The 65,959-nt window shown below is 41.8% G+C and overlaps 1 protein-coding gene across 1 annotated transcript; it reads left to right on the top strand.

Annotated features, from left to right (window-relative positions):
* The first annotated feature begins 5,788 nt into the window (after window positions 1–5,788).
* Window positions 5,789–60,203, top strand: LOC137332795 (disks large homolog 1-like). Its single transcript, XM_067996732.1, has 4 exons — window positions 5,789–6,014; window positions 19,268–19,399; window positions 54,984–55,120; window positions 60,102–60,203. The coding sequence occupies exons 1-4, from the start codon at window positions 5,999–6,001 to the stop codon at window positions 60,201–60,203; spliced, it is 387 nt and encodes a 128-aa protein (XP_067852833.1). The 5' UTR covers window positions 5,789–5,998.
* Window positions 60,204–65,959: the final 5,756 nt, after the last annotated feature.

Raw genomic sequence — 65,959 nt, 5'->3', positions numbered from 1 at the left:
TTGAAAATCCAAACATACTATATCCACTGGTTCCCCTTTACCCTACTAGTTACAACCTCAAAAAATTCTAATAGGGAAATTGTGTTTGACAAATCTATCATAAAACCGTGTTGACTCTGCCGAATCATTGCAGGTATATTTATGAATTTTTTAATGTATATTTATTTGAAGCTGTTAAATGAATAAATATGATTGATTAAATGAATTTTTAGAAAATGCAAGTGTTATTTATGGGAAAAACAGTTGGAGAGAAGTCAAACGGGTACAAGAAAGGGCCCTGGAGGCCACATGGGGCGGAATTTCCAAAAGTTATGCCAAAATTTACATCTGTTTTGATGGCGATCTTGCTGAAAACAGTTCATACCAAAATCAGCACCAGAGTCACCCAGCTCACCTGTACCTCATTTGAGAAGGTAAGAGTCAGAATAAATATCCAGCATGATTCAAGCTTAACCAACGGAACTCAGGTTATTAATATTGAATGGGTGGGGGGAGCGAGCCGTCTTCAGAGTGAGGCTTGGGGGTTCAAGGTAAGTGGCAGACAATTCTCCCCCTATTTTTTTTTAAATTCTTTTCTAGTGACTTTCTAGGGTCTTGGCAACTTTTCCTTTCTCACAGATAGCCACTGAAATCAAGACCAAAGTTGGCAGGGAGACAGCCTGCAATTATTCTGAGAGTGGCCCTCCTGGATGAAATAGAGGAAAGGCAGGACCGGCTGGGTTCTCAGAAGGCAAATCCAGCATGTGCAGTTATTGATTGTTACATTGGGCTGGAAATTGCAGTGAGCGGCGAACGGACGTCGCCCGCCACTCATAAGTAAGTAACTAGCTCACCTACAAACTTTTCGTGGGCTTCTGGGTGGCAACTTGCTTTAATTGAGACCTGCAAGAAGTGCAGAGATCCTTCCTGGGCTTCTCTGAGTTGTGAGAGCAGGGAACGGATAGCTCTTTCTCCCCTCAACCAATTAGTTTGAAACAAGCTGTGCTGTGAGAACCAGGAAGTGAAGCTCATCCACAAACCGCGCAGACCAAGAACCAGGTAGTGTCAGATAAGTTTAGTAAATGTACAATAAAATCAGATCGAGAAAGCAAAATAAAGAGGGGATAAGATTAAAAGACTGAAATAAAAGAGACCGAAAGAAAAAGTTTAAAAATTTAAAATTTGAATTTAAAATTTTTTAAAAATGTTCAAAAACTATTAAAAATGGGAGTAATGAGGCACCAGATAGGTTGTTTGACAGTCATTACTACTTACCAGACCATTACAAGTTAATTTAGACCTGATCTAACTCAGTGTACCTTTTTTCTGGTGAGATTAGTTAGTTTCCAGCTGGGCAGGAGAGCAAGTTCACGCTGGTCCATTAATTCCAGCCAGTGATATCTCTTTAATGCGAAGCTGTCAGATCAGCAGGGAATAAGGAAGAACAAGTTCCAGATTTCCACATATGACTGCGCATGTGCACTCGTCGGAACTTGCTCTTCCATTTGCCCTGAAATAACGGTGAGATCTCTTAGCCTCGCCGTTATTTCTTGATCAATTTCCAGGCCATTGTTTTATTATAGCCTGAAGCTGGTTGGGGGGGGTGGGTTTACTGAGGCCTCGATCTGGAGTGCTATTGATCTGAACAGTAGATTGGGGAGATCAAAACCAAAATATCTTTGGAGCCATGATAGAAAATTCAATTTAGTAAATATATTTTCTCAAAAAAGAGAGGTCTAAAATATTAAAAGTTTTTAAATGAAAAACTTTAAGAAAAAGCAGGCCATATAGTCGAATAAACAGCACCTACTGTGTGTGACACCATTGTGAGAGAATATGTTACGGGCAAGGTATGGCAGCCTTAACAATGAAAACTCCTACCAAAGTGTCATCTACAGGTATAGTACCTCCTGGAAGTCAGTCCGTTTAGGAATCTGCTTTAACTCACCTTCACCCTTTCCCAGATGATGTAGAAGAAACTGAACTCCTCCTGTGGGGAATTGGAGTCAAACCTGCCTCCTACCGATCAGGAATACATCACTATTTTCTAATGAACTGCCCAACACGGCACAGTGTTTTATCACTAATGCAGCAGATTGCTAGAATTATTTTATTAATACCTTTGTTTCCAAGATAACTTGCTCAACTCCATCCTAGAATCATGGAATTTTACAGAACAGAAGGAGGCCATTTGACCTATTGTGCTCACACTGGGTCTCTGAAAGCGCTGTCCACTTAATCCCCATACCTGTTAAAATTTTTATTTTTCAAATATTTATCCACTTCCCTTTTAAAATCCATGGTGGAGTCTGCTTCCACCACTGTTGCTGGTAGATCATTCTATGTTCCAATTATGTAAAAAAAACATTTTCCTAGCTTCTCCTTTTGTTCTTTTAATGTCTTCAATTTATGTGCTCTAGTTACCAACTCAGTGATTCGTGCAAATAGTTTTTCACCAATTACCTTATCTGAACACTTCTATCAGATCTCCTCTTAACCTTCTCTGCTCTAAAGAGCCTCGGTTTCTCTAGTCTCTCTTGTCCAATCTCCCTCGTAACATTCCATTCTCCTTCCCCTGTCTCACTCTCCCTTCCCTCCCACCTCTCATACTCTTCTCTCCCCCAACCCTCTCCTGTCTTCTTCCTCGCCTTGGTTCAGTTATCTCCCTGCCCTATAACCCTGCTTGACCTGAAAAGTGCCCTTGGCCTTGATTCCCCATGTGCAAAACCACAGGAGATTGACTAATTCAATTAAAAACATTTCTCCTGAAGCATTTTTGAGGTTTATCAATTTTTTATTTAAAAATTTGGAAACTGCATAAACAATGAACTTTGAATATTTTGTGGGATAATGTTTGTTTGTTTATGGAAATCTGTTTATTAAAGATTGTATAAGTCATCAAACTTATTAATAACGTGATTGTGGGGCACACCAGAAGTGCACATCAAGAAACTGTTCCCCCCCAGCCCATGAATTTATGTCCATTCATTTTAACAAGCAGAAAATTTATGCTTAAACGGTTTACAGCAAGAACATGAAGATAGGAACCAGCGTGCGTGCATCCCACCCACCATATCGGAGACTTAGTAGGCTGCTTAATGCCTGAAAAACGGGCACTATGTGACCGAAATTCTAGGCCTTAGTTCCTAGTCTCATCCTGGCTGAAGCCAAGTTTCCATTAAGGCTATGACATCATATCCCTCTATTCTAATTAGTGCCTCTAGTTCTTCTACTTTATTTCTAATGCTTTTAACATTGGCATGGAAACACTGCAACCCTGATTAATTCATACTCATTAGTACATTTTTTTCTTTTTTTTTCTTATCCTTTCCTTCTCTAACTTTCTCCTTAATCTGTTTTTTGTTATCTCCCTTAAATTACATCTCACTCACTCTTCCTACCTCTGTTTCTCTCTCAAACTTTCCCTTTCTTTCCCTTCCTCTCTCTATCTCTGCTTCTCCTTTCCTTTGTTACTGTTTTATTCTCTCATCATCTTTGTGGTTATCTCAGTCTACTTATCTCTTTCTCTGGTTCTTGGGCAAAACTATGGCAGATATTGTTCAATGTGGAGAAGTGCGAGGTCATCCACTTTGAATCTCGGAAAGACAAATCAGAATATTTTCTTAATGATGAGAAATGAAGAGCTGTGGAGGAGTAATGGGATTTGAGTATCCGTGTACACAAATCACTAAAAGCTACTGCACGGGTACGAAATGTAATCGAAAAGGCTAATGGAATGTTGGCCTTTATCGCAAGCAGGTTGGAATTCAAAAGTGAGGAAGTTATGCTTCAGTTGTACAGAGCCTTGGTCAGATCCCATCTAGTGTATTGCGTTCAGTTTTGGGCACCAAACCCCAGGAAAGATTTTGGCCTTGGAAGGGGTACAGTACCAGAATGATACCAGGCTTTAAAGGGTAAATTATGAGGACAGGCTGTATAAACTTGGCTTGTATTCCCTTGAGTTTAGAAGGTTGAGGGGTGATCTAATCGAGGTATTTAAAATGATTAAGGGATTTGATAGGGTAGATACAGAGAAACTATTTCCTCTATTGGAGGAATCCAGAATAAAGGGGCACAATCTTAAATTTAAAGCTAGGCTACTCAGGAGTGAAATCAGGAAGCACTTTTTCACACATCGGGTAATGGAAATCTGGAATTCCCTCCCCCAAAAGGCTGTGGATGCTGGGTCAATTGAAATTTTCAAGACTGAGATTGATAGATTTTTGTTAAGTGAGGGTATCAAGAGTTACAGAACAGAGGCGGATAAATGGAATTGAAGTATAGATCAGCCACAATCTAATTGAATGAAGGAACAGGCTCGAGGGGCTGAATGGCCTACACCTGTGCTGTACCTACTATGATGATGTTCTTTTTTCTCTGATTATTTGTTTTTTTTTCTCACTGTCTGTCAGTAGACGTGTAACTGCGTAAATTTAGAAGGGGTTAAAAGCTTGTACCTAGAAACCTGGATGGTCAGCAAGTGTTAGCTCATCTGCACTGTTGTAAATGCTCTTTGCTGTTGATCCTCAGACTGGGTTAATGTGAAACAGGGCAGGAGAACTCCATTTCCGAGGTGTGAATAATACATACCTCTGCTCAATTCACTTTGGAACAGAAATTGTCAGACAGATGAGCAAAGAAGACCTTGTCAAATAGATCTGCATTTTTATGTAATTGAATTCACTGATCTCTGGGCAAATCGAATATAAATATAGGATATACAAACATCAGGCTTGAAGGCTGCAAGGAAGCACAAGAAAACAAAGAGGGACATTATATAGAGAATCTCTAAGAACTATCTTGAAGTCAGTGCTGGAGTGAGACAGATTTGTGTGCAGAAGACCATTTAATGCTGAAGAAACAGATTACATCATCAAAGGTTTGAGAGATTAATAGCAGTATTGTGTTATGTACGTGCTTTTACTTCTTAAAATTCTTACAGATAAACTTCGTAATTCAATTTGGAATTTGTAATTTACTTGATCGTGGTACGTTGGTATTCCCATCCTGGAACAACTAGGAGTGAAGTAACAGAAAAGAAGAGCAAAATACTGTGGATGTTGGAATCTAAAATAAAAACAGAAAATGCTGGGAACACTCAGCAGGTCAGGCAGCATCTTTGGAGAGAGAAACAGAGTTAAGGTTTCAGGTCGATGACCTTTCAGAACTTATCAGTGAAGTAAGAGTGCTGGCTACACTGGTGTACGAGGATATGTGAAGTCCCAGGGGTACAAGCTCTTTGTGGGGATAGAAATATAACTTCAGCTTCTGGATAGTTCGGGGTATGAGCTCTACTTATTGGGAGCGCAGCAAGGCCATTAAAAGTGTTTTTCTCCCCCTCTCTGCCCATTAATCTTTCACTCCTCAGTATCTCTCTGACACTCTCCTGGTCTCCATTTCCCTTTGATCTTGTCTCTTTCTCTCACTATTCCTGTTTCTCTCACTTTTTCTATCGTTTTTCTTTTATTCTCCATGTCTGGTTCTTTCTCTCCCTTTCCCTGTGTGTCTCTTTATTTGGGTCTCACTCATTCCCCCATTTATTTCTCTTTTTCTGCTATCTGTCTCTCACTATGTTTATCGTCCTCTACATCTGTCTCCGTCTTTTCTCTGTCCGTTTTTTCTCTCTCTCTACTTTTCAGTCTTTTTTTCCTCACTTTTCCGCTCGGTTTCTCTTGCTTACTGCCCCCTATCTTGATTTCTCTTTTTTTAACTCCATGTTTCTCTCTCTGCTTCTCACTCTCCCTGACTCTGGCTCTGGCTCGCCCGATGTCTCTCAGAGTCTGGTTCTGTTTTTGCAGCAGCTCCTGAATGCAGCAGTTGCGGGTTCGCCAAATCATTGAATATTATCAGAGCAGCAGCGCCATTCGGAGCAGAGAGGGTACGAAAGCAAAGCGCCAACAGGGAACAGTTTCATAAACCCTGCCGGTTGCAAATGTTGAGTGGCTGCTGGTCGCAGTCACTCCTTGGAGTAATGGGGCAGCTGGAACGTCGAATGTAAAGGAGGGATAACGACTCAACAATGATTCACAGACAAGGTACAGCGCAGCATCTTTATATAATACTGTATCTGTTATGCATGTTCTTTGATGCTCTCTGTGCCACGTGTGCTTTGTTAGCCTGTGATATTGTGTACTCCCTGAGAGTAACTGATGTGCTTGTTGCACTTTTTACCCTATGAAAACAAAACTAGGCTCGTACTGAAATCGCTGCGTCAATTCGTATTTGTAGGGCTGCCTTATATTTCGTGTCGTGATTATGGAAGTATTTAACGCACAATAAGAGCATCCATCTGGGAGTATACACTGAGGCTGCTAGTTACCCCGACTATGGTTGTGTATTTTTTATTTGCTTTTATGTGTGCACGCTTGCTGTATAATACTTTAGTGTAGGATTGATTTTATAGGTCGATAAGTAAAGCCTGAGAGCAATGATCCAAGTTTTGCTGTGTCCAAATTCCCTTATTTTGTTTTTCACGTGTTTTACAATGAAGCAGATTTAGTATTTATTGTTGAAAGCCCACGTGCTCCCCGGATTATTTTCCAGCAGTCTGCACAAATATGTTTTGTGCAAAAGAGCAAGATTAAGCTTGGGCAGCTGGAGCACTTTATAAAGTGGAGCTGCTACAGATGGAGAGAGGGGCCATGGAAACAGTTTAAATTTAGAAGTGTCTAATATGAATTGATGCTTCGCCTTTTTATGGATGTGAATAGTGCGATTTCATTTCTAGTATGCTTATAGACTGATTAAGTTTCTAACTTCTTGAGCAGTTTTGCAGCTCTGAGGCAATGTGTGTAATCTATCCATAAAAGTAGCGCATTTAAATTGAAAACTTCTTTGTCTTGCCCCTGGTTTATGATAATGTTATGATTCCCATGCAGTGAATTCCCGCTTTGGCCTTTCCACTAGGACAGGTGCCAAGCAAGAGCCAGGAGATTAGTTTCCGCCTCCATTCTCTTGACGTAGGGAAAATTGGAGCGAGAATTACCGTGAGCTACTTTTGTGCATTACTTTACGCCTGATTATAGAACATCACTGGTCATGGTCTAATAGCTGGTTACCTGTGCAACCTCTGTTGGTAAACGACTAGAATCTATAATACAAGTTGAAATTCCTAAGCAGTTGGAGAAATATGAGTTAATCATGGTCACTCAGGAAAGATTTCTAAAATTCGGTTTGTGCTTCACCATCCTAATAGAATTCTTTTGAAGAAATAAAATAGATGATAGATAAAGGAAATGCAGTGGATATGTTATACTTCGATTTTCAAAGACCATTTAATAAGTGACTTCCAGCAAAGATAATTACATATGGAATTAAGGGGGTTGTGGTGACATGGATAGAGAGGTAAAGGGTAGAAATAAAAGGAAGTTTCTCGGACAGGAACGATGTTGACGCATGAACGCCAACGACACCCAGCTCTACCTCACCATCACCTCCCTCGACCCCCTCCACTGCCTCTGATTTGTCACGCTGCTTGTCCGACATGCAATATTGGATGAGCAGAAATTTCCTCCAACTAAATATTGGGAAGACCAAAGCCATGGTCTTTGCTGCTTGCCACAAACTCCATTCCCGAGCCACCGACTCCATCCCTCTCCCTGGCCACAATTTGAAGCTGAACCAGATCGTTCACAACCTTGACGTCCTATTTGATCCTGAGATGATTTTCCGACCCCATATCCACTCCCATCACCAAGCCTGCCTGCTTCCACCTCCGTAACATCGCCTGTCTTCACCCCTGCCTCAGCTATCTGATGCTGAAAACCTCGTCCATGCCTTTGTTACCTCTGGACTTAACTATTCCAATGTTCTCCAGGCCGGCCTCCCACTTTGCACCCTCCCTAAACTTAAGCTCATCCAAAACTCTGCTGTCCGTATCCTAACTCGCACCAAGTCCTGTTCACCCATCACCCCTATGCTTGCTGACCTACATTGGTTCCCAGTCCAGCAACGCCTTGATTTTAAAATTCTCATCCTTGGTTTTTAATCCCTCGTGGCCTTGCCCCTCCCTATCTCTGTAGCATCCACCAGCCTACGCTCCTCTGATTCTGGCCTTTTGTGCATCCCTGATTTTCATTGCTTCATCGTTAGTGACCGTGCCTTCAGCTGCGTAGGCCCTAAGCCCTGGAATTCCCTCTCTGCCTTTCTACCTCTCTCTACTCCTTCAAGACGCTCCTTAAAACCTACCTCTTTGACCAAGCTTTTAGTCGCCTGTCCTATGTGGCTCGGTGTCACAATTTTTTTTGATAATGTTCATGTGAAGCGCCTTGGGACGTTTTACCATGTTAAAGGCGCTGTATAATGCAAGTTGTTGTTGATGGTGTTCCATAGGGGCCATGTCGGAGCCGCTCTTATTTACTACATCAATAAATTATATGCAAGTAGAAATTTATAAAACAATATTGAAATTTGCTGATGACACCAAATTGCGTGGTATGGCAAATTATGACAAGGATTTTGAAAGACACCAGAGGGACATAAATTGGCTGGCAGATGGGCAGGTATTTAGCGATGGAATTCAATGTACAAAAACATGAAATAAGAGTAAGGAAATAGATATTGGAAATAAGAGTAAGGAAATAGATATGTAATCTGAGTCAGCCTTTTATTGATGACCATCTTCAGAGGGATATCAGTGTAGTAATTGTGTCAGTGCACTGCTGTCCTTGCTCCATACCTAACTAGGAATGAAAGACTGACATTTGCTGTAGTATAAAGAATATGTTCCTCACAGCATTACCTAAAGTTGTTCCAGGTCCACTTAAAAAAAAATCCAGATTGCATAGCCTTTGTTTCTTAACCTGCTGTAAATTGGGCCCAGAAATGCCTACACAAATTGGGTCCAGAAATGGCACGTACAAATCACATTGTGCATCACAAATATGATTCATGCTTATCTCTGGGACTTGATTTTTACTAAGAAAACAATGGGAATTTTTTCCCCTAAAATTCAGGAGGAATCATTTTTTTTACCGATTCACCATTTTAAAAAAATTAGAAAATTTATTGGTGGAAATTGGTAAAAACTAAGGTCCCTAAGTATCGGCCAAGGGGCTAACCGAGGTTGATAAAAATCCATGAAAAAGATAAGGGTCAATGTTTCAAAAAATTGGAATCAGGATCAAGTGGTATGTATGTGAATTTACAAAGCATTCAAAACAAAACTGGAAAGTAAGAAGCATTAATAACTATTGAGGGATAATAGTTTTAATGGAGATGTGGCATAGGTTTGAACAGGATTGGAAACTTAATAATCCTGATTATTAGGAGAGATAGGAAAAAAAGGGAGGGGGCTAGTATATGCTAATAAGGGATTCCATCACAGTGCCATATAAATAGAGTTAAGAAATAGAAAAGGAAATAGTACAATTCTCGGTGCGCATTAAAGGCCACCAAACAGTGGAGGTGAGATACAGAGGTCTTAAGATAGTTTAAAGAGATGCGTAAGAACAACAGGGCAAAAATATTGGATGATTTTAACTATCCCAGGATAGACTGGAATAAAAGTAATACATGTGGTTAAAGTGGGGATCGCTTTTTAAGATGTATCCAGGACTACTTCCTATATCACTTTAGGGCCGATTTTAAATCGGCAGGAATTAAGGGTGTGGAAGCAGAAGCGGGTGACGAAGCATCTGGCCTCTTGGAACCTGAGGCACGGGAGTTTTTAACTCCCCAGCTCTATTTTCATGCTAAACTGACTCCCGCCTGAAGCCAGTGGAAAGGAGTCAAAATTGATTGGGGTGGAGGGGAGCGTGTCAGACTGCCATCTTGGACCCACGGAAATGATCCCCAGCAAGGTAAGTAACGATTTGTTAGAGGAGGTCAGCAAGTGCTGAGGAGTTGGGAGAGGGGGGAAGCACAGGGCAGGGGAGGCCCAAGGTATCCTTGTGGGGCTAGGATTTCTGGACCGCAGGGAACCTTTAAAAATGGGGAAAAAAATCACTTACTTGGGCCTCCTGTGGTCAGGATCCTTGCTGCCTCCAGCTTTCGATGGTGGGTTGAAGACTATGCGGGCCTTAGTCACCCACGGTTAAAATGGTGTGCACGTCCCGATGACGTCATCAGGATGCACATGTCAATTAAATTAGGCCCTCCCTGCTCTGGGGCAGGCAGCTTTCCCAGGCCTGAATTCAAGCAAGTAATAATGGTGAGGGGCGGGAAAGCATCATGAACGCGGCATGAAGCCCCCGCCACCTTGACCCCTACCTGTACCGTTCCCACCGAGTGGGCAGGGGCTAAAATCAGCCCTTATGTTTCCAGTCCAACAAGTAAAGAAACATTGCGTGATTTAGTTCTCAGAAATGAATTGGGGTAAATAACTGATGTGAGAGTAGGAGAACTATTGGGAAAAGTGGTCATAATAATATTGAAGTTCAAGATAAGAATAGAAAAGGATAATGAAGAGTTAAATATAATGGTTTTGGATTGGAAAAATGCCAAGTTCAGTGAGATAGGAAGGGTGCTTTCATGACCTCAGGTCATCCCAAAGCGCTTTACAACCAATTAAGTACTTAAAGTTTAGTCACTTTTGTAATGTAGGAAATGAGGCAGCCAATTTCTGCACAGCAAGGTCCCTCAAACAGCAATGTGATAATGACCAGATAATCTGGTAGAGGGATAAATATTGGCCAGGATACCAGGGAGAACTCCCCTTCTTCGAATAGTGCCGTGGGATCTTTTACGTTCACCTGAGAAGGTAAACATGTTAGTAGTGGAAAATGTTCAAATATGAGATGGATAGAACAACAACAATAACTTGCATTTATAATGCACCGTTTAACATAGTAAAACGTCCCAAGGCGCTTCACAGGAGCGTTATCAAACAAAATTGGACACTGAGCCACATAAGGAGATATTTGACCAAGCTTTTGGTCACCTGTTCTAAGAGGTAGGTTTTAAAGAGCATCTTAAAAGAGGAGAGAGAGGCAGGGAGGTTTAGGGAGGTAATTCCAGGGCTAAGTGCCTAGGCAGCTGAAGGCACGGCCACCAATGGTGGAGCGATTGAAATCGAGGACGCGCAAGAGGCAAGAATTGGAGGAGTGCAGAGATCTGGAGGAGGTTACAGAGATAGGGAAGGGCGAGGCCATGGAGGGATTTGAAAACCAGGATGAGAATTTTAAAATCGAGGCATTGCTGGGCCGGGAGTTGGTGTAGGTCAGCGAGCACAGGGGTGATGGGTGAACGGGACTTAGTACGAGTTAGGATACGGGCAGCAGAGTTTGGATGAGCTCAAGTTTATGGAGGGTGGAAGATGGGAGGCCAGCCAGGAGAGCATTAGAATTCTCGAGTCTAGAGGTAACAAAGGCATAGATGAGGGTTTCAGCAGGAGATGAGCTGAGGCAGGGGCGGAGGCGGGCAATGTTATGGAGGTGGAAGTAGGCGGTCTTGATGATGGAGAGGATATGTGGTCGGAAGCTCATCTCGGGGTCAAATAGGACGCCAAGGTTGCAAATGGTCTGGTTCAACCTCAGACAGGGAGAGGGATGGAGTCGGTGGCTAGGGAACGGAGTTTGCAGCAGGGACCAAAGACAATGGCTTCTCTCTTCCCAATATTGGAGGAAAGTTTTGCTCATCCAGTACTGGATGTTGGACAAGCAGTGTGACAAATGAGAGATGGTGGAGGGGTAGAAAGAGGTGGTGGTGAGGTAGAGCTGGGTGTTGTTAGTGTATATGTGAAATACAAAATAACTATATTCTTATAAGGTGAAAAGGGGGTGAATCAAAAAATAGTTACATGGATAAATAGGGAGACCAAAATTAAACAAACTTAAAAGGCAGGCATATAATAAAGTTAGGGCTAAAAATCGTCGCCGTCTAGGGTCTTGTCCACAAGAGGATGTTACCTCGAGCAGCTTCTTCTAACCGTTACGGGTCGGGGCTCTCACTTCTGCCTCATCGGCAGTAAGGGCCACACTGTTAAGGAGTGTTATTATGTTGCCATTCCATCTTATTTTTGGTCTGCTTCATGGCCTCTTCCATTTTGGTGGGGAATGCTCTGGCAGGGTCAGACCTGGGATGGCGATGGAGGTGTCTATACCAGAGGAGTTAGTAACGATCAACCAAACTAGACAGCGGTGGTTGAATGCGAAGTTACCAGTGAAGCAGCATAGAGCTATGCTACACAGGTTTAACCAAGGTAGACAGGTCTGCGCGGAGCTAGTGACGGCTGACGTGACTTGGGCGTACTGGTTAGAGTATATGGAGAAGGCTTAAATGGCCAATTCTGTAATTGTCCTTATCAGTGCAACGAGCTATATTTGGTCTCCTAAACCCATCTGCCGCATAGAGTCAATGACTCAATCAGCTGGTATAAATGGTTACGAAAACTACCAGTAGAAATCGATCCGGACAGATTACTAGGGATATACGAGCCCATGGAATGGCTAACAATACTAAAGACAATTTGAAGGATACAAAAAGTGGAGTGGGGAGGTGAAAAGTAGATTAGAAGAGTTAAAAGGAATATGGAAAAAAGCTAATAGACAATATGAACGAAAATAGTAAGGACTTTTGCAAGCATTTCATAAGAAAAATAGTTAGAGAGAGTAGGACCGCTCAGTGGTGAAGGGGAAATATCTAATTGTAGATGATAAGGGTATAGAGGAGATTTTAAATATTTTGCATCTGTTTTTACAAATGATGCTGGAAGTGAGTCTAGGTGTACTGGAGGAGAATATGGAACTAATGTTAGAGAAAAGTAGAAAAGTAATTGGTTCTAAAAACAAATGAGTAGAATGTGAGGTGGATGAGTCACTGGGCCCTGAAAACATGCACCCTAGGCCATAGAAATAAGACTGAGAGGAGATAGCAGAGTCTCTGGCCACAATTTTTCAATCCTCAAATATGCAGATTGTGCTGTGGGATTGCAGAGTAGCTAATTTAACAATCTTTGTCCAAGAAGGCAGGTTAGTCCAATGCCAAGTGTGGGCAATGTCCTAGAATACATAATTCAAGATAAAATTAGTGAGAATTTAGGAACGCAGGGATTAATTAAGGACAGCCAGCATTGATTTGTTAAAGGCAAGTCGTGTTTGACAAATTTAATGGAGTTTCTTGAACATACCCTCTTCATCACAAAGACTGCCTACTTCTCCCTTGGTAACATCACCTGTCTTCGCTCCTGCCACACCCCATCTGCTGCTGAGCCTCTCATCCATGCTTTTGTCACTTCCAGATTCGACTATTCCAGTGCTCTCTTGGTCAGCCTTCCAACCTCCATTCGCCATAAATGGCAGCTTACCCAAAACTCTGTTGCCCATGTCCTATCCTACAAAAAGTCTCGCTCATCCATCAGCCCTGTGCCTGCTGACTTACATTGGCTCCCATTCCCCAACTCCTCAAATTTAAAATTCCAGTCCTCATATTTAAATCCCTCCATGGCCTCACTCCTCCCTATCTATGCAAGCTTCTCCAGTCCTACAACCTTCCGAGAACTCTGCGTCTTGTACATCACCTACTCCCATCACCTCATTATTGTTGGCCATGCCTTCTGTTGTCTAGTGCCTAAGTTCTGGAATTCCCTCGCTAAAACTGTCTGCCTCTCCACCTCCCTTTCCTTTAAGCCTGCCTTGAAACCCACCTCTTCGACACCTTCAGTCACTCAGTGTAATATCTCCTTCTTTGGCTCAGTATCGATTTTTGTCATTTCGCTACTATGCAGCACCTTGGGACTTTTTTCTATGTTGTCTCAATGCTTTCATTAAAGGCTTTACTTGAAAGCATAAGCCTCTCCCAAAAGTCTGAGTTTAGACATGATGGGGTAGAGTTTCCACTAGTTTTGTACCCAGATTTCTGCGCAATCGGCCAAACCAGTACAAAAGATCAGAGAATTAAAAACGTATGTGAGTTACGCTCAAAAGCACTTACGTTCGTGTTTTCCTTGATCTTTTACACTGGTTCAAGATTCAGTTTGCCTGGATCAGACCCCGTCCACAAAACTGGCCATGTCTCCAGGTCGAAATTGCTAGATTCCGCCGATTGTACTGGTTAGAGAAGGCTCTTCAAATTGCGCTCATTTTCATAGGTGCACAGGCACTAAAAGGCACGTTTTAAAAGTTTTTTCATATCAAAAAATATTTAATTTACTAAGAAACTGACTAGTGTACATGAATTAAACTATTAAATGGTTCACTATCGTTTTTTAAAGTCATTTTCAGTGATTTTAAATCAGGTTATTCACAGGTGGAAGACTGGACATCCTTATTAAAAATGCTTGCTTTTGGTGATAGTCCCATATTCAGCTGAATTAATAAAGCTGCACCAGGTTACCACTCTTAAATATATCAAGGAATTCTTTTTAATGGAAAGTACAAAAAAAGAAAAATTATGTTCCATTAGGCTGCCTGACTGCGCTGATTCATGGAAGATTTTACATTTGTGATTATGCAAATAAAATTTTAGTGGAAACTTGAACTGTAACCTAACAAGCGCAATTTTGAGTGCAATTTCCCAATTGCACCCAAAACACTCCTCTGATATTTTTGTCCAAAGCTTACTCTCTCAGCTGAATTTGGATTGTGCAGTCTGAACATGTATATCTAATTTGCTGGAATGCATCAGCTCCTTTCAGTCAGCTATACCAATGGAACATTCTCGCAGTTTCTGCCCAATAGTTCATCGAATTATGTGAAGAAAAGCTAGAGGACAAATTTAAAAAATCTTTATTCAGGTAAAATTTTATTGTTTTTTTGTTAAAACAGCATGTATGTGTGTGTGGAAAACTCAGATGACTGATTACATACCTGATATTTTTGTTTTCTGGTTTATAAACTTCAGAAACTGCATTAAGCTCAGAGACAGATGGTGTTTTTCCTCATCATAATTGAGTTCATTTTGAAGCAAACAGCTTCTAATTATTTTAACTGATTGTCACCTGTTACATTGAGAGAAAATGTAAATATCCTAATTATTAACAGATGTCAAACACCGTGCCTTTTCTCATTTAATTTTGTTTAAATTAAACAAAAAGTTAAATTTTGAAAGCTCTAATTGCCACCTGTGTTTTGTTAATAAGAATTAGAATGTTTATTTTCTTAACTGTGAGAGAGAATGAGAAGCAGAGAGGGAGTCAGGCGCACACAGACACATACATGCAGGATCAATCACAAAATACCAAATTCATTGTTTAAAGAGATCCTTTAAAGTCACAAACTAATGCTGTCGCACATGGAATTCTCCCAATCCCTCAGTCCTCCCGTCCCCAAAGGCTCATGCCTGTCCTTCCCGTCACTGCTGACAGACAACAGGAAATTGCCTATCTAAATGTTCCACTGCAATCACACTGTCCTGCCAGAGATAGTACTGCCGTCCTTTCTCAGCCATTGGGCCATGCTTGCCTTATGATGCTGCTTGCCCTCACTGCAATGACATGCTCTCCCAGCCCACCTGCCCATTCTACCAGCATTGCAGCCTTGTCACTCCCCTGCCCTGCTCCCTCACCAGTCCTGTAGCTTTCCAAAGAAGAATCATTGGTTTCATTGTTCTGATGGCTCAATAGATGGCTGGATTGGCAGCTCTGTTCCTACTACGGTCACCCCTATTCCTACTACGGTCACCCCATACCCCTATAGTCATCCCGGCTTGCTCCATGGGCATGATAACCAATCTGGAGAAGGCGTACAAATTCCTATGTCCATATCATTCAGTTTTTATGGTTTTTTGAACCAGTGGAATCACTCAATTTTTAAAACAAATTCCCATTTTTTTTCTCAGTAACTGAAATTTATAAAGACCAAAATAACATTTTAAACAAAAAAAAACAAGCCAACCTCAAAAGGCTGAACTTCAACTGGATGTTTTTACCTCACAACAGTTAAGAGAGAGCTTTGCAGAGTTTAACAGCATGCAACCTCCACATTGTGAGCATGTAATGTTTGCAAAATTTATTATCAACAGAAATTGACAGGTAGAAGGATGTGTCCACTCAGCCTGTGAGGATTTAAGAGTTTCTTTGCTTTTTCCAAAAGACTTTGAAAGAAACTGGAGTCTGAATTCTTGAAGCTGTTATTTTAGGCAAGTGATGAAATAACAAACTCCTCAGAGTCAAACATCAGTGACCAGCAATAATTATTATTGTGGTTTAATTGTTGATAGGAAAGAAAAATAAATGATTGTTTATAAGGAATGTTTTTTTTCTTTTAGACGATTCTTTTGGTTATATCAGTTGTTGGTACCAGGATTCAATGTTGCTCACTGTGCCCCAAAAGAAAACAATGGAATACTGTTAGGCAACCCAAGTTTTTTTTTAATCGTTCATGGAATGTGGGCGTCGCTGGCAAGGCCAGCATTTATTGCCCATCCCTAATTGCCCTTGAGAAGGTGGTGGTGAGCCGCCTTCTTGAACCGCTGCAGTCCATGTGGTGAAGGTTCTCCCACGGTGCTGTTAGGTAGGGAGTTCCAGGATTTTGACCCAGAAACGATGAAGGAACGGCGATATATTTCCAAGTCAGGATGGTGTGCGACTTGGAGGGGAACGTGCAGGTGGTGTTGTTCCCATGTGCCTGCTGCCCTTGTCCTTCTTCTAGGTGGTAGAGGTCGTAGGTCTGGGAGGTGCTGTCGAAGAAGCCTTGGTGAGTTGCTGCAGTGCATCCTGTGGATGGTACACACTGCAGCCAAGGTGCGCCGGTGGTGAAGGGAGTGAATATTTAGGGTGGTGGATGGGGTGCCAATCAAGCAGGCTGCTTTGTCCTGGATGGTGTCGAGCTTCTTGAGTGTTGTTGGAGCTGCATTCATCCAGGCAAGTGGAGAGTATTCCATCACGCTCCTGACTTGTGCCTTGTGGGTGGTAGAAAGGCTTTGGGAAGTCAGGAGGTGAGTCACTTGCCGCAGAATACCCAGCTTCTGACCTGCTCCTGTAGCCACAGTATTTATGTGGCTGGTCCAGTTAAGTTTCTGGTCAATGGTGACCCCCAGGATGTTGATAGTGGGTGATTTGGCGATGGTAATGCCGTTGAATGTCAAGGAGAGGTGGTTAGACTCTCTCTTGATGGAGATGGTCATTGCCTGGCACTTGTGTGGCGCAAATGTTACTTGCCACTTATCAGCCCAAGCCTGGATGATGTCCAGGTCTTGCTGCATGTGGGCACGGACTGCTTCATTATCTGAGGAGTTGCAAAAGGAACTGAACACTGTGCAATCATCAGCGAACATCCCCATTTCTGACCTTATGATGGAGGGAAGGTCATTGATGAAACAGCTAAAGATGGTTGGGCCTAGGACACTGCCCTGAGGAACTCCTGCAGCAATGTCCTGTGGAACTGCAGCTGCTGGTTACGGTTCTGCTGTTGCCATTTACAGCTCCTCTAGACCCATCTTTTATTTCTTAACTTGTCCCATTACCATCCTCCTTGCCTTGCACCATGTTCCCTTTTGTTTAATCACTCTTGCCCACTACCCTATCACAGACCTTTCCTTTTCTTCTTTCCTCCCCTCCCTCCCCTCTCCCCCCTCCTCCCCCTCCCCCCCCCCCCTGGCTCTGTACTTGCTTAAAAACTGTTAACTCTTTAACATCTTCCAGTTCTGATGAAAGGTCTTCAACCTGAAATGTTAACTCTGTTTCTTTCTGCACAGCTGCTGCCTCATTTGCTGAGCTTTTTCAGCATTTTTATTCCAAAGCTGACCTGTTCACCGGCTGAAACATGGTCATGGTGCATTACAGAATGCAAATTACATTACAAATTGCATCGGACTTACAGATACATATTGTAGAAGTCTTACATAAGTTCTGTACAATTGTGGCATTATTTGTTGCTATGCTGCTCAATTGTACAGAACTGTTGTAAATTATATTGTATTGTGAATATATTAGAGCTTTTTAAAAATAGTACACAATCTTCTCTTAAAACACACAGTTTTCAAGAATAGTTCAGTCAAGGAGAATTATGTACACTCTCTAATTGAATCAGTTTAAATTCCTTCAAATATGAGTACTCTTTGTGTGGATTGACAGGACATCCTCAGTCAGAGACAATTTTCTAGTAGGAAGGCATTTTGACATAGGGGCCTATTTCATTGCCCCTCCCTAGTGGGCAGAATAAATTCTTGGATCTAAAGGCCACACCCACACTTGTCCTCCCCTCTGTCTTTCATTTATGCCTTCAAATATACTAATGACTTTTACAGTGGTTAAGCACACACTGCTGAGCTGGAATTTAGCTGCCTACATAGGTGTCTCATGTACCATTATGAAGGTTTTGAACACAACCTGTCATGACTGTGTTCCTATCTGCAATCCAAGTATATGATGTTACAGTTCCTATGTTTTTCCCAAAAGAACCGAGGTTTAGATCTATTCAGCAGACATTGTATTGTGGTTTGAATAAAACAAAAAATGCTGCAAATGTACACCAGGTCCGTTAGTATCTGAAAAGAGAAAGATGGTTAAATATTTCTGGTACAGATCCTTTATCAGAACTGCAGGCATCGATAAGAACATAGAATGTTACTGAAACAGGCTGTTTGGCCCAACGTCTGGGCTGGTGTTTTTCTCCACATGAGCCACCTAGTCTAATCTCACTCTCCTGCTCACTCTACATATCTCTTAATATTCCTTTATAAAGCAATTGGCTAATTCCCCTTTAAAAGAATTTAAGAACTCTGCTTCAATAACAGTTTGTGGTAAAACATTCCACATTCTAGCCAATCTCTGTGTAAAGAATTTTTTCCTAACCCTCCCCCCCCCCCCCCCCTGTTTTTGTGTCTACTCATTACTGTCTCAATGACCAGTGGAAACAATATATCACTGTTTATCTTGGACCCTTTCATAATCTTGAAGACATCTATCATGTTACCCTATAACCTCCTCAGCTCTAGTGAGAAATGCCCTAACTTGTCCAGTTCCTCATCCTGGTAACACAACAAAAGGCCTACACCTGAAATGATAACCCATCCTTTCTCTTTTCAGACTCTGGCAGACCTGGTGTCAATTTTCAAAAAAAGTCTTGTTCTATTTCACAATTCCAGCATTTACAGTTTTAAAAAAATATTTTGGACTATGGTTTAAGGGTGCTGCAATAGATAGTGCAGTGCTCAATATGCTGCTAATAAGGATTGTTGTAAACCTAAGTTTCAAAAAAAAGTCTTCACAGTATGAATGTTAAAATCTGAAGGGATGTATTTGCCACAGTAAATGGTTATAGAAAATTTGCTTCATTTTTCTGGTTTTGTGATTTGGAATAAATTTAGCTGGCTTGTAATGAATTATTTTTGATCATTTTGCCAAAAGTGCTGGGAATATATTGGACAAGTGGAATGAAGTGGACCATCCTGTTGATATTTTTCTTTGTAGACACCGAGCGTGCAGTGCAGTTACTGGGACAGTACTGGAGGAACCTTCAAGAACCAGAGGAGGAGCAGCTCCGAGCGGCGATTGGGAAAGTCACCAACATTTTCAACAGTGACTTATTCCAAGCACTATTAGGTAACTCTTCTAGCTACATGTTTATGTTAGACTTCGATTTAAATATAGGCTAAGAATTTGTCAAACTTTTCTGACTTGCACAGCGATTTATATATATTTTGAGGAGCTAGTATTTTTACTTGTTTTTCTCCACCATACAGAGCATTTTACAAGTTACATAAAAACATGACCTTCCCATCAGTTTCACTTACATATTTTTCTCTTGTATGTATGAGAACCAAAATATCCAAAATATTTGGACATAGTAATACAGGAGGCCATCCAGCTCCTTGAGCCTGTTCTGCCACTCACTTGGATCAAGGGTGATCTGTATCTTAACTCCATTTAACCTCTTGGTTCCGTAACCCTTCATACCCTTGCCTAACAAAAATCTATCAATCAATGCAAATAGTTTGATTGCAAAGTTATTAAAAGTTGTTGCACAAGTAGACTCCTTGTTAACTAGTAATATGAGTCACCCAACAATTGTTCAAAGACCGTACCTCATTACCTTGTTGGATTGTTTTGTAAGTAATTGTTTCATCCTGTAATCTAATCAGGACAGGGTGTTGAGAATTACCTATAAGGAAACTGCTTTTTAGATCAAAGTGGATTGTTGGATATAAATATGACAGAACTGCCAACTATGGCTCAGTTTGGCTTTTCATGCTGTGGTGCACAGGAGTGAATTAAATTCCAGAAATGTATGCTTATACAGTTCGTACAAACTGTATTCTGATTTCACTGAGGAACAAGATTACTTTTTTCCTTCACCTTTTCAGTTCTGTAATAAAAATTCAAAAGGATTTGTCAGAGTGGTTTGTTTTGTTGGGTTATCGTTTCAGGTGTAGACCTTTTGTCATGGTAGATTAGAACAGCAATGAGATAAATGACCAGATAACCTGCTCTAGTGATTTTAGTTGAGGGATAAATGTTGACTAGGACACAGGGAGAACTCCCCAGGGAACACATGAGGCTCCATGCTGGGAACACGGTCAGAAATTTACCCTGTTGTGTGAATGAGCTATGAGCAAAAATGAATTTAAGAATATAAAAACAAAATATTTTGCTCCAATTAAATTAGATGTACCTACCCCTCCCGAGAGATGCAGTGACCACACTTTACTCATGCTCACTTCCCTTAGGCAAGTCTGGCCTGCTCCCTATCTTAAAAACATTTCAATGTCCTCTCCAACTGTGCTGTCTTTGTGATGCATCTTGCCCACTGCCTTCTGCCTTCTGACTGTTATCACTACTGCTTCCTCTGCTGTGTTCTAATGCAGCACCTTTATTATCCTGAAATCTGCTGCCTCTGCTCTTTTCTTGGTCTGGCCACTTTCCAGCTGGTACTCAGGACCTGGGCTGCTCTTGCCACATACTGTCATTGCTTCCAACCCCCATTTCCCCCCTAAGTGATACACCTCCTTCTGCTACCTTCCACACCAACTTGAACCCCTGGCCACAGTGTTGTCCCTCTATCCTTCTTGGTCTGGCTCTCAGGTCCACCTGGTCTCTGTCACCCATGTTGCAGTATCTTTCTGACAGTCTCTTCCCAGCCCCACCTCTAATCTAGCATTTGTTGCCTCTTACTTTTTTGTGTGTCCCAGACCTAAGAGAAAATAGAGATAGATATTGAGTATATCAGTAAAGAAGGATGTGTGTGAGCAACACAGACATTGGAGACACACAGAAAAGAGGCAATTTGGTGGTGCAGAGAGTTTAAATAGAAGCAATGAGAAAAAGAGTCATAGTAATATAGACATTATTACGAGAGAAGTGTGTGATAGCCACAGGAATAGAGGAAGAACAGGTGGAAAAGAAAGATCATGGGTGGAAGACAAAGACTGAGAGAATAACATAAAAAGAGAGTGGGGAAGATGCAGAGACACAGTTGCAGGAAAAAAGATAGATGTATTTTGTTCATGAGCAGTGGTACTGGAGATGAACTACATTATAATACAATGCACACTCAAATATCCTCCAACTCACTCTGAACAATGCCATAGGAGATCCACTAGCAGTAATTAAAATAAAAGTTAACAAGAATATTCCCTCAAGTACATAGTCCTTGAAAATAACCCAGAGGCACTTATAAATATTATCAGATTTTAGCTGACTGCTTTACAACAATGTTCTGTTGCTTAAAAAGATGGGGGAATTTGAATAGTGTCTCAAAGCTAGTAGTGAAAATATTAAAACAATATGTTGTAGTTTTATTGAGAGTGCCTGTGTAACATGAGAATGTTTAAGGCTGAAGAATGACTCTGGTAATGACTTGAGGATGAAAGAAAGTCTGGCTCCATGTGAGCTAACTTGTTTGCCAAAGGTTTGCTGACTTGTGAGAAATTTGGAAACATTTAGTAGGATTTTTTTTATTCACTCATGGGATGTGGGCGTGGCTGGCAAGGCCAGCATTTATTGTCCATCCCTAATTGCCCTTGAGAAGGTGATGGTGAGCTGCCTTCTTGACAACTGAGTGGCCATTTCAGAGAGCAGTTAAGAATCAACCACATTGATATTGGGTCTGGAGTCACATATAGGCCAGACCAGGTAAGGACGGTAAGTTTCCTTCCCTAAAGGGATATTAGTGAACCAGATGGGTTTTTATGACAATCTGGTAGTTTCATGGTCACCATTATTGATACTAGCTTTTTATTCCAGATTTTTTAAATTTTAATTAACTGAATTTAAATTCCCCAGCAGCTGGAGCGGGATTTGAACTCATGCCCGGATTATTATTCTAGGCCTCTGGATTACTAGCCCAGTAACATAACCAATATGCTACCGTACCCTGGATTGAATTTGGAAAGAACGATTGAAAAATAACAATCGTGATCGATGGAAGCTTATATAGTAAGTGATGTTGGAAAGCTATTAGAATCTGATTGATATTGGGAATACGGTCAATGACCTCTTAGGGAGTCTCTGCTCCACTACTTACTTCCCAGTTCCGAAAGATTCGAGTTGACATCAATTGGTTACAGTGGCAAATACTTAATTGCAAAGAACAGTTTAATACACTTAGTATTTAAGCAGCAGTTTACAGAATGGAAACTGGAGCTATATCAACCGCTTCCACGCTGGGTAGAGCTCGTGCCTTGGCTTCTCGTGGCCCTCTCGGCCCCCACCCCTTGGATCCTGCGGATCCTACATCCTGCAGACTTCTTCAGACTACGCAGGCATTAGGCTCCTGCCAGCATTTACGTCCACCTGAACAAATCTAGTCTGCACCGTTGGAGTTCCTCTACTCTGAACCTTTGTTTGAGTTGCATCTTTATACACTGTTAGCTGAAGATCCTGTGGTACGCTGACTTAACGTCATGAGGAGGCCAGACTTAACCTCATCAACTTTGATGAGGAGATTAGGCCGATAACAGTAACATTTCCTAGACAATGGCAAGACACTTAATGTTCCTCTTATCTCTTTTGAGAAATGTAGCTTGTCTTTTTCTAGACATGTTAGATTCTTCTTGTGGGATTTAAATACAGATTGTCCAAGCTAACTACTTTAAGTGACCACATTATTCAGTATATTAAAATAAATGTGGTTAATACAAATGTATGATTAATACAATATGTGTGGTTACATATTAAATGCATTTCATGATTACATACATTGCGTAACACAATTCTTTGATACTTGTCACATTTTTAGTACACAAAGGCATAGTCTAACACTGAGAATGTCCTATTTTGCCCTGGACTGCATTCAGTGATATTCGCCCGCCTGGACAAATCTAGTCTGGACCATCGGGGTTCCTCTATCTTTATACACTGTTAGCAGTACAACACCTCAGGAATGTTTTTCCTCAAGGAGAAGAGCCAGGGAAGCTACCAACAAGGAGAGGGGACCAACACAAACTACTACAGATGAGATATGAATGAAACAACAGAATTCAAATTTGTTTGCCACCTTCAGGTAAAAAGATGACTTGACCTACATGAGCCCACACCTAATTATCTACATTAATAGGCAAATCACAGTCCTACTGGACTGATGCCACATTTTCTGTAATAAGGGCACATGTTAAAAATATTCCAGTGTATCAGCAGACTTTGCATATGTCCAGCCCTTATAACAGCAAATTCTACGAGCCTCAAACCTACTAGGATAGTTAACATAAACTTTGAATCGGATTAATTGAGAATTTGTCAGCACCTTTTCTGCAAGGACTCGATTTCATTCATTGGTATGGGATCACGATTGTCCCAAATGACCAGGAGCAATTCAATGACAAATGCTGGTGGAGTAACCAGAGAGGACACATCATGCTATAATGGTGAACATCCATGGGAAAATATGAGCAGTGACTTTAATAATCAGAGTTTAATAGATTCCAAAGCCCAGACCTCAGTTATTCAGCCAGGTGCAGCTAAGAGCACAAAATATAGCTCCCCCTGCCTGTTCCTACAAAAGTATTCTTGTGCACTTCAGTTTCACTGTAATGAATACAGTATATAATAATTTTTATTTCCAGTACAAGAAAATAAATCTTTGGACACATTCAAAAGAGTAACATTGGCTAGAATTTACTGCTGGTGATAGTAGCAGATGAGTGCTTAATTTAATTTGACATTCTTCTGTTCACTATTTTAGTGGAGAATGTTAACCTATTTGTTTTACTAAACCTTTTCTTGCAAATTATATTGTAGATTCTACTTTTATTTTCATATTTCATATCTAACCCTTCCAGAAGAATTTTTTTTTGTTTGAAAGACACGATTACAGTAGGCTCCAAAATGATGGAAACTGCACCAAATAAAATGTCAAAAATCTGAGGGTGAAGTGCATGCTACCAAATCCCAACAAAATAAATCTCATGCCTTCATGACCTACATGCTGCCGAAAATCATTTCTAAATTCATTACAGCTATAGACTGCACTTCTGTATACTTCAGGTGTCAATCACAATACAGAGCCACCCAAAGGATCTGTGGCAAGTGCTCTGCCAGTTGCAGTATCCAGCATCATTTGGATAGTCAAGTGTATTATTTCTTGCTTTGTGTTGATACTGTTTACTGCAAGTTACTGTAGCTTTCTTGCCTTTGTGGTGGTTAAACTTGTTGCTGAGTTTGTGATTTTCTGGCTTATAATGTGTTTTGCTTTTACGAAATTGACGAGCAGGAAAAGACCAGCTGGTCCATCAAGCCTGTCCCACACCATGATGGCCGGAGCATCATGACTAAACACTTCTTCCCTCCCCCGACTTCCCTCCCTCACACCCACCCCCGCCATGAAATCTCCTGAGAGAGGCATAAACAGAAAAAACCCAGGGCCAATAAGGGAAAAAATACCCTGTAAAATTCCTCTCTGACCCCCCCCCCCCCGGCGATCAAAACCAGTCCAGGAGATCAAATGGACCAAGTGTTATCTATAAAGGCACTTACCTTCTATATGATGCGATCTCTGCCCCAGTCAGGAACTGGTCCACCTCCCTCTTGAAGGCAGAGTCAGCATCCACCAAACCAGCCAGCAATGTATTTCAGAGGCTCACAATTCCCTGGGAAAAGAAGAATTGCCTAACGTCCAGTCTATTTCTACTCTTCCATAGTTAAACCTCATGTCCTCCCCAACCTGTTAAATTGGAATGATCTATCAACAGGGACACTATCTAGCCCTTTAATTATTTTATAGACCTTTCTACGTCTACGCTGCTCTAAAGTAAATAGACCAAGACCCTTGAGCCTATCTGAGTAGCTGAGGTTCTTTAAGCTAGGAATCATTCTTGAAGCTCTCCTCTGCACCTTTTCCAGAGCCGTTACTGAAAGCACACATACAATTGCAGCAAGCAGTTAGGAAGGCAAATGGTATGTTGGCCTTCATTGCAAGAGGATTTGAGTACAGGAGCAAAGATGTTTTACTGCAGCTATACAGGGCCTTGGTGAGACCACACCTGGAGTATTGTGTGCAGTTTTGGTCGTCTTACCTAAGAAATGATATACTTGCCATAGAGGGAGTGCAGCGACGGTTCACCAGATTGATCCCTGGGATGGCAGGACTGTCGTATGAGGAGAGATTGGGTCGACTTGGCCTGTATTCATTCGAGTTTAGAAGAATGAGAGGGGATCTCATTGAAACATAAAATTCTGACAGGGCTAGACAGACTGGATGCAGGGAGGATGTTTCCCCTGGCTGGAGGGTCCAGAACGAGGGGTCACAGTCTCAGGATATGGGGTAGGACATTTAGGACTGAGATGAGGAGAAATTTCTTCACTCAGAGGGTGGTGAACCTGTGGAATTCTCTACCACAGACGGCTGTGAAGGCCAAGTCACTGAATATATTTAATGTAAGGACTTGCACAACACCAGGTTATAGTCCAACAGTTTTATTTTAAATCACAAGCTTTCGGAGCTTACCTCCTTCGTCAGGTGAGTGAAGGGTTCTAAAAACACATAGCATATATAGTCAGAGAACAATGCCTGATGATTACAGATAATCTTTCGAACTGCCCCCATCACATCTTGGCTGGGAGACGATCACAGCAATCAGAGGCGTCGTTGGTGTTCAGACAGGTTAGCAACGGAAAACATTACATCCCAGTATACTGAATACACACTAGGTCAGATTACAAAGACAGAGAGAGAAAGAGACCCGAAAGGCAGAGAGAGAGAATGTCCAGTTGTATTAAAAACAGATAACTTTTTTTCGCTGGTGGGGTTACTTGTAGCGTGACATAAACCCAAGATCCCGGTTGAGGCCGTCCTCATGGGTGCGGAACTTGGCTATCAATTTCTGCTCGACGATTTCGCGTTGTCGTGTGTCCCGAAGGCCGCCTTGGAGAACGCTTACCCGAAGATCGGAGGCTGAGTGTCCTTGACTGTTGAAATGTTCCCCGACTGGGAGGGAACCCTCCTGTCTGGCGATTGTTGTGTGGTGTCCGTTCATCCGTTGTCGCAGTGTCTGCATGGTCTCGCCAATGTACCATGCTCCGGGGCATCCTTTCCTGCAACGTATGAGGTAGACAACGTTGGCCGAATCACAGGAGTATGAACCATGTACCTGGTGGGTGGTGTTCTCTCGTGTGATGGTGGTATCTGTGTCGATGATCTGGCATGTCTTGCAGAGTTTGCCGTGGCAGGGTTGTGTGGTGTGGTGGACGCTGTTCTCCTGAAAGCTGGGCAATTTGCTGCGAACGATGGTCTGTTTGAGGTTAGGTGGCTGTTTGAAGGCGAGTAGTGGAGGCGTGGGGATGGCCTCGCTCAGCCATGATCATATTGAATGGGGGAGCAGGCTTGAAGGGCCGAATGGCCTACTCCTGCTCCTATTTTCCATGTTTCTATGTTATATCACCCACCATAATGGGGGACCAAAACTGGGCCCAATATTCTAGATGCGGTCTGACCAGCAACCTGTATAGTGTCAAAATGGCGTCCTTTGATTTATACTGAGTGGTTCTAATAATACAACCCAATACCTTGTTAGCTTTAGCTACAGTTTCTCTACGTTGGTCATGAACCTTTAGTGATCTGTGCAGAGTAACACCAAGATCTTTTTGACGCTCAGTATCGTATCCTGCGAATGATATGTGTATACTGTGTTGGACCTACCGACATGCATAACACTACATTTATCTAAATTAAACACTATTTGCCAATGTGTGGTCCCCTCTCCTAGCACATCTAAATCTTTTTGGATTTGATTTTACTCCTCTACTGTCTTAACCCTTGCACAGATTTTGATGTCATCTGCAAACTTACTTACCATACTCCCAACACCACTGTCCAGGTCATTAATAAAAACAGTGAATAATAGCGGGTCCAGGACTGATCCCTGGGGGACACCACTAGTATCGTGCCTCCAGACTAAACTACATCCGTTAACTACAATTGTTTGGCTGCGGGATTGGAGCCAATTCCTAATCCTGCTTGTCAAATTTCTACTGATACCACAAGATTCTATCTTGTGAAGTAACCTAGTGTGAGGTACCTTATCAAAGGCTTTCTAAAAGTCCAGGTATACAGTGTATACCAGATTACTCTCATCCACTACCCTAGTGACCTCCTCAAAAACTCTCTCAAATTTGTTAGGCATCACCTATTTTTTCGGAAGCTATGTTGTGTGTTTCTAGTGGCCCCTTCCCTTTCTCAGTGATCATAGAGGGCATCTCATACAATCCCTTCTAGCATCTTCCCAATAATTGATGTCAGACTGATAGGCCTGTAGTTTCCCGGCTCTGATTTGTCCCCTTTTTTTTGAAAATAGGAACTATATGAGCTAGCTTCAAGTCTAAGACAGCTATCCTTGACTCTATTGAACTATTAAAGATACAGGCAAAGGGCTCACAGAGCACCTGTCCCATATCTTTAATCACCCTTAGATGGATATTATCTGGACCTGTAGCCCTATCAATATTGAGCTTCCCTAAGATCTAAGATGACATTACTATCTATTTTAATATTAATAATGCTTTTGAGAAAGTCAGCCTGACAATGCTGCCCCTATATGGAAGTATTGGGCCTCAAATATTCCTTAGGTTGACAGACTTATCAGGTTCCTTGAATGCATTTAAGATAAACCTAACTTCATTTTACTTAACCAGTATAAAGCAAAACAAAAATACAGAACACTACACCAATCAGTCACTTGGGACACGTTTCATCCAAAGAGTTTGTTTATGACTGAGATGTGATGAACCATCTGCTTAGTATGTATTCCCTTGCAAGTGTAAACATTGATGGCCTGAAGGCAAGTAGGCAAGGTTACCAGGTACATGTACTCAGCCAAGCATGGTGACCCTTTAGGATATGGGCTGGTTATGTGTTATTGGCAACTTTAATGATTAGATAGATTTTGCTTAACTTGTTTTTATTGCTGTAAAATGGAATTATACATATATTGTAGAATTGGATTATTCTTAACTCTAATGGAGTCACATATTACATATACTACAATTATGGATTACTAGTAGGCTGTACAGATTACACTGCACATATTAATATTAAAAAGAAAATCTTTTCGCAGAAGTGTCAATGGGCATATGGCCTCCTGGTTAGTAACCAGTGATAGTGGCTTGAGTTCTGTGTGGGTTTCATTATCAGCTGTTGCCTGGTGCTGTAAATGTGCTTTGTGGATGCTCAATGAGTGGTATGATGCATTTTGAATAATTAGGAAAAGAGGTCATTGGTAAAATGCCATAAGATTTTGGGAGAGTGTACATAAAAGTTAGCAACCAACACCTGCTTGGGAATCACCCACCAGCTGAATGGAGGAGGGAAGTGTTTCAAATACCCATCCAATTAACCCCAAAGAATTTGATTGTGCTGCTTGCAGTATTGAAACTTTGGTCCTGCATTCAACTTCCCCTTATCTGTTCAACTGGAGCCCCTGCACCCATCTGTTCAATTGGAAGATTTGCATTACATGACCATGCCAAATTTTGATTTCTGATTATCAGCCTAATTCACACGACAATAAATAGAAGTTTCAGATATGCTAAATCACTTGTTGTTTTATGCATTCCAAGTTTGATAATTGCTTTCAAGTTGTATCAGTTACTGGAAATGATTGATTGCAATGTCATGACCGAACCGAACGTAGGAAATAATGCAGTACAGCATATTCCACATTAGTGAAACTGAAGCAGCACTACTGTATAAGAAGACCCTAGGCAAATCAACTCTCTTTTACCAAAATGAACATTTATTTGACAAAGAAGCCAATGTCAGTTGATCTGTAAGTGTTACTTGTTTTAGTGGGATTGCATCCACCCCAATGAGCCACTTCTGGCACAAAAACAGATCATCACATCAAGGTTAATGATAAGTCTGATTCAATCCTAATTAGGAAATTGTGAAACATCCACATTATTGCAGTACAATAGGACTGTGGGATGAGCTACCTTATTTTACCAAAGAACAGGGATTGTAATTTCTCAGAGTGAGTCTGAGTGGTCTTCACTGTTAAATGCTGGAGATGAGGTTAATTAAATTAGGATTTTGCAACCTGTTTTTTTGGGGGTGTTTAAGTGGTTCTACTCTTAGTGTCAAAAAACAACAGAAAAACAAGGAGAGAAATGGACCCCCAAAACTGAGACAATCAATAAAAAAAAGTTTTTATTTTGAACATCATTAGAAGTTAGAAAACACATAAAGGATTTTCTTCTAAAAGCTTTTAAAGTAGACAGATCTGTTGACAAGAACAAAAGATCTTTACAGGTCCGCAAATCTATTTCTGAATGAAGTCAAGCACAGAGTAACCTGGCTATGCACTTCAATTATTTAAGTGAAACACAACGTTTTCACATTTTTTCTCCCATCCAGTACTTGTGAAAAATAGTTTTTTTAAATGCAAAATAACCCATAATGAATGAAAAAGCAATTTTAAGATAACCGCAATGTTGAGGGTAAAAAAATCAATAGAGCTGGACAGTGGCCAAATGGACAATGGTATTTTATTTTTAGATTTTTACTCACTTTCAGTGCACTATAATTATTAATGGTGGAAGTGGGGAAGGGTCATTTTTACGATAAACCCACGAGAACAAAAAAGAAAATACTGAGCTCTGATTGATATCAATTATTTATCAGGAAGCAATCTGTAAACTGAACACACTTCGAGTCTTCAAAATAATTCTCCCTTGAAAGAAATTAGTGCATAAAATCAGGCCCTGAGATGTGTGCACATCACACTAAGATTTCATCATACATATTGTATAATGTAGGTGTTGTATGTGTTGTACAGCATGTACAACATGAATTGTGCATGATGATGTCACAAATGCAATGCGCAGTCGTGTTGGGAGACAATTTTCAGCTTGAAAGCCAGGGAGAATTTGAGCTTTTTAATTGCAAAGTCATGAGAAAATTGATTTTTACCGATCCAACACTCTGAAATAAGTCAGAGAATGTATGGTGGAAATTGAAAAAATAGTTTTGATGATAAGTAGCTACAGGATTTAAAAAGTAACATCAGTAGTGGATTGAAACAGAAAATAACATTTTGGGATACAGTATATGAGTAATTTGAGACATGGCACGTGGTAAGTGTAGCAGGCTTGGGAGGAACAGGTGACTTTGGAATGATGGTTCCCAAAGCTATCCACCACTGGGGTTTTCCTCACATCATGCCTGGGTCTGTTGTAGTCCAATTGATAGAAATTGATTGCTATGATTAGTCAACAACTCTATTACCGATGCAACATGCGACTATCAGGATAGTAGACGGTGAACTAGATGGACTTTGGTCTTATTTTGTCTAGCATATCCTATGTTCCTGTGAAGCATCTGCTACTGCAAGTGTCATCTGCAATACTTTCACATTTTGTAATTCCTATAATTTTTTTTTAACCTCCCATTGGCATTGAATTAGCCCTTGCTATTCTCAGTCAGGCCTATCCTAACTCATTCTGTCTCAGGAATTCTCAATTAAAGTCCCATATCTCTCTCATTTCCTTTCCTCCTACAATTTACAAGCTTTTAAAACTCAAGCTAGGCATGAACTAATCATTATTTTCTGATTTACCTTGTCTTTTCTCCTAATTCTTTCAACTGTGGTAATTAATGTCTTTCATCTTTCAGTCTTCGATATGGATTTTTCCAATTTGGATAGTTTGTTATTTTGTCAAAAACTGAAGCCATTGGGTTGTTTACAAGTTTAATTTTTAATTAAATTTAACCTTGTATTGAGTGATTTACACTAACTTTACTTTTTTTGATTTTATCGTTTTCCTGTACAGAAGTGGGCGTATTTATGCTCTACTTATATTCAGTATTGACTAACTGCCTCTAGAAGTAGGAATTTGTCACCTCAGTTATTGCGAAACCCTTAATCAGTGTTATCACTTGGGCTATTGCCTGTGTTTCCCACACATTGAAGGCACTGAGGTAAAACTAAAATAGAAAAAGAAAGACTTACATTTATATAGCGCCTTTCATGACCGCAGGATTTCCCAATGCGCTTTACAGCCAATGAAGTACATTTGATGTGTAGTTACTTGTAATGTAATTTTGGAGGCGCGATCGAGACTGGGGAATGGAGCACTGGGAGAGAGGGAGAATGGGGTTCGGGCATTGAAGGCTTGGGGAGAGAGAGGGAGACTGCAGAATGGGGATGAGGGTTCGAGGGAAAGAGGCCTTGGTTTTCCTTCTTCACCTGCTTCTCGAAACTTCTCACGCAACAAAACCACAAGCAAAGATACTCAACTACAGGGAACCCAACCTTTATAAGGTAATAACATTTGTAGACATCATGTGGTCAGAATGTCACGTGATCAACCCTCGAGGAATGCTTCCAACTAGAGTTGGTAACCCTAACTGCACACTCACATCTTCTTATGGCTGAGTAACAAAGAATGCAAAACCAAGCTTTAGCAATGCTGACCTGCTTTAAAATATTCAAGAGTTTTTTTTGTCCTAATCAGTCATGTGTGCCTATGAGCTAGTCCATGTGGAAAAATCAAAGTTAGTACTCAAAATTCTTGACATGCCTTATTATTGTACTTGTGTGGTCACAGATAAATAGAGGGATTAAACGCTGAGTAGGCCAGATTCCAGCACAGTGCTGAAGCTCAGCAACTGGCATTCTAATCGATGAGAGCCAGACACTGTTGCAGTTGGCTTCAAAGGGAGTGTCGGCTTGATTGCTAAACTCAAATCTGGGGATTAGGTGAAGAATTCTGGAATAGCCCTGTCAGTGGCTGTCAAAATAACCATTGCCTTGAATGTTGACTCCATCAAATACATTCGACGAACTGCAGGTGACATCTACCAAACCTCCCCACCTGCAGTGCATTGTTGTATCATACAGATCACAGCTGCTTTGATGCATGGGCTATTCAATTAATCTATTTCCTCATAGAAAGTATTCAACAACACAACTTTTCTCTGCAAAGGGGACTTTAAATGGGGCAGGTAGGAGAAGAGAGGCAGTAGTAATCAGTGGTAGAAAAAAACCTTGAGTAAGAGCCAGATGACATACCTGCACAGCCAACTAATCACTCAGCTAGCGTGTAATAGATGACATCCACTTAAGTGCTTGAAACATCCGGTTTACAATAGTCAACTCCACGTATGTCCGATATCATGCCAAAAAAACCTTACGCCAATGCCTGAAGCCTTACATCAGGACCCATGAACATAATGTTCTTTCTCCCTAATGATCTTATTCTGCCTCATCTCAAATTCAGATACCACCTGTCGCAGAAAACAAAAAAGAATCACAAGAAGAAAGAGAAAAGAAGGACTTGTACTTATAGCACCTTTCATGACCTCAGGACATCCCAAAGCTTTTCACAGCCAATGAAGATACTGTTAAAGTGTAGTCATTGTTGTAATGTAGAGAAACATAGCTGCCGATTTGCATACATCCAGGTCCCACAAACGGCCATGAGATAAATGATCTGTTTTAGTGGTGTTGGTCAAGGGAAAAATATTGGCCAGGACGCTTGGAGAAATCTCCTGTTCTTCTTCAAATAGTGCAGTAGGATCATTTACATTCACCCAAGAGGGCAGATGTGGCCACGGTTAATGTCTCATCTGAAAGACAGCACCTCCAAGAGTGCAGCAGCCATTAAAGTGGGCATTTGGAAGCAAAAAGAAAATTTTACCCAGCAAATGGGATTCCTGCATAATTAATGGTACACCGCTGGAACCAAATTTCCCTTTTTACACATGGCGAAGTGAAGGTGCCGCGGCATGAGATATGTATGAGGAGGGTTACTTAGTTTGGCACAACAGGGCACCCTTCGTAGAGGAGAACAAAGCAGTATGTCTGTGAGGATTGGTGCCCAGTACTCATAGTACCTGCAAACAGATGAGGAAGAAGATGATGCAGACCGTAAGAAAGCTGCCAGGGTAAGGCTACCCAACAGTACCATTTATTGGATAAATGGCCCAAGGATACAAAGCACTCTCACAATCATATAGTTCTTACATTACTTGCTATGCATGACCGTTTCACAGCAGGGCACGCATTTAAACTGCAATTTACAACTGGAACTCTTGGGACTCTGACATTTTAAAATAAATCTATATAAATCACCCTGAAAGATGTGGCTAAGAGTGCACTAGCCACATCTGTGCAGTCACACAGGAAGGCCTCTTGGCACTGCATGTAACAACTCCAGGGAAATCTGCATCAGAGCCTCCAGTCAAACCGGTGCTAAGTGCAGTTGGAGTACCTCTGATAAAATCTCAGACTGCTGCTATAGAGGCCTTGGATTGCAATATACTAGAGGCTGTTTTGCCTGGTTTCAGCATTCTGGCAGATTGGAGGGAGACCACAATCAATGATAATTTCTTCGGAGCTTCTTCCACTCTGTTGGCGTAACTTCAGCAGAGGATTGCGTTTCTACCAATCTTCTGCCAAAGTTACTGTGACAGAGTGGGAGAAGCCTTGAGGAAAATCCTGGCACATGCCATAGGGCTTCACAGACACATTGCTGCTCTCAGCTCTGTCCCCACCCTGTTGTCGATCATGCTAAGGGAGAGCCCAGTTGCAGGGGCGCAGCAAGTAGGCATGGTTGAGGCTGATATCTCTAAGGGCAACATCACATTCTTCGCCGCCCCCCTCCCCCACCCCTGGTTGATGTGCCAGAAAGAAAGCAGGACCAGCTGGCCACTTCAGCTGCAGATGTGGAGAACACAGTTACAGGGTCATCTCAGGAGTCATCATAATCTGGAAGCAGATTCAGTAGTAACTTTCAAAAGGGAATTGGATAAATATTTGAAGGGAAAAAAATTACAGGGCTATGGGGAAAGAGCAGGGGACTAATTGGATAGTTCTTTCAAAGAGCTGGCACTGGCACAGGCACAGGCACGATGGGCTGAATGGCCGCCTCCTGTGCTGTACCTACTATGACATGGGGGTATAGCGTCACCTCAATCCTAGGAAGATCTCACTGAGACTCTGCAGTCAGACATCGCGCTTATTCCTGCAAGGAAGTCACTTAGAAGGGGCCACAGGTTAGGATTAAAAAGGTGCACACATTGCACTAGCACTAATGGGAAGCAATAGGCCAAAAAAACAGTAACATCATGTCCATGTAACAAAAAGTAGGGAAATACATTGCTGGCACTTTATTAGACATTTAGGCATAAGAGCTTCTTTTTGATGGTGCAAAATAAGGTAGCAGCACAGCAGAAGATGATCTGTCATGAGTGAGAGATAAGGCAGTGCAGTGGACATTGTTGGGGACGTTTATTGGACTTCTTCATTGAGTACATGTGGACAGGAACATTTGTTAAAGGGACGGCTCAGGCACTGAGCTGTACGTCCTGTATGAGCACCTCGCACAATAGTCTACTTGATTGCAATGGTATTTCTGAGGTGACATCTTTAGTGTCACTATCTGTGTCCTAGGCAGGACTTGGCCTAAAACCTGGAAAATGGACGGCTGAATATCAGTACCCTTATATAAATACATTCAGCGTGGAAAGTGAAGCACATTCTGTGAAAGAGCTGTCTGTATCCACCGGTGGGAAAGGTAAATTGGAACAGAGTATGCTGCACATTTGGAGTGAGGAGCTGGCGAGGTTGCGACAGAACAATCTCCTGGTTCCTTCTCCCATGATTAACAGCAGTGAGGCCACTTCCGCACATCATAATACCTACTGTCTCATTACAACATTGGTGTCATTGCCTTCAAATATATTGTCTCATTACAACATTAATGTCATTGCCATTAGATATACTGTCTCATTACAACATTAGTGTCATTGCCATCAGATAAACTGTCTCATTACAACATTAGTGTCATTGCCATCAGATATACTGTCTCATTACAACATTAGTGTCATTGCGCTCATACGATGACTTGGGTTATTGGAATTTATTCCACTATATACATATTCACATGATGTTCTAAGTGAGTTCCACTTTTTTGACTTCTATAGTTTGTAAAAGCAGAGTACTATGGCAAGGAGTTGTGCTCTGAATGTGTAGTCCTCCCGCTGTGGCATCCACAGAGCAGCATTTTAAACATTACATGCTGTTGAGCAGAAGCAACACTGCGCTTTCAACTTCCTTCAGAAAATTGGGGTGAAGATAACTTTTAAGACAGTAGCTGGCAAAGTTTTGGTTTGGAAATAAAATGATGGTCTCCTCTGAATTTTTACTAAAGAGAGGGTGATATCATCCAGACTTGCAGAAAACCAAATGAAATTAGGGTTCACAGAGCAAGAAGAAAGAAATCATTTGTCTTTGTGTTCATTGGAACAGTAAGAACACACAGATGTTGCAGTGAATGTACTTCTGGGAAATGACCAAATGGATACTCTTAAGATGTTATCTGACAAAATATTCTTACTCTGCTTTTGTTTAGCCCCTGTCATGAATATGACTAGAATGATCTTATGCCAGAAAAGTAATCTTTAGTGTAGAAAGTATAATGAGATTATTCAGTAATATGATGTGTACAGGGTCCAATATTGTATAACTTCCTAGCTTCCTCTGGGAAATCGTTTCATCTTGTTTAGATCTGTCTGTGAATGCATTTGGTGATGAAAACAGTTTTGTAGTTGTGCAAAATGTAGTACCATTTCATTATGTAACAGCATTATAACAGGAAACTATTATGGGTTTAAATAGCATTCCAACAATACCAAGTTATGAAACAATGAGTATTTTATGCTTCTGTGCTAAGTGCAGTGTTGTAAAATGAAATACGAAGCCACGAATATGTTATCCTACTAGTGGAACCACTGTGGCATTGCTTCCAGTGACTTGGAAGAAACAGAGGGTGATTTGATCTCCCAGCTGTAAACGGCAGGCAGTGGGGGGAGCGAGGGCCGTGGCCACCTGGAGGAATCGGCAGAGGACCCGTCTCAGTTTCTGCACCACCCCTCATTAGCATGAGTGAGGCGAGCACCCAGTGTGAAACACGTTCTCAATAGACAACTTGTTGATTTGGAAGCAGTTTTTAAGGGCTTGCAGCAGCTTAAAGGGGAGGTGCTTTTTTTGTGAGCAAGGGAGAGAGAGAAGGAACACCGAGAGCCAATAGAAAGTGTTTTCAAATTGAGATCACCTGATTGTTGAATGTGAATTGGGCAATCTGAACCTGAAATGTGGATACTAGAACAACTGACTGCACCGGTTACAAGCGCTCAGCTCACCTACGCTGTTTAAAATTACAGTTTGGATCAAATTTTGGATAAACAGAGCTTGTGCTGTTGCAGTAACCAGCTGGAAGCTTCCTTCATTTTTTTAGGCTGGTTGAAAGAGGCAGAGCACTGACACAATAAAATATACAGCTGATTTTAAAAAGCTTCATTGTATAATGCCCCGGCTATTATAAAGCAGCATATTCTCTTTTTTACCATGAGCAACACCATGGGAGATCTGCTAGTACACCTAGAATGTTTGAGTCCATCACACTACAGATGTCACACTTCAAAGTATAAAAACCAATGAGAATGTAGGGCATTCATTTCATGCAGGTTTTTTTTTACCAGGAATTTACAAGTACCTTGCAAAAGACAGAGAAAAAGAGTAGAACACTTTTAATAAATATGTATACACACCGGAGTTGTATACCCAGTAATACTGTCTCTTTCCGTTATAAAGAGACAGTATTACTGGGTATACAACTCCGGTGTGTATACATATTTATTAGTGCATCTCCTGTGGCATTGCTCATGTTAAGTCAGATAATAAACTGTTTTATAATGATAGGCGTGTTATACAATGCACAATGTATAATTCTGCTGCTAAAGGGCAGCTGTGTTTAATCTAGTCCGATCCTTTAAAGCCACAAAGTCTAATTGCTGGAATTAGAGCTATTTGAGGTAATTTTGAAAGAACAAACAACATAATCTAGGCTGACATAGTGCAGCACTAAGGGAGTGCTGATTGTTGGAGGTGCCGTCTTTCAGATAAAACATTAAACTGAGGCCTCCTCTATCAGTTTAGGTGGATGTGAAAGATCTCATAGCGCTTTTTTGAAGAAGAGCAGGGAGTTTGTTTGCGGTTTGCAGGACTTTATTATTTGCTTACAAACCAACAGTGACTGCACTTCAAAAATACTCTTCGGCTGTGAAATGCTTTGGGATATCTGGAGGAAAGGCACTATATAAATGTAAGTTTAAACACAGCTATCCTTTAGCAGCAGAATTATACATTACGAATTGTATAACACGCCTGTGGAGATCCACTAATAAATATGTGTACACACCAGAGTTGTATACCCAGTAATACTGTCTCTTTCCGTTAGTCTTCTACTTTTTTTCCCTGTCTTGTGCTTTGTGTGGATGTTACAGATATTCCTGTATCAATGAACTCCATTTGATCACTTTTTTAAAGTCAAGAGTTAATAACAAGATGGTAGCCAATATTAACAGGTCGAAGGTGGGCATTGGGGTCAGCTAGGGAGAACATGTCAGGCAGATTCTTGAAAATCTACAAATGAGAGACAAAGTTGTGGTTGGGAGGCAGGGAGAGTGGAGTTGGAGGGAGAGGGTGGATGGGACTAGGACTTGGGGAAAGGACAGTTGGAGTGTGGGGTCTGTAGGTAACAGGGGAGGATCTGTGGTGTGGCAGTACGTGGAGGGGCTGTGGTGTTGGAAAACTCATGGGTGGGGAACTGGTACAGTGGTGGAATCTTTGGGTATGGTAGCACTCCAGGGCATTGAGGCTGGGAACGGTTTGGGGGCTGGGGTTTGGGAGTGCTCGGAATGGGGTCTTGGGGGTCTGAGACTGGCAGCAGTTAGGAAGGAAATAGAAACATTACAGGTAATATAATAAAGCTGACTTCAACACCTGGGATTAGGTCTGCTTTAAAACATCAGTGTGTCAGACTATTACAAATGTGATGTAAAAAATCTCAGCACTGGCACTGAACCAGGAACAGGAGGCACGCCTGACGGTCAGTCCACCAGGAAGACAGAGAATTTACACAGCTGCTGACCTACTCCGAGGAGAGTGTTTGCCATTACCAAGCCAGCTAAAGAGCAGTTTGTGGCTGCTGTACCAGTCTGAGCAGAGAGTTCAGATGTCAGACACGGTCATTGAGCCTTAATTAGCTATCTTTGGGCCTGTGATCCTGATTCTCATCCTTGTTTTCAAATCCCTCCATGGCATCACCCCATCCTATCTCTGTAATCTCCTCCAGCCCTACATCCCTCCGAGATTTCCGCGCTCCTCTAATTCTGGCCTCTTGCGCATCCCCGATTTTAATCGCTCCACCATTTGTGGCCGTGCTTTCAGCTGCCTAGGCCCTAAGCTCTGGAGTTCCCTCCCTAAACCTCTCAGCCTTTCTATCTCTCTCTCTCCTTTAAGACATCTTTTAAAACCTACCTCTTTAACCAAACCTGTCCTAATATCTCCTTATGTGGCTCGGTGTCAAATTTTGTCTGGTAACACTCCTGTGAAGAGTCTTGGGACATTTTACGATGTTAAAGGCATTAAATAAATGCAGGGAGTCGGTGGCTAGGGAACAGCGTTTGTGGTGAGGACTGAAGACATTGGCATCAGTCTTCCCAATATTTAGTTGGAGGAAATTTCTGCTCATCCAATACTGGATGTCGGACTAGCAGCGTGACAAATCAGAGGCAGTGGAGGGTCGAGAGACGTGGTGGTGAGGTAGAGCTGGGTGTTGTCAGCGTACATGTGGAAACTGACATTGTGTTTTCAGAGGATGTTGCCAAGGGGCAGTATGTAGATGAGAAATAGGAGGGGGCCAAGGATAGATCCTTCGGAGACACCAGAGGTAACAGTGCGAGAGTGGGAAGAGAAGCCATTGCAGGTGATTCTCTGGCTATGAGTGAGTAGATAAGAATGGAACCAGGCGAGTAGATAAGAATGGAACCAGGCCAGCTGGACAACGGAGGAGGATAGTGTGGTCAACCGTGTCAATGTCTGCAGACAGGTCAAGAAGGATGAGGAGGGATAGTTTACCACGGTCACAGTCACATCAGAATTATCATTTAATTTAAATATATTGGAACCTATTTAAATGTATATTTAGATAAATAAACTTAGAAAGATAAAATTTTTATTTCTGTCATTGGCTCAAATGTCCATCAGCATAATTTGCTCAACAGATAGTGGTTTGTGATTTCTTGGTTTTTAGTTAATGGGATGTTTGAGCCAATCAGCATGCTTTGCTCACTATGGCCATTTCCAGATCCTACAGGCATCTCCCACATCATGTGGACATATTCACTGTGCAATTGCCACCAGATACAAAACTTTAATTATGTAGATAAATATCTGTAAATACCTATTGTCCCCTCAAATTTAAATCATTTTTCATAGAACAGGCAGTTACTCATTTATGCGTTTCTCTTTGATTATTGTATCGTACACTCAGAACACTAAATAAATAATGCAGTTTAGTAAGACACATTGATGTAGAAGTAAAGTACATATCAATTTAACTAAAAATGCGAACAGTACAAATATGTTATAAGACACTGGCATTAATAAAATAGTAATGCCACATAGTTAAGTGATTTGGTACTTAGCTTATCGGTCTTTTCTGTGTCGTATATTGCAGATTTAAGAAAAACAGGTTTTCCCACCACGTGCTGGGAAATTGGCTCGGTTTTTCTGGCCCTGCCTAAAGCATATCAGAAAGAAGCCAGTCAAGCTGTGATTACTAAATATAAACCTGGATTTTTCCGATCGACATTATTTTAAAAATCTAGGCTATAGCGTTCGTGGAAAAAAGTGCTAGTAACACTTAACATGCATTTTTGAGCAATTAATCGACATCACAATCTTGCTTAGACAGTTCTTATTAATCCCCCCTCCTATTCCAAAGTGGTTTTTGACAGGCCTTTTGTATCTGTGTTAACAGGGCTGGAATCTATTGTGCAAATAATTGCCTCAGGTTGGCTTCTCAAAAGGCAAGGCTGCATTTCTATGTGTGACAAGTGTAAGTTTTGAGCATTTCTAATAATCTAGTTAGTTACAATTTTGACCAAGCCACAATGATGTGGAGAGAAAATGTATTCTCTGTGGAAGGAATAACTATATAATCCCAAATATGACAACAACTGGTAGTGATTAGAGTGCTGCTAAACTCCTGAGAAAAGCCTACTACCTATTACCTGAAAAGTCTGCAAAGAAAAACTATTCAAAGAAACTCAATTAACTCTATCACAGAACTCTCCGTTTTGTTCTTTTCCCTGACTCTGTACTTGCTTAAAAGCTGTTCATCTCTAACATCTTCTAGTTCTGATGTGGAGATGCCAGTGATGGACTGGGGTTGACAATTGTAAACAATTTTACAACACCAAGTTATAGTCCAACAATTTTATTTGAAAATCACAAGCTTTCGGAGGCTTCCTTCTTCCTCAGGTGAATGTCAAGAAATCCTCGAACCTTTCACATTTATAAATCACAGAACAATACCTGGTGATTACTGATAGTCTTTCCAACTGCCCGTTGCCAAGGCAATCAAAGTGTTCAGACAGAGAGGTGTTACCTACAGGGCCACCGAATATACAAGCCTTCAAATATAAGCCTTCAAGATGTCATCAATGACGACGAACACCTCGCTATGCCATCCCCACACCTCCACTACTCGCCTTTAAACAGCCACCCAACCTCAAACAGACCATCGTTCGCAGCAAATTACCCAGCTTTCAGGAGAACAGCGTCCACGACACCACACAACCCTGCCACGGTAACCTCTGCAAGACATGCCAGATCATCGACACAGATACCACCATCACACGAGAGGACACCACCTACCAGGTGCATGGTTCATACTCCTGTGACTCGGCCAACGTTGTCTACCTCATACGTTGCAGGAAAGGATGCCCCAGAGCATGGTACATTGGCGAGACCATGCAGACGCTGCGACAACGGATGAACGGACACCGCGCAACAATCGCCAGACAGGAGGGTTCCCTCCCAGTCGGGGAACACTTCAGCAGTCAAGGACATTCAGCCACCGACCTTCGGGTAAGCTTACTCCAAGGTGGCCTTCGAGACACACGACAACGCAAAATCGTCGAGCAGAAATTGATAGCCAAGTTCCGCACCCATGAGGACGGCCTCAACCGGGATCTTGGGTTCATGTCACGCTACACGTAACCCCACCAGCGAACAAAAGTTATCTGTTTTTAATATAACAGGTCATTTGCTGTCTTTCTCTTCCTTCCGGATGTTTCTATGTTTTTTTTTGGTTGTTTGTATATTCGGTGGCCCTGTAGGTAACACCTCTCTGTCTGAACACTTTGATTGCCTTGGCAACGGGCAGTTGGAAAGACTATCTGTAATTACCAGGTATTGTTCTGTGATTTATAAATGCGAAGGGTTCGAGGATTTCTTGACATTCACCTGAGGAAGGAGGAAGCCTCCGAAAGCTTGTGATTTTCAAATAAAATTGTTGGACTATAACTTGTTGTTGTAAAATTGTTTACAATCTTCTAGTTCAGATGAAAGGTCATCGGCCTGAAACGTTAACCCGTTTCTCTCTCCAGAGATGATGCCTGACCTGCCAAGTGTATCCAGCATCTTCTGTTTTTATTTCCTATTTCCATCATCCGCAGTATTTTTCTTTTATTCAATTAACTAGTTGTCTGTTTAACTCTCATGAACTGATTCAAAACCACTGTGACAACTGCCTGTTTTACTGTCCTATAAAAGGCTTTATCTGTGAATAAATATTTGATAATTCAGTCTGATAGGAAACTGTCTGTTGTGACTGATACTAATTATCCTTAGAAGTAATGTGAATACAAAATGAAAATCCGGTATTTAAGTCCTGAGACAATAACCAGGTCCATTGGTCACCCAGGGTAAATTATCACAGGTTACTTTGTGCACATGTAGGCTCAAAGGGAGTGAGAGTGCTTGGCTTTGGGGCTGACTTTTGTATTAGGGGTGAGAAAACATCTGGTAAGAGCCTGACATGCAACAAATATACACTGAAATACGATAAAAATAACATTTGTGGTGTCTACAATTTCATAAACAGTACAAGGTGTGAATCAATCCAATTGAATTTGAAAGATTATTTTCTGTTTGCTTAGAAATATTTTATCTTCCTATTGTAATCGGTTCTCCAGAATTTTAGAATTTGAGCAAATCTGGTTAAAAGTGAATCCAGAAACAATTTTGCACAAAGGTTTTTGAGAAAGTGGAATGCATTTCCTGAAGGATAGAGATGTAGCACAATTGCGGTATGTAAAAGATAGATACATCCTTAGGAAGTAAGGGTATTAAGGTACACGGAGAAAGGTGGGGAATTGAGATTAAAAAGATAGAGCTACCATGGCTAGCAACATGGTGCAGCAGGCTTGATGAGTCTTGTTCCAAGATATCATTTTGTATACAGGCTCAAGGATTCCAATGCTACTACTTGTTAAATAGTAAACATGTAACATTTCCTACTGTAAATTTGAATGTATTAAATAACTATAAGATGTACATCACTATGTCCATGATTGACCAGCACAGTGTATCCTGCTGCCTGGGAAACAGAATCTCTTTAAACTGGAAGAACACAATCTCTTTCAGATCTAGGATTGCCTTTTTGTGAACATTGAGTTTTCTGGGTAATTCAACATTTTCTACATTTTTATGGATGCATCAAGTGCTGATTTTGTGCGCTTCACAGCTGGATTTAAGATTTTTGTAATTTCTACCTGCTCAGTGGCTACGTACTTAACTTCTTGTGAAATGTGAATGGAATATTACTACAGGTGTGTCGTGACTGTCCAGTTTTCTTTTGTTCACACTTTCATTTGGGATTTTTAAAATATCTGCAATCTGGAAAAATTTAGCTCTTTCCTGATAAAAGGAGGAAAGTATACTATTTTCTGTGATGATATCAGCAATTTTATTTTGATACCCTCCCTTTTTATGGATGTGGTTGAGACTGCTACAGCTGATTTCATGTTGAATCCCTGTAGCAGACAAGAGAGAAGATACTCATTCTAACAGTTGATCCCAGGTCCCAAAAGGAATGTGCATTATTCATTGTAACTCCTGTTCCTTGGAGTCGATTTTGGCTTTTGGGGCAACCAGCTGGTGGACTCCATTCCCACGGCAAACAGGCAGCCGCTTTTTTGAGGCACCGGGCCAGCGAACTGCAGGGCACCCAACTCGCTGAATTAAGGCTACCTCGGTCGTGAGCGAGGTAAGTGCAGAGGGAGGGTTGGGTTGGGTCACAATTGCTGAGGGGTGGACCCGGGGCAGTAGCTGCCCAGATTATTTTTGTGTGGCCTGAAGGAGCACTCCTGCTCCTCCTGGCCCCATAAAAATAATATCAAACGTACCGTGGCTCTTCAGCTCCATCGCCCGCAGAAATGATTGTAGCATGAATGGCGCACACTCCCACAGTTTCCTACCTAAAATGGCACTCGGAGTCTTAGGACCCTGATTTGCATATTGAAATGCAACTATTGGCTGAAACTGACAGGTGCTTCGGGCACCCAGTGGTAGGCCCCTTTCAAAATGGCACTGGCCGCAACGTCGAAGTTAACGGGGCAGTAAGACTACTGACCCCATTTTGAGGCTGGTTACCCCACCCACCTCCGTTAATGCCAGGCGCATCAAGTTAAAATCAAACCCCTTGAAACTAATTCATAATTGACTCACTGACACACACTCAAGAACATAAGAAATAGGAGGAGGAGTAGGCCAAACGGTCCCTCGAGCCTGCGCCGCCATTCAATAAGATAATGGCTGATCTTCGACCTCAACTCCACTTTCCTCCCTGATCCCCATATCCCTTGATTCCCCTAGAGTCCAAAAATGTATCTATCTCAGTCTTGAACGTATTGAACGACTCAGCAGCCACAGCCTTCTGGGATAGAGAATTCCAAAGATTCACAACCCTCTGAGTGAAAAAATTCCTCCTCATCTCGGTCGTAAATGTCCGACCCCTTATCCTGAGACTGTGCCCCTTGGTTCTAGACTCTCCAGCCATGGGAAACAACCTCTCAGCATCTACCCTGTCAAGCCCCCTCAGAATCTTGTACGTTTCAATGAGATCATCTCTCGTTCTTCTAAACTCCAGAGAGTATAGGCCCATTCTACTCAACCTCTCCTCATAGGACAACACTCTCATACCAGGAATCAATATAGTGAACCTTCGTTGTACCGCCTCTAAGGCAAGTATATCCTTCCTTCGATAACGCAACCAAAACTGTACTCAGTACTCCAGGTAAGTTCTCACCAAAGCCCTGTACAGTTGTAGTGAGACTTTCTTACTCTTGTACTCCAACCCCCTTGCAACAAAGGCCAACATTCCATTTGCCTTCCTTATTGCTTGCTGTACCTGTACGCTAACTTTTGTGTTCCTTGTATGAGGGGACACAGATCTCTCTGAACAACAACATTTAATAGTTTCTCATCATTTAAAAAATATTCTGCTTTTCTATTCTTCCTACCAAAGTGAATAACCTCACATTTCCCCACATTATACTCCATCCGCCACCTTCTTGCCCACTCACTTAACCTGTCTATATCCCTTTGCAGACTCTTTGTGTCCTCCTCACAGCTTACTTTCCCACCTATCTTTGTATCATCAGCAAACTTGGATACATTACACTCGTTCCCTTCACCTAAGTCATTAATATAGATTGTAAATAGCTGAGGCCCAAGCACTGATCCTTGTGGCCCTCCTCCTGAAAATGACCCATTTATCCATACTCTGTTTTCTATTTGTTAACCAATCCGCAATCCATGCTAATATATTACCCCCAACCCCATAAGCCCTTACCTTGTGTAACAAGCTTTTATGTGGCACCTTATTGAATGCCTTTTGAAAATCCAAATATACTACATCCACAAGTTCCCCTTTATATACCCTGCTAGTTACATCCTCAAAAAACTCTAATAAATTTGTCAAACAAGATTTCCCTTTCATAAAACCATGTTGACTCTGCCTAACCATAGTATGATTTTCTAAGTGCCCCGTTACTACATCCTTAATAATGGATTCCAGCATTTTCCGGCGACTCACGTCAGGCTAACTGGCATGTAGTTCGCTGTTTTCTCTCTCCCTCCTTTCTTGAATCCAATCTGCTGGGACCATTCTAGAAACTAGGGAATTTTGGAAGATCATAACCAATGCATCCACTATCTCTGCAACCACCTCTTTTAGAACAATAGGATATAGGCCATCAGGTCCAGGGGATTTATCGGCTTTTAGTCCCATTAGTTTCTGCAGTACTTTTTCTCTACTGATATTAATTACTTTAAGTTCCTCACTCTTATTAGCCCCTTGGTTCCCCACTATTTCTGTTATGCTTTTTGTGTCTTTTACTGTGAAGACAGATACAAAATATTTGTTTATGGTCTCTGCCATTCCCTGATTCCCTATTATAATTTCTCCTGTCTCAGCCTCTAAGAGACCAATGTTTACTTTTGCTACTCTCTTCCTTTTTACATACTTGTAGAAGCTCGTACAGCCCGATTTTATATTTTTTCTAGTTTACTTTCATATTCTACTTTCTCCCTTTTTATCATTTTTTTGGTCATCCTTTACTGGTTCCTAAAACTCTCCCAATCCTCAGGCTTACTAATCTTCTTGGCAACATTTTAGGCCTCTTTTAATCTAATACTATCCTTAACTTCTTTAGTTAGTCATGGATGAATCACTTTTCCCATGGAGTTTTTATTTCTCAATGGAATGTATATTCGTTGAGAACTTTGAAATATTTCTTTAAATGTTTGCCATTGATTATCTACTGTCATATCTTTTAATCTAAGAAGACTGTAGAAAAACTGTTCTACTTGAACAGTAAGTGCTCTCAACAGGTCAACCGTGTGATTAGTGTACTTCACAGAGCCAGTATTTGGTGTTGTTTTATATTGTGTTTCCCTGAATATCTACTTTGTACTTGAGCACTTGGGCCCAGTGCTTCTCAGTCACTTTTTCAAAAGGTGCTGTTTGGTACTGTCAGATCTTTTGACCACATGGTGGTGCCAGATGACAGAGCACCAATTTCATATGAGTTGTACTCTGGTGTAATAAATGAACTCATTGTACATTGTACATCTCTCATGGAAATAAATAAGCTGGGTTTTGAAAATACAGCTAAAGTATTGTTTTTATTTCTAACCAGGAGGCTGGTGCCAGAGTTTTGTGATGCTTGTGTAACTCTATGTGGTCACTGCTGAACTAGATAGACTGACCAAAGTTAAATTTTTGGTCAGTGTGAAAATAGAAACTTTTAAACATTCTCACCTCCGATGCAATTCACTGGATCACTCACTACACTATGCAAAATGTCAGCAGTTAGCAAGAGAAAATGTACTGAACAAGTACATTGCAGTGGGCACATTTAATAAACTAAGCATTAAGGTCCTGAGTGTGCAATTTTGGATGCAGTTCAGACTGACTGGCATCTATTGGAGAGATGGGGAGGAAGCAAAGAAAGATGAAGGCGAGAGGAAGAAAGCAGGTGATAAACAAAAACGTATGAGGGGGAGGGGAAGAGAGAACAAAAGCAAGGAGCAATACAGATTGAGAAGGGAAATGAGAAATAGAGCCAATAGCAGCAGGATAGAGAGAAACCGTCAGTAATATAAATATTTAACCTTGCGTCAATAGTTTTCCTGTAGACTCAAAAATTAACACACGCAAAAACTTATGGAGATGATTTTATTGTTCATGTGTGGTACTTGCTGTGTTTAACCTTGTGTGTACACAGGAAAACAGGGAAGGAGAATAATGGTCATAAGGACACTGGAATACTGGCTTTAAGTAACTAGTGTAGATGAATTCCACAAGTTTATTTTCAAATATTGAGCCACTAGTTCTAAGTCATGAGCTGAATATAATAGTTTGTCAATAAGCACTTCCATTGATTTAGTAGGGATCAGCAGACATTTTGTGCCTGAATGCCAATCTGTAATTTGCCATTGTTAATTAATTTGTGGGGATGGGGAATTGGGGATCTGCTAAGCAAGGAGTAAAATATATAATTTCTTCTGTCAGATTGGAAACAGCTTAAAAATGTTGCTGTGGAGGTCTGAACACTCCAAATTCAAGCTACACCTGCTCCTGTCTAACAACATCATCCTTTACCTTGGATAGCTCTTAGGAATTACAAGAAAGTAGTCCACCTATGAGGACGAAGGTTTGTAATCTGAACCTGATGTTAGAATAATCTTAAATTCATCAGAAGCCCATGTGCGATTTCTATCTAGAACTTATTAAAAATCTTACATCTGCGTGCACTACCTGTCTACAAAACCTTATTGCCCGTTGTCATGCTTTTTGTCACATTTTTGTATCAATTTTTTCAATTATATAAATTCCAATGTCCACATTTATAATGGAAAGCCTTATGTAAATAGGCTCTGGTCCTGGTGTAATTATAGGCTTTGATAACTAGGTGGTGGTATGTTACCTTGCCCCCACAAATTGCTAAAAATGTTCTTTGAAAATCTTTCATCCGCCATATTTTTTCTAAGTAACTGAAATTTATGCTGTCCAAAATAAGGGTCTAAAGAAAATAATGATGGTTTGCTCAGATAGTTGCTCCATGTACACGTGTAGTGATAGCTAAACATTGTATAGTACTGAAATAGTAAGGAAAGCAACTGTAGAAAATATATATGTAATTACTACTGTTACTAAATTTCTGTCCGTCAGCTCAGCAGCAACGATGGGGCCGCAATATATATATATTGGTAGATCTCCTGTGGTGTTGCAAATGATAAGTCAGAGAATATGGCTTTCCCCTTACCTGTCTTTGTTGTCTCCATATTGTGGTATTTCACTCCATCTACATTACAATAGGGACTACAATTTAAAGGTACTTCATTCATTGTGAAGCAATTTGGTATGTCCTAAGGTATGAAAGGTGCTTTTTAAATGCAAGTTCGTTTTCTTTTATCTCTTCTCTTCTGTTTCTCTCCCTAACTCTTCATTTGGCTTTTCTCTCTCTCATTCTTCTTTCCATTCGAGTCGGATACAATGTGTGACATAGCATGTTGGGGAAAAGAGCTAACAACTGCCCCTTGGTAACTCCCTTCCCATCACTTCCCCCAATCACTTGTCTTATTATTTCAGTACTGTACAATGTTTATTTTTCACTACCTGTGTACATGTTGCAGCTACAAGTTTATTTGTTTTATTTCTGAGTAAACCATCATGAGATTTATTGACTGAAATTACCAGCCAGCATTACGTCTGAGAAAGCAAGTCTCTTCTGGAATAAGCATTGTTGTGACCTGTCACCTTCACATACATTTGTTTGACATTGTTCCTTTTTGGAATACATAGCAGGAAAACATGAGTAAAGCAATATTGTATCAGGCAGATCTTCAATTATGACTTCACAAAAGAGTAATTTGGCCTGCTATGAAATTATTCATCTGATATCATCATCTTTTAATACCTATCTAGAAAGCATTATGATTTTATAAGTCATTTCCACCTCGAATTTCAGAAAATAATGAGAATATTCTAATTGATTTGTTCACTGAAACCTCCCGTGGGGTGTACTCTGCCTTGGCATTCATTTTCATGCTACTGGAGGAACTAGGGAAACACCATTAGATCAGTTTTTGCTGAATGGAAATGAGAGAGTGCACTTTTTATTTCTACTAAGCAGGAAGGATATACTTTGATTTTATTTTGAATTAATGATTACTTGTGAATTTGGGAGCATAAAGTTGTATCAGACTATCATGCCGACTGTTAGTGAAACCATGTGTGACTTCCACTGGCACCCATCAGAATGTCAAGCAGTCTTTTCAAAGTAGGCACTTTTCCATAAGGATAAAATTCTTCTGTTGAGTTAATGTGACAGTGAGTTAAGTGCTACAGTGATTAGATAAGCATCAGAAAACTGGACATGTATTTCACTCTTGTAAAATCAGAAATTAGAGGCACTCACTGCTCCAGCTTATATTAACATCTGCTGACGGAGTACATGTTCCAGTACTGCCAAGGCCAGAGCAATGGAAGCAAATGAGAAAAGTTGTGACATAGATTGCAGTCCGCTGCAATGAGCGGGGCTGTGATTATTATTTGACATTGCGATAGAGTGAGTTACTTTTGTTTTATTTACCTGTGTGACACAAGCAGTTTTCATTTGAAGACCGAACCCTTTAAGTTAGCATCTCTGTCGTGCTCAGCAGAGCTGGGAGATGAGCTTGCTCTCCAGTGAGCTGACTCCTGAGCTCTTCTTACCGCCACTACCAGCTCCTGCTGACTTGTACTGGGTGCTTTACCAAGTGCAGACCCCTCTATATCACTGTCTAATCCATCTGGGCTGCCAATCTCTGTGCTGGTGTTTGGGAGAGATGGAGCGCATGATCGTGCATCATCAGGAGGATTGTCCGCCTCTAAGGTGTCTTCTTCAGGGTTTTGCTGCTGAGAAGGACCTAGAGGAAAGAGAAAAGGGACAACAAGAGTTAGCATGTCACTGACAGTCTGGACGGTAGCAGATGACCGGCTTCACAATGCAGCTTGATGTTGTCAAGCTAGCTGAATGTGTAATTTTTGTTTTGAGTTGCATGAAAGGGTACAAGTAATAGGCAGAGACCTTGCTCAGTTAAGCTGCCAGCCTTGCCTTCTCCATCGCTTTCGAAGGGCCACTGATCTCCATTGCTTCCTGCTCCATCTGAGTGAGGGTCAGGATGCTGGGTGGTCATTCCTTGGTTTTACTCCTCTCCTTTGTGTTGTGCGTTGTTTTGTCCTGCAGAAAGAGAGGGTGACAGTTAATGGGCCCAAAATAACACAGAGGTGGGATCTGAGCAGGGCGATACAGGAGGCGAAATGTACAAGATCGTGAGATGCATGGGAATGTCTGATTTCGACAGGGATACCTCATTATCATTTTCCTTCCGGGTTTCGCGTCCCCAACATAGGCGTGATGCGCATCCGCAAGACGCGATTTCACCTCAATTATTTAAAGGGCTTATGCAAAGATGGAACTGGAGGAGTTGGGAGCACTTCAAGAGGGAGTCAAAAATTCAAACATGGACCACAATATTTATTCGGGGCCGTGAAGTGAACGGGGTGAGGGGAAGGGTTTCCGGATAGGAAATAGGTTTACCGCGCAACAGCTAGTCAGATTGACCGGCTGGCTGGCTGTCTGTCTGTTGGGCGGGAAAGCAGCCAGGGAGCGGATGCCAGGAGGGAGATCGCTACTAGGCGATGTTGGAGGGCTGGAAGATGGGTAAATGTTCTAAATTTAGTTAGCGGTTGGGCGCGGACATCTTGGGGTGGGGTTGGACGTCGGGGGAGGGGGTTTGTTGGACACTGGGGGTGTCGGCCATCGGGGAGATGGTTGGGTACTGCGGGGTGAGGGGTGGGGGGCGTCGGCCGATGGCAGCAGGTAAGCTTGTTGAGCCTGGAGGAAACACTCCTGCTCCTCTTGGCCCACAAGCAATGCAATTAAGGCACTTATCTCATGGATCTGGTCCTTCTTGACTCAGTTTCACTGGTGTGATTCAAGAGCCCTGGGAAACCTGCGCTGGAAGTGTTAAATTTGATGGTCTGTTAAAATCAATTTAAAAAGACCTAATTAATGTCTCATAATGACATTAATTTTCTAGTGTGACCAAAACCTGCGCTGGAAGTGTTAAATTTGATGGTCTGTTAAAATCAATTTAAAAAGACCTAATTAATGTCTCATAATGACATTAATTTTCTAGTGTGACCAAAACCTGGCGCCAATGCGCCCAGTTCCGCGCCTCCGTTAAACCCAGAACTGGGCGCATTGGCGCCAGGTTTTGGTCACACTAGAAAATTAATTTATTTTAACTTCCCACTCGCCTCCAACCCACCCGTTCTTGGGAGTTAAAATTCCCCCCATGGAGTCAGGACGGTCAACGGCTGCGCCCCGCTTCATTGAGGCGTCACGTGATGTACTGCTGGGTGCAGTAAGGACCAGGAAGGAGGTACTCTTCCCAAGCAATGGCAAGAAGAAACCTGCTGCTCTTGTTAAGGAATCCCGGCAGCAGTGTGAATGGCTGGTCTGGTGTTGGGTGCCCCATCTTCCTCCTCCTCTCCATTGGAATCCTCATCAGATGAAGAGTGATGAGTGGCTTATTCCTCCTCCATCTCTAGTCCTCGCTGCTCTACTATGTTGTGTAGAATGCAGCACACCACGATTATCCTGAAGACCGTTGCTGGTGAGTACTGAAGGCCGTCTCCAAACCTGTCCGGGCACCTGAAGCGCATCTTGGGCTTGCTGATGGCTTGCTCGATGACACATCTGGTTGTCATATGGTTTGCGTTGTAGCGTTCCTGGGATTCATTGGGGTTCCTCAGAGGTGCCATCAGCCAGGTTTGAAGGGGGGTATCCTTTGTCACCTAGTAGCTACCCTTTAAGGCTGGTTCCAGGTACGAACAGGTCAGGGATGTTGGACTGCCGTTGTATGAATGCATCATGGTGGCTCCCAGGGAATCTGGCGCAAACCTGCATGAACCTTTTCTTGTGGTTGCACACTGATGGAATGAAATCCCTTGCGGTTGATGAATGCTCCTGGTTGATCTTGTGGTCCTCGGATTACCACGTGTGCAATCGATGGCACCATGCACTAGAGATGCAAATCCGAGTGCCCGCTCATTCTGGCTATTGTCATCACAAGGAAAGTTTACTTACCTCTCAGCCCTGGCAAACAGTCCATCAGTCTTTTATGTGCAGCCGACTGGGAGACCCTCGATATGTCCCCAGTAGCACCCTGGAAGGAACCAGAGGCAAAAGAATTGAGGGCAGTAGTGAATCTCAGTAGCACTCATCTTCTCGGAGGCTGCACATATCTGTGACCACCTGACATGACAATCTCAGCGTTTGGAAGCACTGCTCTTCTGAGAAGCTGAGCCTCTGTCTGTACACCCTGTGAACTCGATCCCTCTGTCGTTCCCCTCTCTGTTGTCCACTTGCAGCTACCTCAACTACACTCCCTTGCTGCTGTGGATGCTGATTGTCTTCCTCATCTGAAGTCCAATAAAAAGCAGCCATGACACCACCCATCCTGATGTTCTCTGTGTGAACCTGTCCAAACTGTACAAATAAGTCTCTCACAACAAGTACTCTCACCAAACCATTTCCCAGAGGGAATTGAGAAAGCAGCTGTGAGCACTGAGCCTTTATCCATATTGGGACTCCTGACCTTTAACATGAAGTGCCGTTCAATCTCGCCACCATTTTATTGCCAAGTTTCCCAAACCCCAGGAAGCCCGTTCATGAGGCGTTAATTTGAAATTAAATATTGTGATGACTGCCCTGCCCCTCCAGAGCGGGTTACTCTGACGCCCCATTACCACTGCGGTTAAATCGGAAGTAAATGCATTGGCGGCGGGTTGGGGTCGGGTTTCACATTTTTAACAATTTAACCCTACCCTGACCCTCTTCTAAGGAAAGTGTGCACATGTAGGGCTTCTGCACGTATTGCATATGCTGAGAGGGAGAAGAAGCAAGATGCAAACAGGATATGGATGCAATGAATGGAAAGCAAGTGGCTGGAATGTGAATTGAAGAACAAGTTATGAGAGCAGTTCCTGGTGCTGAAATTGCTATCAGAATATTGTGATGGCAACAAGCACGAAGTGAATGTGTGTTTGGCATGAGAATGAGAGGTGGTAAAGTGTGCCCTTGTGATTGGTGGTGATGGATGTGATGCAGCGGTGGGGGGGGTGCGGAGGGATATGTTCAGATTTTTGGGGACGGGGGGAGGGCTGTTGCCAGGTGTTATTGATAGAGATGGAGAAATGCTGTACTCACCCTTGCTGCTCTTGTCAGGTTATTAAAGTGTTTCCTATATTGAATTCAGGTCCTGGGGGTGATGCTCCTAGAACTGACCATCTCTACTACCTCTCTCCTGATCTGGGATATGTAGGTCTTGCCAATCTTCTTCCCACTTCTGGGAAACATAACATCCCTCCTTGTCCTCCCCTCTTCCACTAAGACCTCTAGGGAGGCATCGGAAGACCTGGGGGCAGCCTTGGGACTCGTTGATAAGATTCTCCAGCAGTATCACAGGCCAATCTGGCAGCAGTGAATGCAACCTCCATTTAAGAGATGCATTCATGCTTTAATAGTCTCTGGAGACCTGCCGGAAATTCCATCCAGAAAGTGGAAAGTGCCATCTTCTTTTAAAAGTCACCAGTCCTAATCTACAAAACAAAGTAAGGGAGTCCTGCTTTAGAACATGAGAGACATTGAGCGGCATCCACTAATGTGCTTTGGGACTGAGGGATAAAGTGCGAAGCAGGCCTGAAATGCCAACATTCTTAAATTGGGTAATGTACAATAAAGACCACGTCAAATGGAATATCAGGTGACAGGCTGACTACACAGTAATAGAAGTTTGAAGAAAACCAACCTACTTTTAGGTAGCATTGAACAGAATTCAATCAGACAGGATACATTTGGTGGATTGATAGCTGAATACAAAGTAGCTGTCAGATGTGCAGATGAGAATAATCCGTGCATCAGCCCAACCATCCAGGACTTGCTCCTCAGGACAGAGACCGATTAAAAAGTGGGGGTGGGGGGAGGGGGGGCAAAGCAATACAATTTTACTTAAAAATCAGTACTGAGGTGAGACTCTAACCCAGAACTGAAGTCTGTTCTTTTCTGGTGTTTTCCACCTTATATTAAATGTAGTACATATTAGACATTGGGGAGAAGGATGACTTAGAAAAGGAGGTTAGAATTATTAACATTGCTAAGATCCAAGTAATTCTGTTGAACTTCTAAATAGACTGTTATGAAAGATCAGGGATGTATTCGCTCAGAGTCCCAAAATCTAATGTGGAAAGAGTAGCTTAGGTTTTCCTTTGGGAATTTGCTAATTTTCAGGGGCCCAGAGTGTTAGCAGGAGGAAAATTGCACAAGGAGGCCTGCCGCCGAATCTCCACCCCAAACAAGTGCCTCAAAGATTTTCCTTCCCCCTCCCCCAAGTTGGGGCCATTTTTACCTAGCCGCCATGACCTTGCCACAACACACAAATGACAGTGGGGGTGGGTGGGGGGTTCCCTCCCCTGCAACCCAGTGGTTAGCAACGGAAAATAACACCTTATAGGCAGAGGCATTGAGGCCTAGCCAGAGGTATTGTAGACCTGAAGGCCCAATGGGATTCGGAGCAAGCTGGGGGTAAGGATTTTTAAAGTGTATGTTAAATTAATTTAAATATATTTAAAATACTTTTAATATCAATTTAGGATTTTTTTAAGTTTCTAAAGTTATTTTAAACTTCATCATGTGAACTGGGCTTTGGCCTCTAGGCCTCCCTCTATTCCTCTACTCTGAGGAGATTGTAGAGCAAGATGAGGAGGACCGCTGCAGAAATGTCTGGTTCTACAGGCAGCATAGGCAGCCTCTGGTCCTGGACTGCTGGCACCCATACCTCCCCATCTGCAGATCCAGACTACAGTGAGTCAGATTGTTACAGAGTACAAAGTGACCTTTTTAGCTGCTGCAGCACTGGATTTCCCTTCTTCCCCACCCCAAGGCAGACTGCCCATAGGGGATGCTAATAGCACTGGGAGTCCACCATGAATACATAATGAGTGTGCACTGAGGAAAGTTGAGTTGGTACTGGGAGGTGTTACACTGACTGGTAGAATACAGTTTTAGTGCGAGTTCAGCACTAAATTCATCACTGAGGAAAATCTATCCAGGTATGTTTTGTTTTGGAGTGGGAAGGGGGTTAGCAAATAGCTTCAAGTGGGATCATTGGACTTTAAGATTTTTAAAAATGATCTTTATGATTTATATTTTCCTTTTTTCTTTTTATAGATATTCAGGAATTTTATGAAGTGACCTTAGTTGCTGCACTCAAATCTACTGACCAGAAGCCTGTAGCAAGCAATCTGTTTTCAGCTGAGATGAGGAGGACATCAACATTTACAAGCACTGGACTTCTCAGTCCAGAGGTGAGCAACTCAATTGGCTATACAAAAAGCAAAAAAAACTGCAGATGCTGGAAATCTGAAACAAAAACAGAAAATGCTGCAAGCACTTAACTGGTCCATCAGCACCTGTGGAGGGAACAGATAGGTTAATGTTTCAGATGTGAACACTTCATCAGAAGTCAATGGGCTGTAGCTTTACATAACGTAAAGGGGAAAAAAACCTCTCACCTAGTTTTTTAATAAAAATAAATCACAGATTCCACTATGTCTGCCATGTTGCATACAAACATACAAAAATATCAGACAGGAAAAGAAGAGCTGATCCATCGAGTCTTGGTCATAGTGCAAACGAGCATAATGATCCCCAACACCCCTCACCCACCAGCAGCCACATAATCTCCTGGAAGAAGCAAAAAATACAGGAAAAAAACCATAGGCCAATTTAGGGGGAAAAAATTGGGATATTCCTCTCCAGTCCCCACTCTCGGACCTACCAGGAAAATCTAGTGGAATTGATGTGAGAGCTCCTGAAGCAGTATAAAATGGGGCTCTCACCTGCAGCTTATTGGATCACAGCATCTTTTGCTGTCTGAATTGCCAGGAGTGTTTCCAGCTTCCATATCGCGATTTATACACTTTTGTTGCCGTAAAACCCTTTAGTTAGGAGTCTCTTATGATGGGAACCAGTTTTGCTTCTTTCTTCTGGATAGAGGAGGAAAAGCTCCGTCAGTTGTCAGCAGACGAGGAAAACCTGGTGGAAGGAGCGGAAGCAGCAGAGGAAGGAGGGGCACATCAGCACCTAACAGCAAGAGATCTCATAGCTCAGCGATTCCACTCAGCTTCTCACACGCTGGCCTGCAAACTTGCAAAGTGCCCCTCTGCATAACCGTCCTTGTCACATTCTTCACCACTCCCTTCATCCTGTATTGAAGAACATTCAAACCATTCCGACAACTTCATATCAGTTACATTCTGACCATGCAGATGCAGAAGTTGCTATGAGGCCACTCTGCAGACCAAAATCCCAAATGTGATAAAGGCGATCAATTTAATGGCAAAAGTAATAAATGCCTTCCATTATCGGGTGATCAACACATAGTGCATTTCTTTAAAGAAGATTTCTTAACTTGACCACTCCTCCAAGGTGCTCCCCTGGAAGCTTGGGCTGAGCTGGTGAAAGGCTGCTCTTCCTCTTGTGTGGACCCTCGATGCTTGTGGCTTCTGGGTAATCAAGCCTATGAGTGCCTGGCCGCAGGTTACTGCAACTTGGCAGCAGTTTGGGCCTGCTGACTTGCTGGCTGTATGGCTGGTACTGGTTGTGAGAGAGGAGGGGCGGTGGGGGTGGGCAAATGTGAACTCCTCTTCATCGTCTTCTCCAACCACTGACCCACTCCTCCCGAGTCTGGTAACTGAAGCACTGGACTGACGCCCAGAAGCTGAGTGGAATCGCTGAGCTATGAGATCTCTTGCCCAGTATTGGAGTAATACTGGCTCCAATAGCCACCACTGCATTCTGGAAGTCGGAACTCTTGTCGAATAAAAATCCTGGAATCAAAAGTAATAAAAAGGAATTGACCTTATTTAGTTGTATAGATGCAGTGACCTTTATTCAGGGCTGTTTTTTGGTTATATGTTTTTTGAATTGTCGGCTTTTTTGGGCTGTGTCAGCTTTTCTGAGTTTTTTAGGTTGGCATGTATACACTTGTGGATGAGCTTCTTAGTTAAGGAAAGTCTCATGGAGCAGATTCATTAGAGGGAGGCAAAGTGCATGAAACTATTAAGGGACAGGACAAGTGTATTAGACTTATTAGGGGAGGGGTTCGTGGATCAGACATTAATCAGTAAAGGAAAAGCTCGGATCAGACTAATTAATAGAGGCATCATGAATAATAAACCCATTAAGAGAAGGGGCTAGTGGATCAGACCCTTTAAGGGGAGGTACTCACAGATCAGACTGCTTTGGATGGGGGAGGGAGAGCGATCTTGGATCAGACTCAGCATTAAGGAGAGGTATTCCTAGCTGACCTGTTAGTGGAGGAGCTTGCAGTACTTTGCAAATAGAATGCTGACACAGATAGTTTTATAGTGAGACTGCTTGTGAATTTATTGATCTCTTGACTTACTATTCTCTGGGATGCTTTATTCCTTACAACATGTATGTGGACCACAAATGGATAGAATGCAGTAGGATTTTTTTTAGTATGTATCAGGCAGCAAATCCCAAGTATTAATACTCTGTTATTACAGTGTTGAAAGGAAAAATTGACCCTTTGAGACAATTTGCAAGAGGATTGTCCTGCAGTTTGTTGTAATCCAAGTGACCAATTGCAGTATACAAAGCAAGCATTAAATGTGATAAATTAGTGAAGCTACTACAAAAAATTTTTAAAATGCTGCTTTGACTATGTGAACATAAATCCCCAACCTGAGTTATTGATGGAAAAATATAAATGTGAATGTTAATGAATCCCATATTAAAGCAATGATTTCAAATTGTAAATTTCTGTCATCTTCATGGAGTGTGAGTTGGAGATAGGGCTACAACACTGTAGCCTGCATCCTCTGACCTGCATTCCCTGTGAGTGTGGCTTCCTGCTGGTAGCATGGAGTCAACCCTGATCCAAGTGAGACTGCAACATTGCTCATTGCTCTGTATAGTGACGTTAGAGGTTCAGAAGCTGTTGGTGTCCTGTGGGAACAATGCTTTCGATCAGTAGCTGCTTTCTAGTTCTAACTGGGCTTCAGGAAAGCTTCACTGCAAGATATCTTCAGCGCAACACTTGGAATATTTTGCTGACTTACATCAAGCACTAGACCCAAATGTTACATGACACATGTGCCCAACTCCCACCATGGATTTGTGTCAGTTTGGCTCACGTGTCCCTTACCTGGATTTGCATCCATAATTTCGGCTGATATTCCAGTGTAGTGTCTAGGGAGTGCTGTATTGTCGGGGGTGCTGTCCTTCAGATGAAGCGTTAAACTGAGTCCCGTCTCCCTTTCCAGTTGCTCAGGTCGACATTAAAGATCCAATTCAAAGAAGAGCATGGAATTCTCAATATCCTGGGCAACATTCCTCCTTCAACCAAAACCACCAAAAAAAACCCAGAATAACTGATCACTGGTGTTTGGGACATTGCTTATACAGAATGGTTAATCACACCTACATGCATAACAGTCATGCACTCCAAAAAATAATTAATTATGTGAAGCACATTGAGATGTTTTGACATTGATAAGACAATATTATAAATACAAGTCTTACTCTAATTCTTCTTGGATCTCAGGCAGTAGGTTCCTCTCATCTCTCAGTGAGGTAATGCTGTAAGACAGTCCCACATTATGTGGAACAGAACAATTAAGGAAGGATGATAGGTTATTCACTTAGATGTACTAGCAATTAAGCTAAATTAAGCTCTGCAAGAACAATTTCACAATGAGGTGCTCAGTGGGGAGTAATGCTAGCTGGGAACATATCTTTGCAATTGCGGGAGCACTAGATCTCAGAATCACCCCTCATATTACATGAATGCTGTGGACTGGTCAATGATTAATTTATTGGGTGTGCTGTTTTCAGTTGTACTTATCTGTAATGTCAGGTTTTTGGATGATGTTGATCTGGAGAGGTAAAAATATCAACAGTGTTCTCAACTGTTGATATTTTTAGATTGTTTCAAACATTTGGTTCAATATTTAATGCAATAGCTGTGAGTGGAAGATTGCTCTCTTTAGGTAATTTACACATGGTGCAGTATTTTCAACATAGGAGCAATTGCAGTGAAATGTGCCAGACTAAACCCCCAACCGTTTTAAATTGATACTGGATTTCCCCTTGATGGTTTACTGCCTCTCTGGGCTGCAAAGCTATGAATCTTATTTCATATTTGAAGGTTCATGGTTAGGACATCAATAGTGACCTGCAGCTAATATGGTCCTAGCAAGATTCTAGATTCTTTTTCCTCTGGGTCCAATTCACATTGGATAGTCATAGCATAAAAGCACTATCAGGTGTTCAGTTATAAAATACAAACAGTAAGTGAGTAATGGCAAGAACCTTCAGTGTCCTGCCTTTCTGTAGTATCCCTATTGGATTCAGGCAAGAGTACCCAGCCAGGATTTGGCTAATGTCTTGCCAATGAGACTGCAGTGAGCTGTCACCACAGGAGCTTTAACTGAAAGGGTAACTGGATAAGTGTGACAGCTTTTGTAAAACTTCAGTACTCAGAGGATCCCAGGGCTGAGAGCCAACGGATTATTTAACTTTCGGTTTTGTACTTTTGTAGAGTTAAACACATGTTTGCTGTCACAACTCTTTGCCTCTGCATCTACCTGGAATGATCACAAGTTGGTCTTCAGCCTGGACCAACATCATTCAAATCTGCCAGTAATGTTCATGGTCTGTAGCCCAAAGTGATGGTACAAATTGTGAACTGAACAATTTTGATTAATTTAGACTTGGAACTGATGTGTTAATATTTAATGGTTACAAGGGCTGAAAAGACAGACCAGTGATTTAGTAGATTTTCTTTTAAATTGGTCTTGTTGGTAAAATTTTATGTTCATCAAGATGAGGAACTGGGGAAAGGAATACTTCTGGCCACCCAATTTCAGTAAGATAAAACTGGGGGTAAAGCATGGGCAAATGCAGAGCAAAGCTCTCTATACTCTGCCTAAAATATGCACTGACAACAACCTCAGCAGAGCAACCCCTACTGTGACATTATAACAGCAGCCATCCTATGACCCTCGAAATGAGACTTTCAACTGACTGATGGTTTGTGCTGCATTCTGGGCAGTTTTGTGCTGTGAATCCACACCACATGGAAAGTAGGTTGAGACTGTGCCAAACTCACATCATGTGTGAACCTTATAGTTGACAGAAGGAAGAGACCTTCATCTAATGAGTCAGGCCCAGAAGTAAGAGGAGAGTGCACTAGCTGCAGGTGGTGCTTATATTTGGTAACCACAGAAATGTTATAAAAACTGTTTGTTTGTAAAACAGCCCCACAGTTCCTCTTCTATTGGTCCAAATGGTTCTGCAGATGTGCTTAACAGTGGAGAGGTGGAAAATGGTGAAACCAGACCGGTAAGCAATATCATCTAGCAAGTAATCATTGGGATGGATTTGGGTGCCAAACATGATTGTAAATGGTTTGATTCTGTGCTTTTTGGTAAAATTTTATTTAAACTTTATACAGATTTTTGTGATAATACAATATTGAAATAATTCCTATAAAGGTTTCTTGGTGAATGGACTGTACACCACTGTTAACAGAATATTTGGGAAAGGGGAATAAAAAGGCAAAAGATGGAAACGGATAAAAATGTAGAACGCGCTGTTTTGCTGCTCTTTCTGGCAGCATTTTTGGAAGTGACAATGAAATGGATGACTAGATAAGCTGTTACATAGCAGCAAAATAGAGGGCTGCTAAAGCAGCAATAGGTATAATAGATTGCAAATTGGCAACGGCTTAAGGATTTTGTTAATATGTAATGCAATACATCTGTTGCTATTTTAACAGCCCATGGTTTTCCCTGTTACTTTTAAACTTATGTGGTTGGTTGGTTGTCACTTCTGAACAGTGCTGAAATGTTGATTTTTTTTTCATCTTTTGTCTTTTTCTATCTTTTGATTTTATATCTTTGTTTTTTATTTCTATTTTTCCAAATATTTTGTTAGTGTGATATATAACCCATTCTTTATGTCTCTTCAACAAATTACAAATATTGATTACCCAACCAATGCAAATAATTGCAATATAAAACAGGAAAATGGTCAAGCATTTAACAATTAACGATCAAGATAGAGACATTGTAACATTGAGGGACCCTGCGCAGAAAGTTAAGACCCTGTGCCGAAAGTTAAAAGGTTGTTCTGAACGTTGTAATCCTGTAGATAAATTGTTTAATAGTTAATAATAAATGTAATAGAAACTGTAAACTGTAAATATACCGTTAATATAATTTTTTTTTTAAATTAACATTGAGGGTTGGGATCAATCTGGTTTGCTCTAGCACTGGGGTTTTCAAACTACTACTGTGACATTCATTTCAGTCTGGAAATTTTAATATGTATTATGATGGAATATAAACTTGGGAGTTTTTATGATAGTTGAGGAAGTTTAAACCATACAGTAATGCTATCAAACACATATAGGTTTGTATTGCACATACTGAAGTTCAAATCGATCCTACTGTAAGCATTTCAAAAAACTGTAAAGTCCAGTCAGTTCCTGATTTTAGTACTGGTATGGTTGAGTTATTCCAGGTCTAGGTTAATTCTGTCTGTTTTGTAGAGTGGAACTGAATAAGATGCTGGCTGCTGAGCACAGATTTACAAAAGAATTCTTCGTTGTGCTTTACCTATTCACATTGCTTTTGGATATAAATATTGTTTTTAAAGTAAGTGTTTGTATTTATGCACATTAGTGACAAGATTTTTAAAAATATATAATCCTTAAAATTCTTCAGATTTAAAATGATCAATTTTAACTAAACCCACATATCAATTTCAAAAGCTTAGTCATGCATTGTTGTGAACAGAATGAACAGAAATTAATTTGAAATATTGCTAGTTTAGGGTTTTAGATGGAAAATTGTTGGATTTATTTTTACACCAGTAAAAACAGCAAAAAATTGCCATCAATGTTCCTTATAAAATTATCATGCCAATTGAAGATAAAGTTTTGCTCAACAAACAAATTATTTTCTGATGTGGGCAACTGAGACTTGCGGGCCACTAACACAGTCCCGGGGGAGCTGCCCAAGGACTGCTGCTCCTTAAATTACATCAGAAGGAACATTCTGGGGACCAACAGCCAGGCACATTACAGAATTATCACTGCCAAATGGTTGAGTGAATCTTCCAAGGAATGCCCCTTGGGCTGAAGAGGAGGTCAGCAGATCAGTTTGATAATGCTAGGACAAAGCAGCCCGCTTGATTGCCCCCCCATCCACCACCCTAAACGTTCACTCCCTTCACCACCGGCGCACTGTGGCTGCAGTGTGTACCATCCACAGGATGCACTGCAGCAACTCGCCAAGGCTTCTTCGACAGCATCCCCCAAACCCATGACCTCTACTACCCAGAAGGACAAGGGCAGCAGGCACATGGGGACAACACCACCTGCACGTTCCCCTCCAAGTCACACACCATCCCGACTTGGAAATATATTGCAGTTCCTTCATCGTTGCTGGGTCAAAATCCTGGAACTCCCTACCTAACAGCACTGTGGGAGATCCTTCACCACACGGACTGCAGCGGTTCAAGAAGGTGGCTCACTACCACCTTCTCAAGGGCAATTAGGGATGGGCAATAAATGTTGGCCTTGCCAGCGACATCCACATCCCATGAACGAATAAAAAAAAAAGATAGCATCATCACTAGACAAACGCTGTGAAACAGAAATGGGGAACAATGCAAGATTTATTTAGAATCTAAGGGGTCAGTTATAACCCAGAGCAGGTTTCGGATAGGTGGGGGCACTCGCTGGCCTAAGTTTCAGGCCCGGGACATTTTAGCTCCTGGGCTTATTTAAATGCCGCCGGTTCACTTCCTGCCCTTTGCAGGTGGAAAGAGGGCGCAGAGCGGCTGCCTTTGGCATCCTGCTGGCAGGGAGGAGTTTTCGGTAGGATATTGAAGGGGGGTGGGGGAGAGGGGGGATGGTCCTGGGCAGACAATGCCGCAAATTTCCTTGTGGGCCCGGAGGAATACTTCTGCTCCTCCTGTCCTTACAAAGCAAATTTTCTCACTTACCTGGAGGGTTTCTTTGTCCTTCCCAGCAGCTGCCGACCTGTTTCAGCCGGATGGGAAAGCCACGGCGGCTCCCCTGCTCGTGCCATCGGGTCCTATTGCAGTCATAGGACCCCGATTACCATTTATGCATGAGGTTCCCATTGAGTTCGGTGGGTGCCTCGTCCGCTGCCAAAACCAGTGGCATTAAAATCAGAGATCGGCAGGAACAGAGTGGGATTGGTGCTGCTCCATTATAACTGCCCATCCGTTCTGTTCCTGCCCAGCGGGAGAATTAAAGGATGCCCTCCCTCCCGCCCCCCCCCCCCCCCCCCCCATAAGTAGTCAAGTAATTGCAAGGCGGTACAAAAATAATCTGGCATCAGAGTAGCTGCGACTTACACCTGCCTGACCTCTTAGTCAAATCAGTATGGAATCGAATGGGAAATATTCTTACCTCTTTCATAGCAGCAAACAGGAGCTCTATCAGTTTTAATGACTTATATGACTTAGATGAGGGAACTGAGTGTAATGTATCCAAGATACAAATCTAGGTGGGAAAGTAAGCTGTGAGGAAGCTGCAAAGGGATATAGACAGGTTGGGAGTTTGACAGTGCTTAAAGGTATAAACCTCAATGCAAGGAATATAGTGAATAAGGCAGATGAGGGCACAGATAGACACGTGGCAGTATGATATCTTAGCTATTACAGAAACATGGCTTAAAAAGGGGCAGGAATAGCAGCTTAACGTTCCTGGTTACAGGGTTTTCAGGCGAGATAGAGAGGGGGATTAAAAAAGGAGGGGGGTGGCAATTTTGGTTAAAGAAACAATTACAGCTATGAGGAGTGATGATATGTTAGAAGGATCATCAAATGAGGCCATATGGGTTGAGCTAAGGAACAAAAAAGGGGCCATCACACTACTGGGAGTGTACTATAGACCCCCAAACAGTCAGAGGGCGATGGAAGATCAAATATGTAGGCAAATTTCTGAGAAGTGCGAAAACAATAGGGCAGTAATAGTAGGGGATTTCAACTACCCTAATTTTAACTGGGATACAAACAGTGTGAAGGGTATAGAGGGCACAAAATTCTTAAATTGCATTCAGGAGAACTTTTTAGCCAGTACGTAGCAAGCCCAACAAGAGAGGGGGCAATTCTGGATTTAGTTTTAGGCAATGAAGCTAGGCAGGTGGAAGGAATAGCAGTAGGAGAGCATTTTGGTGGTAGTGATCATAATTCAGTCAGATTTAGCATAGTTATGGAAAAAGACAAAGATAAAACAGGAGTTAAAGTTCTCAATTGGGGAAAGGCCAATTTTACTAAGCTGAGAAGTGATTTAGCAAAAATGGACTGGAAGCAGCTACTTGAAGGTAAATCAATGTCAGAGCAGTGGGAGGCATTCAAGGGGTTCAGAGTAAACATGTTCCCACAAAGAAAAAGGGTGGGACTGCCAAATCTAGAGCCCACTGGATGTCAAGGAGCATACAGGGTAAGATAAGGCAAAAAAGGGAGGCTTATGTCAGACACCGAGAACTCAATACTGCAGAAAGCCTATAGAGTATAGAATGTACTGGGGTAAAATTAAAAAGGAAATTAGGAAAGCAAAGAGAGGGCATGAAAAAATATTGGCAAGTAAAATTAAGGAAAACCCAAAGATGTTTTATAAATACATTAAGAGCAAGAGGATAACTGAGGAAAGATAGGGCCTATTGGAGACCAAAAGGGTAACCTGTTTGTGGAGGTGGAAGATGTTGGTATGGTTCTTGATGAATACTTTGCGTCTGTTTTCACAAAAGAGGGGCACAATGCAGACATTGTAGTTAAGGAGGAGGAATGTGAAATATTGGATAGGATAAACATAGTGAGAGAGGAAGTATAAAGGGGATTAGCATCTTTGAAAGTAGATAAATCACCAGGACTGGATGAAATGTATCCCAGGCTGTTAAAAGAAGCAAGGGAGGAAATAGCGGAGGCTCTGACCATCATTTTCCAATCCTCACTGGATACAGGTATGGTGCCGGAGGATTTTTGTTTTTATTCGTTCACGGGATGTGGGCGTCGCTGGCGAGGCCAGCATTTATTGCCCATCCCTAATTGCCCTTGAGAAGGTGGTGGTGAGCCGCCTTCTTGAACCGCTGCAGTCTGTGTGGTGAAGGTTCTCCCACAGTGCTGTTAGGAAGGGAGTTCCAGGATTTTGACCCAGCGACGATGAAGGAACGGTGAAATATTTCCAAGTCGGGATGGTGTGTGACTTGGAGGGGAACGTGCAGGTGGTGTTGTTCCCATGTACCTGCTGCTCTTGTCCTTCTAGGTGGTAGAGGTCACGTGTTTGGAAGGTGCTGTTGAAGAAGCCTTGGCGAGTTGCTAACATTGTACCATTGTTTAAAAAGGGAGCGAGGGATAGACCGAGTAATTACAGGCCAGTCAGTCTAACCTCAGTGGTGGCCAAATTATTGGAATCAATTCTGAGGGACAGGATAAACCGTCACTTAGAAAGGCACAGAGTAATCAAGGACAGTCAGCATGGATTTGTTAAAGAAAGGTCGTATCTGACTAACTTGATCGAATTTTTTGAGGAGGTAACAAGGAGGGTCAATGAGGGTAGTGCGTTTGATGTAGTGTATATGGATTTTAGCAAGGCTTTTGACAAGATCCCATATGGCAGACTGGTCTAAAATGTACAAGCCCATGGAATCCAAAGGAAAGTGGCAAGTTGGATCCAAAATTGGCTCAGTGGCAGGAAGCAAAGGGTAATGGTCAACGGGTGTTTTTTGTGACTGGGAGGCTGTTTCCAGTGGGGTTCCGCAGGGCTCAGTGCTAGGTCCCTTCCTTTTTGTGGTATACATTAATGATTTGGACTTAAATGTAGGAGGCACGATTAAGAAGTTTGCAGGTGATACAAAAATTGGCCGTGTGGTTGATAGGGAGGAGGAAAGTTGTAGACTGCAGGAAGATATCTATGGACTGGTCAGGTGGGCAGAAAAGTGGCAAATGGAATTCAATCCAGAGAAGTGTGAGGAAATGCATTTGGGGAGGGCAAACAAGGTAAGGGAGTACACAATAAATGGGAGGATATTGAAAGGTGTAGAGGAAGTGAGGGACCTTGGAGTGCATGTCCACAAATC

The sequence above is a fragment of the Heptranchias perlo genome, chromosome 15 (genome assembly GCF_035084215.1).
Source record: "Heptranchias perlo isolate sHepPer1 chromosome 15, sHepPer1.hap1, whole genome shotgun sequence".
Taxonomy (NCBI): domain Eukaryota; kingdom Metazoa; phylum Chordata; class Chondrichthyes; order Hexanchiformes; family Hexanchidae; genus Heptranchias; species Heptranchias perlo.
Note: the sequence above shows the minus strand (reverse complement) of the source record. Positions and strands in the feature narration are given on the sequence as shown.

What these genes read in the sequence shown, in the direction of transcription:
- LOC137332795 (XM_067996732.1), top strand. An exon ending in CTTATTCCAAGCACTATTAG is followed by an intron (nt 19,400 to 54,983) that starts GTAACTCTTCTA and finishes TTCTTTTTATAG; the next exon opens with ATATTCAGGAATTTTATGAA. An exon ending in CTGGACTTCTCAGTCCAGAG is followed by an intron (nt 55,121 to 60,101) that starts GTGAGCAACTCA and finishes TTTGTAAAACAG; the next exon opens with CCCCACAGTTCCTCTTCTAT.